Source organism: Sinohyriopsis cumingii, unplaced genomic scaffold (assembly GCF_028554795.1).
Source record: "Sinohyriopsis cumingii isolate HCF-2022 unplaced genomic scaffold, ASM2855479v2 utg000198l, whole genome shotgun sequence".
NCBI classification, from domain to species: Eukaryota; Metazoa; Mollusca; class Bivalvia; order Unionida; family Unionidae; genus Sinohyriopsis; species Sinohyriopsis cumingii.
In genome coordinates, this window is record NW_028315875.1 from 678 (window position 1) to 72,766 (window position 72,089).

Genomic DNA, 72,089 nt, shown 5'->3' on the forward strand with positions numbered 1-72,089 from the left:
GAGATAACTAATGAAGGAAACCTTTCTGGCCCTGGGATGCACCCTGTGTTAATGTTCCAGCAAAGAAGTTCTTGGACATTTAGCAATAAATTATTAATTTTGCCTTAATCTTCTATTTTGATGCTGTTTTGGGATCATTAAACTTACTCTGTACTATTTAGCCAAGATCATTAAACCCATATATATACATACATGTACTTTTTAAAATATTTGTTTGGGCATATAAATTTTCTAACAAAATTGTTTCTGCAAGTTAATGCAAAATCCACTTGAGATAGACAAACAAAATATTGCAAGTTTATTTACATCCAAATACAAAATTAAATTTCAGGCACTTTAACCTACCCATATTGGTGAACTTCTTGAGAGGCAAAATTTAAATCTGACCAAACAACATTAATTGAACTGCTGGCCACTGTTATTGGCCTGCATGGATTTAATACTACTAGTGTTGTTTCATGTTCATTTTCAGTGTTCCAAAACACAAATTTTCTTATTTACAGAATTGTGGCTCGTGACATAGGAGGATCTGACCCTGAGAGAATGGCTGCCCCCAGAGTGCAGGAGTATGTTGAGAATATTTTCAAGGACACATGTATCAAGGTATAAGAGTAAAACTACATTTAGCCAGACACTTTTACCTATATCATGTTCTTTTTCATTCTCCATGACCACAAAAGAAATATAAACTAAGTTTGGGGACCACCAGGCCACTGGTGGATGCCATGCAAGATAAGTCCCATAGAATTATGAAGTTAACATTGTAGATATTTAATTGTCTAGAAACTGCATTGCATTTAATTTAGCGTGAAATCACATTTTTTATGCCACTGTTATAAATATATCAGAATTATCAGATTCATGATATAATAATGTAACAGATTACTAATTGACAACATGAATGTTTATATAGATATGATGCAGAATTGTATGCCATAGTTATGAGTATTTGTCTTTAAAAAATATGCATTCACATTAATAACTTATTTGAAAATTTTGCTGCCATTATTAAATTTGTGAAAATGTCATACTTGTTAAAGTGCTGATGTAGACAGTAATTAGAATGATCAGTGATGAAGAGCTGATTGTTTAAAAGAAATACATGGTTGTGTTGAGAACTCTATATCTTGATGGAGCTGAGTTCATGTGGGTTGCTGTTCCCCCTCCTTTACTAAATCTACCAGTTCATTGCTTTGGTTATGCACTTCCATTTGGGAGGAGAGAGTTTTGTAAATTGCCTATTAAACTGGTCCATGTTGTACATTGGGCACTTGTATTACAAATGCCTTTAGTTGTAGGATAGGGGATTTTCAATTCTCCCTGTGTTTGGTGGGTGATGTAGCATGTGGTGTTTGTTCAGGACTCACCTAGCAGGATATCTGTCATTGGCTGACAGTCACACAGTGGAATAGGGTAGCTAAAACTATTTCCAAAGTTTGGTGATTATTCAGTACTTGCTTACATGAATATTGACAGCTGAACACTGGAATAAGTAAACAGAAAGCCATGTGACAAGAGCTGGCAAAACTGGAAAAGACTTGGAACTCTTGTCACCAACACGCTTATCTTGGTTTGATTTCTGCATCGATAGCATATAAATTGGGAATATATTCTGCAGTGACCTACTCAAATCTGCATTTTTTACATAATCATTTGCATACTTTACTCAATATTTTGCATAATTTATATAATATTTTGAATAATTTCATAATATTTTGCAAAAGTGGTAGCCCTGCCCAGTGTTTGGTTGATAAGTCATCAGATGTTAAATTGACCAATCAATGATCCCAGTTGTCAACAGACTAGTTAGACTGAGAATCAACTGACTCTATGTAGTTAACATAGTACCACTTGTTTGTCTGACACCTGGATATTTTTACTCTGTCATGTGTACAAATTCATCTTACAACAACCTTTATATTTATGGTCCTTTTTCAGCAAATATTTTTAGTTACTTTAAAGGGCTACTGAAACATATGCATGCAAATCATTATAAAAAATCTTTAATATTATAACCATTGGTTCCCTGATCGATAGACAGAGGATGGTCAGAAGGCCAGTCATACTGTGTGTTTGTGTGTGTTGTGGATTTTTAATATAGCTTTAACAATTTCAAGACAGTCTTGTCATTACAATGTCTGCAGATTGTGACAGTTTATAGTGATGTCTAGCACAGGGGCCTCATGCCACAGACATGTAGCATCATGTCCCACCTAGTTAAATTATCCTGACACCAGGCCAACCAATCCTAACACTAACCTCTTAATGCTGAGTGCCAAACAAGGCAGCTGTTAGTACAATTTTTTTATAAGTCCTTGGTATGACTCGAATGGGGTTTGAAACTGGGACCTCCCACATCTGGGACAGATACTCTTACCACTATGCTACCTGAGCAATTAATGTAATTGTTGGCAGAGTAAAGTCATTAGGTCAGTCATACAGTAATTGTAGGCAGAGTAAAGTCATTAGGTCAGTCATACTGTAATTGTAGGCAGAGTAAAGTCATTAGGTCAAACTGTAATTGTAAGCAGAGTATAGTCATTAGGTCAGACATACTGTAATTGTAGGCAGAGTATAGTCATTAGGTCAGACATACTGTAATTGTAGGCAGAGTATAGTCATTAGGTCAGACATACTGTAATTGTAGGCAGAGTAAAGGCATGAGGTTAGTCATACTGTACTTGTAGGCAGAGTAAAGTCATTAGGTCAGTCATGCTGTAATTGTAGGCAGAGTACAGACATTAGGTCAGTCATACTGTAATTGTAGGCAGAGTATAGTCATTAGGTCAGTCATACTGTAATTGTAGGCAGAGTACAGACATTAGGTCAGTCATACTGTAATTGTAGGCAGAGTAAAGGCATGAGGTCAGTCATACTGCACTTGTAGGCAGAGTATAGTCATTAGGTCAGTCATACTGTAATTGTAGGCAGAGTACAGTCATTAGGTCAGTCATACTGTAATTGTAGGCAGAGTACAGACATTAGGTCAGTCATACTGTAATTGTAGGCAGAGTAAAGTCATTAGGTCAGACATACTGTAATTGTAGGCAGAGTAAAGGCATGAGGTTAGTCATACCGTACTTGTGGGCAGAGTAAAGTCATTAGATCAGTCATACTGTAATTGTAGGCAGAGTACAGACATTAGGTCAGTCATACTGTAATTGTAGGCAGAGTATAGTCATTAGGTCAGTCATACTGTAATTGTAGGCAGAGTACAGTCATTAGGTCAGTCATACTGTAATTGTAGGCAGAGTACAGACATTAGGTCAGTCATACTGTACTTGTAGGCAGAGTAAAGTCATTAGGTCAGTCATACTGTAATTGTAGGCAGAGTATAGTCATTAGGTCAGTCATACTGTAATTGTAGGCAGAGTATAGTCATTAGTTCAGTCATACTGTAATTGTAGGCAGAGTAAAGTCATGAGGTCAGTCATACTGTAATTGTAGGCAGAGTATAGTCATTAGGTCAGTCATACTGTAATTTTAGGCAGAGTATAGTCATTAGTTCAGTCATACTGTAATTGTAGGCAGAGTACAGACATTAGGTCAGACATACTGTAATTGTAGGCAGAGTATAGTCATTAGGTCAGTCATACTGTAATTGTAGGCAGAGTACAGTCATTAGGTCAGTCATACTGTAATTGTAGGCAGAGTATAGTCATTAGTTCAGTCATACTGTAATTGTAGGCAGAGTAAAGTCATGAGGTCAGTCATACTGTAATTGTAGGCAGAGTAAAGTTATTAGGTCAGTCATACTGTAATTGTAGGCAGAGTATAGTCATGAGGTCAGTCATACTGTAATTGTAGGCAGAGTATAGTCATGAGGTCAGTCAGACTGTAATTGTAGGCAGAGTACAGACATTAGGTCAGTCATACTGTAATTGTAGGCAGAGTATAGTCATTAGGTCAGTCAAACTGTACTTGTAGGCAGAGTATAGTCATTAGTTCAGTCATACTGTAATTGTAGGCAGAGTAAAGTCATTAGGTTAGTCATACTGTAATTGTAGGCAGAGTACAGTCATTAGGTCAGTCATACTGTAATTGTAGGCAGAGTACAGACATTAGGTCAGTCATACTGTACTTGTAGGCAGAGTAAAGTCATTAGGTCAGTCATACTGTAATTGTAGGCAGAGTATAGTCATTAGGTCAGTCATACTGTAATTGTAGGCAGAGTATAGTCATTAGTTCAGTCATACTGTAATTGTAGGCAGAGTAAAGTCATGAGGTCAGTCATACTGTAATTGTAGGCAGAGTATAGTCATTAGGTCAGTCATACTGTAATTTTAGGCAGAGTATAGTCATTAGTTCAGTCATACTGTAATTGTAGGCAGAGTACAGACATTAGGTCAGACATACTGTAATTGTAGGCAGAGTATAGTCATTAGGTCAGTCCTACTGTAATTGTAGGCAGAGTACAGTCATTAGGTCAGTCATACTGTAATTGTAGGCAGAGTATAGTCATTAGTTCAGTCATACTGTAATTGTAGGCAGAGTAAAGTCATGAGGTCAGTCATACTGTAATTGTAGGCAGAGTAAAGTCATTAGGTCAGTCATACTGTAATTGTAGGCAGAGTATAGTCATGAGGTCAGTCATACTGTAATTGTAGGCAGAGTATAGTCATGAGGTCAGTCAGACTGTAATTGTAGGCAGAGTACAGACATTAGGTCAGTCATACTGTAATTGTAGGCAGAGTATAGTCATTAGGTCAGTCAAACTGTACTTGTAGGCAGAGTATAGTCATTAGTTCAGTCATACTGTAATTGTAGGCAGAGTAAAGTCATTAGGTTAGTCATACTGTAATTGTAGGCAGAGTATGGACCATACATCGGTCATACTGTAATTGTAGACAGAGTACAGTCATTAGGTGAGCCATACTGTAATTGTAGGCAGAGTATAGTCATAAGGTCAGTCAAACTGTACTTGTAGGCAGAGTATAGTCATTAGGTCAGTCATACTGTAATTGTAGGCAGAGTACAGACATTAGGTCAGTCATACTGTAATTGTAGGCAGAGTAAAGTCATTAGGTCAGACATACTGTAATTGTAGGCAGAGTAAAGGCATGAGGTTAGTCATACTGTACTTGTAGGCAGAGTAAAGTCATTAGATCAGTCATACTGTAATTGTAGGCAGAATACAGACATTAGGTCAGTCATACTGTAATTGTAGGCAGAGTATAGTCATTAGGTCAGTCATACTGTAATTGTAGGCAGAGTAAAGTCATTAGGTCAGTCATACTGTAATTGTAGGCAGAGTACAGACATTAGGTCAGTCATACTGTACTTGTAGGCAGAGTAAAGTCATTAGGTCAGTCATACTGTAATTGTAGGCAGAGTATATTCATTAGTTCAGCCATACTGTAATTGTATGCAGAGTACAGACATTAGGTCAGTCATACTGTAATTGTAGGCAGAGTATAGTCATGAGGTCAGTCATACTGTAATTGTAGGCAGAGTATAGTCATTAGGTCAGTCATACTGTAATTGTAGGCAGAGTACAGACATTAGGTCAGACATACTGTAATTGTAGGCAGAGTATAGTCATTAGGTCAGTCATACTGTAATTTTAGGCAGAGTACAGTCATTAGGTCAGTCATACTGTAATTGTAGGCAGAGTATAGTCATTAGTTCAGTCATACTGTAATTGTAGGCAAAGTAAAGTCATGAGGTCAGTTATACTGTAATTGTAGGCAGAGTAAAGTCATTAGGTCAGTCATACTGTAATTGTAGGCAGAGTGTAGTCATTAGGTCAGCCATACTATAATTGTATGCAGAGTATAGTCATGAGGTCAGTCATACTGTAATTGTAGGCAGAGTAAAGTCATTAGGTCAGTCATACTGTAATTGTAGGCAGAGTATAGTCATTAGGTCAGTCAGACTGTAATTGTAGGCAGAGTATAGTCATGAGGTCAGTTATACTGTAATTGTAGGCAGAGTATAGTCATTAGGTCAGTCATACTGTAATTGTAGGCAGAGTAAAGTCATTAGGTCAGTCAGACTGTAATTGTAAGCAGAGTATAGTCATTAGGTCAGACATACTGTAATTGTAGGCAGAGTATAGTCATTAGGTCAGACATACTGTAATTGTAGGCAGAGTATAGTCATTAGGTCAGACATACTGTCATTGTAGGCAGAGTATAGTCATTAGGTCAGACATACTGGAATTGTAGGCAGAGTAAAGGCATGAGGTCAGTCATACTGCACTTGTAGGCAGAGTAAAGTCATTAGATCAGTCATACTGTACTTGTAGGCAGAGTAAAGTCATTAGGTCAGTCATACTGTAATTGTAGGCAGAGTATAGTCATTAGGTCAGTCATACTGTAATTGTAGGCAGACTACAGACATTAGGTCAGTCATACCGTAAATGTAGGCAGAGTAAAGTCATTAGGTCAGACATACTGTAATTGTAGGCAGAGTAAAGGCATGAGGTCAGTCATACTGTACTTGTAGGCAGAGTAAAGTCATTAGGTCAGTCATACTGTAATTGTAGGCAGAGTACAGACATTAGGTCAGTCATACTGTAATTGTAGGCAGAGTATAGTCATTAGGTCAGTCATACTGTAATTGTAGGCACAGTACAGTCATTAGGTCAGTCATACTGTAATTGTAGGCAGAGTACAGTCATTAGGTCAGTCATACTGTAATTGTAGGCAGAGTATAGTCATGAGGTCTGTCATACTGTAATTGTAGGCAGAGTATAGTCATGAGGTCAGTCAGACTGTAATTGTAGGCAGAGTACAGACATTAGGTCAGTCATACTGTAATTGTAGGCAGAGTATAGTCATTAGGTCAGTCAAACTGTACTTGTAGGCAGAGTATAGTCATTAGTTCAGTCATACTGTAATTGTAGGCAGAGTAAAGTCATTAGGTTAGTCATACTGTAATTGTAGGCAGAGTATGGACCATACATCGGTCATACTGTAATTGTAGACAGAGTACAGTCATTAGGTGAGCCATACTGTAATTGTAGGCAGAGTATAGTCATAAGGTCAGTCAAACTGTACTTGTAGGCAGAGTATAGTCATTAGTTGTCATACTGTAATAGTAGGCAGATTATAGTCATTAGTTCAGTCATACTGTAATTGTAGGCAGAGAATAGACCATACTTCAGTCATGCTGTAGTTGCTGACACTGCAAGTCTTAGACTTTTTGTTAAAGTATTTTCTAATTTTTGCAAAAAGTATATCCTCTCAACTATTTATCATTAAAATCCTGAATAAAAATCAGAGCACTGATATAATTTGGTTCTTTCCAGTTTCTATAACATCCAAATAGACAATTTTTTGAAATGTGGTACATATTATTTTACAGATTGATGTAATGCCTAACCCATTTTACAGAAATATGTAATATCTAACCCATTTTGCAGATTGATGTAATGTTTAACCCATTTTACAGATTGATGTAATGTATTACCCATTTTATAGATTGTTTAATGTATGACCCAAAGTTATTATCTGGTGAATATTGTTTTACAGGTTGATGTAATCTCAGATCCAGAAATATTTAAGAAGAAATATCCACTGCTAGCTGCAGTTAACAGAGCTGCAGGATGTAAGAAACTTTATATTATTGTTTGCTTATTCATTGTGCAGTAAAACCTGTCTTGAAAGCCCACTCTTATGTGAGACCACCTGTCTTGAGAGACCTCATTCTGAATGCACATATTTATTGATTCTATAATGTTATGACCTGTTTTGAGAGACCAACTGTCTTGAAAGACCAAAATTTTCTGGCAGAAGGAGTGGTCTTTCAAGAGAGGTTCTACTGTATCATATGTATTACAGTGTAAATATATAGGTATCACACTACCAGAAGTAAAGCTATAATTCTTTCAACCCTCTCATTATTAAAGCAGAATCACACTTGTAATGTGTTCTTGACAGCAGTAATTTTAAATGCCATTGATGATGAAATAAGCTTTAGCAGATCTTTAGAAAGCCAGATAAAGAAATGTAATAGACCATGAAATAAGTGTTGGTTTGCAATGTATGTACAAGCAGTGACTTTAATCCAACTGTACAATACTCTTTGGGGGAATCTACACTATTAGGCATAAATTGTTTATTTAAATGTTAATGATTTAAACATGATATGTAACAATAAGTAAAGACTAAAAACTATTGGACACATGTTTATTGAGAGAGAGAGATTCTCTTTTCTCTTGTATACAGTGATAACCAAGTACTATCAAATAGCATGAGTTAAATGAATTATACCAAGCTGTGAATAATAGCTTTTGCTTGTTTCTAAAATTAGATGAATATTCAACTGACTACATTAATATTATTTTACTAATGGGTATTACATGTTTCGGAAATATTGAAAATCAATTTTTAAAAAAGTGTACTGGCTGTTATTTTAGGTTATATCTTCTTGCTGAAATGGCAGATATTAAATGAAGAAGTGCACGTCAGAGAAGAAATCTTAAGCACAGACTCTCATGTCAAAATTTGAAGTATCCTCTATTCTCTCTGTTTTGTTGAAATATTGATAATAATTAATGGAATTGTTTCAAAGAGTGCCAAGTTCTCATTCATATTATCACAATTCCTTCTGTTATAATATTTAAATTTTCAAGTGATTTCATGTAGCTACCATGTAATACTAGGTACATGTTTACAAATGGTAGGAATGCATAGGTATGGATAAAAATACTTATTTTGCTAGTAATGGGTATTTTTTTTTTATTGGGTTTGTCCTGAAAGGTATTTAATGGCAGATTTGCACAGGAAAGCATTGTCAATGGGCATTATGATCATTGATTGCACAGTAAAAGGGTAAAAGTATAGTGTCATGATTTGTATGGATGTTTAGTAAGTATGATACAGGGAATACATAATAATATGGGTCAGATGGTCAGATTAATTGCTCTTAAGGAATAGATTGGGGAAAAATGACCCTTGTGTGTTTAAATTTGGAAAACAAATGCATTAAAACTGTATAATCAAATTGACTGATAAAACATGAAGAACAGCATAAAATCAATTACAGAAGGTTAAATACTCCAACAATTTACAAGCAATCATCCTAAACATGGCTTCACTCTGAGAACTCAAATGCAATCATCTTAAACATGATAATATTCAAACATTTCACAAGCAATCATCCTAAAGATGACAATACCACAACAGTTCACAATCAATCATCCTACAAATGACAATACCACAAAAATTAACAAGCAGTAATTTTAAACATGCTTTACTCCAACAGTTCACAAGCAATCATCCTAAAGATGACAATACCACAACAGTTCACAAGCAATCATATTACACATGATGATGCTCCAACAGTTCACAAGCAATCATCCTAAAGATGACAATACCACAACAATTCGCAAGCAATCATCCTAAAGATGACAATACCACAACAATTCACAAGCAATCATCCTAAAGATGACAATACCACAACAATTCACAAGCAATCATCCTAAAGATGATAATACCACAACAGTTCACAAGCGATCATCATAAAGATGACAATACCACAACAATTCACAAGCAATCATCTTACACATGACAATACCACAACAATTCACAAGCAATCATCCTAAAGATGATAATACCACAACAATTCACAAGCAAACATCCTAAAGATGACAATACCACAACAATTCACAAGCAATCATCCTAAAGATGACAATACCACAACAGTTCACAAGCAATCATCCTAAAGATGACAATACCACAACAATTCACAAGCAATCATCCTAAAGATGATAATACCACAACAGTTCACAAGCAATCATCCTAAAGATGACAATACCACAACAATTCACAAGCAGTCATCCTTAAGATGACAATGCCACAACAATTCACAAGCAATCATCTTACACATGACAATACCACAACAATTCACAAGCAATCATCCTAAAGATGACAATACCACAACAATTCACAAGCAATCATCCTAAAGATGACAATACCACAACAATTCACAAGCAATCATCCTAAAGATGGCAATACCACAACAATTCACAAGCAGTCATCTTAAACATGCCAATATCACAATAATTCACAAGCAGTCTTCCTATACATGACAATTCCACAACAGTTCACAAGCAATAATCATAAACATGATTTGACTCCAACTATTCTCAAGCAATCATCCTAACCATGATAATACTCCAGTAATTCACAAGCAGTCATCTTAAACACGACAATACTCCAACAATTCACAAGCAATCATCCTAAAAATGAACTACCACAACAATTCACAAGCAATCATCTCAAACATGACAATACCACAACAATTAACAAGCAATCATCATAAATATGACACTACTCCAACAATTCACAAGCAATAATCCTAAACATAATAATACTCTGACAATTTACAAGCAATGATTCTAAAGATGACAGTGCTCCAACAATTCACAAGCAATCATCCTAATAATGATACTACTCCAACAATTCACAAGCAATCATCCTAATAATGATACTACTCCAACAATTCACAAGCAATCATCCTAATAATGATACTACTCCAACAATTCACAAGCAATCATCCTAATAATGATACTACTCCAACAATTCACAAGCAATCATCCTAATAATGATACTACTCCAACAATTCACAAGCAATCATCCTAATAATGATACTACTCCAACAATTCACAAGCAATCATCCTAATAATGATACTACTCCAACAATTCACAAGCAATCATCATAAAAATGACAATACTCCAAAAATTCACATGCAGTGAATTTCAACATGAAAATACTCCAAGCAAATTCTCCTTTTCAATACTGTCTTACTATCACTATGGCCATATTGCATGATAATGCAATTTGAATTGTCAGTTACAACAATAAAATGCAAATATATTTTTGGTTATCACTAAATATTAACTAATTTCTGGAATTTTCATTAAATTTATTTTGTGTGAAACTGTATTTTAATCCATATTATGCTGTCCAATGATCCTATGAAGTCTGGTAAAATTGTGTGAACCAGCTGACTTAATATATTTTCTTTTTAAGAACCTGAAAGTCTTGACATCCATAATGGCTTTTATGCCACCCAAGTCAGATATACAAAAATGTCATTAGAGAGATATTTTATGATTACTACCATGTGCAATGGCTTTGAATTTTGGAACATTTGCAGGACATTTTTTTTGTAATCACTTAAATGTTTGGTGGTCACTTTGCCTTTTCTAAAAGGCAATTTCACAACAACTTCTATGTGAGATGAGACACCACTTTCTGCCTAGCTCCTAACTGTCCTAGGTGTTGATATACTTGCCATAAAACAACGTGTCATGCAAAAACACAACCATTTACTCAAAAACCCACTGACAATTGTCATATTTTGAAAGAAATTATTTCCATTAGCCTTAGAAGGTCACACAACTCCTAGAATACAACCTTTCACATTACCACATTAGACATGATTTGCATTAGCCTTAGAAGGTCACACAACTCCTATAATACAACCTTTCACATTGCCATATTAGACATGATTTGCATTAGCCTTAGAAGGTCACACAACTTCTAGAATATAACCTTTCACATTGCCATATTAGACATGATTTGCATTAGCCTTAAAGAGTCAGATAACTCCTAGAATTCAACCTTTCACATTACCATGTTAGACATGATTTCCATTAGCCTTAGAATGTCAAATAACTCCTAGAATACAACCTTTCACATTGCCATATTAGACATGATTTGCATTAGCCTTAGAATGTCAAATAACTCCTAGAATACAACCTTTCACATTGCCATATTAGACATGATCTGCATTAGCCTTAGAAGGTCACATAACTCCTAGAATACAACCTTTCACATTGCCATATTAGACATGATCTGCATCAGCCTTAGAATGTCAAATAACTCCTAGAATACAACCTTTCACATTGCCATATTAGACATGATTTGCATTAGCCTTAGAATGTCAAATAACTCCTAGAATACAACCTTTCACATTGCCATATTAGACATGATCTGCATTAGCCTTAGAAGGTCACATAACTCCTAGAATACAACCTTTCACATTGCCATATTAGACATGATCTGCATCAGCCTTAGAATGTCAAATAACTCCTAGAATACAACCTTTCACATTACCATGTTAGACATGATTTCCATTAGCCTTAGAATGTCAAATAACTCCTAGAATACAACCTTTCACATTGCCATATTAGACATGATTTGCATTAACCTTAGAATGTCAAATAACTCCTAGAATACAACCTTTCACATTGCCATATTAGACATGATCTGCATTAGCCTTAGAAGGTCACATAACTCCTAGAATACAACCTTTAGCATTGCCATATTTAGAGCTGATTTCCATTAGGCTTTAAAAGGTCAGATAACATGTAGAATACAACCTTTCACATTACCACATTTAAATAAGCAACATTGGCAATTACTATCTTTCTACAATAGCAGTTTCAGTTAGAGTTGTTATTTTGGGTGAGTAAAATTTTGTGTACTTGGCTGGATTTTGAGAGATTCTGAGGGTTGCTGTCAGTTTCAATATTTGTATTTTATTGCTGATTTTACTTCAGTATGCCTTCTTGACAATGGCAAATGTTGGTAGCCATATATAGTAGAAACAGGTAGGTTTTCTACTATCAAGGTTATATGGAAAGATTGTCTCCTGCTGACTTTTATGGGAAGTGTCTGTGTTGAGATACAAGTTACATCTATATACATGTCTCTGATAATATTCTATTTTGTTTACCATCTTGCTAAAATCATCTGTTGTTGTTCCTAGTGGAAAGGGTCTAATATGAGATTCAAGTGACAAGTATAGACATAAATCACTCTTGTTATATCTGTTTATTTAATAAATTTCAACTAAAATAAGTACACAGTACCAATAGTTTTTTCATAGACTTAAGTGTTTGGTGACATAAATATAAACTGTACACAGCGCTAATTGTTTTTCCATGGACCTCAGTGCTTGGTAACATAAATATACATTACACACAATATCGATTATTTTTTCATAGACTTCAATGCTTGGTGATATAAATCTACATTGTACCCAGTACTAATTGTTTTTCCATAGGCTTTAGTGCTAATGGTGACATAAATATACAATGTACACAGTACAAATTGTTTCTCTATAGTTCCAAACACTAACATTTGCTAAAATAAATATACTTTGTACCCTATTTTAGCAAGCATGTCACACACTGTCTTAGAGAACAAACTTAGATTGTCAATTTGATAAAGACAGAACCATGTACATTAGTTGACAGAACTTAAGAGAGATTACACCACCAGAACGAGATGTGATAAGTTGTGTAGGTTCGAGTCTCAGATTCGGCTAATGTGGTTATGTGAGAAAGCTTGCCAGTAGCTTCTCGAGGGTCAGTGGTTCTTTCCGGGGACTCCCCAGGTTCTTCCTCCACCACTAATACTGGCCACCATGTATAGCCTATCCTGTGTTGAAAATTGGCATTAAACCCTACAAAAACAACAACAACAAGATGTGGTTAGAGATATACCATTATTAAAGTTATAGATTCCCTGAAATCTATCATTTTAAAAAGTAAGAAATACAAGACATGATCTAGATATTGATTAACATAATCTCACATGTAGCAAAGAGTCTCAGCTTGTTTAAATCTGAAAGAAACTACATTTCTTGCATAATGTACCAATCACAGCTAGTTTTGTTGTTTATGAATCCAATGTTCTCCAAACCTCATATCTCCATGCCATTAGGGATGCACAATAGGTACTGTTATGCCGTAAGAATACGCAATACGTATTGCAAGACAATTACTTAATTTTAGTTGTATAATCAAAGAACAGCATTACATTCATGCAAAAGTTAGTGTACATCTAAAAATCTGTATTGTCTCCAATTTCTGTCCTCATATATCACAGGATCATATACTTCTTTTTTGTTTTCATCTTTGAAACTATATTTTTGATAGAGTTACATCCCATTTTTGTTGAAGGAGGTTTGGATGTTATAAATATAGAGTGAAATGATTGTTGACTTAGAAGTAAAAATGAAATAAAATATTGACTTTATTGTTTCTATTGACATGTATAATTTTCTGTTTTCAGTGGTGCAGAGGCATCAGGGGAGACTAATCTTCTTGGAATATGTAGGAGAGGGATCCATTGACAAAACACTATTTCTTGTTGGAAAGGTACAGTTTATAGTATTTTCCTGTTTCTTAAACATAAGAAAGTAAAACATACTGTAACACAGGGATGTGCTAAGAAATGTAAAAAAGTACTACAGAGCTACTTAACAGCACTTAATTATTTGGTTATGCAGGCTAACAGACCAGATGTAGGAACTGTTAATGAATGTCATAAGGTGACAGAAGCTAATGGTTGTGAGAGGTAACTTGCTGGGAGCAATAAATGCAAAGTTTGTTCACTTGCTGAGACATTTGCCGACTTAGACCTGTAAACAGATGTTGAGACTTCTAAATGGATGCTGAGACTTTTGAATGGATGTTGAGACCTGTAAACAGATGTTGAGACTTGTAAACAGATGTTGAGACTATTAAAAAGATGTTGAGACTTGTAAACAGATGTTGAGACTTGTAAAAGGATGTTGAGACTTGTAAATGGATGTTGAGACTTGTAAACAGATGCTGAGACTATTGTAAATGGATGTTGAGACTTGTAAATGCATGTTGAGAGTTGTAAATTAAATGGATGTTGAGACTTGTAAATGGATTTTGAGACTTGTATGCAGATGGTGAGATTTGTAAATGGATGTTGAGACTTGTAAATGGATGTTGAAACTTAAAAACAGATGTTGAGACATGCAAACAGATGTTGAGACTTGTAAGGAGATGTTGTAAACAATTGTTGAGACTTGTAAACAGATGATGAGACTTATAAACAGGTGTCGAGACTTTTAAACAGATGTTGAGACTTGTAAGGAGATGTGAACAGATATTGAGACTTGTAAATGGATGTTCAGACTTGTAAACAGATGTTGAAACTGGTAAATGGATGTTGAGACTTGTGAGCAGATGTTGAGAATTGTAAATGGATCTTGAGACTTGTAAATGGATGTTAAGACTTGTAAATAGATGTTGAGACTTGTAAATGGATGTTGAGACTTGTAGATAGATGTTGAGACTTGTAAATAGATGTTGAGACTTGTAAAGGGATGTTGAGACTTGTAAATAGATGTTGAGACCTGTGAACATGTTGAGACTTGTAAATGGATGCTGAGACTTGTAAACATTTTGAGACTAGTAAATTGAAGTTGAGACTTGTAAAAGGAAGTTGAGACTTGTAAACATGTTGAGACTTGTAAATGGATGTTGAGACTTGTAAATGGATGCTGAAACTTGTAAATGGATGTTGAGACTTGTAAATGGATGCTGAGACTTGTAAATGTATGTTGAGATTTGTAAACAGATGTTGAGGCTTGTAAATAGATGTTAGGACTATCTAGATACATATTTAGTTTACATTATTTATCTGTCATGTAAAATCACATGCACACACTGTCATGTATTTGTCCATTTACTCAAGGATATTGATTAAAATCTTGTAATATTTATGCCCAGGTAAAGCTCATGCCTTTTCTTATTGACTATTTAAATTGTAAAAATCATTCTCACATTTGTCAATTTCAGGTTACCTGATGAATAGAAATCAACACTTTTTACACAGTCAGTTTTAAATAGAGTATATGATGTTATGACGTTATCCACCTGCCTCTCTATCCAAATGTCAATCTGTTTCCTGTTTTGTTGTGCACAACAATTTGAGTTCTCTACTGTTGGCAAAATTTGTAGCATGTGTTTGGGTCAGGAAAGAAACCTATCAATTCAAGTCTCTAAAGTTCACAAGTCAAGGTAAAAGACTGAAAGGTGAAGGTTTCTACATAATAACGTAACCTGAACAACATATATCTTGACCATTTTTTTTACCTGGCTTGCAGGTGAGATAATAAAGAGATTTACAGCAATATCCTGCAAGAATGGTCCACTTTGGCTAGTTGTCACCAAAAATATTTGGCTAGAATCCTTTTGCAACAATAACATTGTGCTTAAAAGTTCTTTTCTTTGATGGAAACCACTCTAACATGGACAGTGATTGGCATATTAGTGCTTAAAGTGTAAAATTTTCCCCACAAAAGCAGACACATAATAAGGTTTTTGAATAGTAATCTCATGAATATTTGTTGATTTTTCAATTATATACCTGGTTATTTGTTCCAACATGCCAAAAAACTACCCAACTTAAATCAATACAGAGAGGAAATTAATTCTATTATCCTTACTGCAGTGTGTTCCTTGGATTTTAGGTTTTGTCATTTTGATAATGATAGACTTTATTATTAGCAGTAACTATAAAGAAAACAAAAGCAAACAGCTGAGAAGTGCAGTATTGTTAAGTTCAAGATAGCATGATGTCAAGTCACCATAAATCAAACAATTATTTGCTGTCATGTCATATCTCTCATAGGCGATGAAATATAATAAAAGGATATCTTATAAGACTGGTCAATCATGCAACAAGCTCATTTCTCTTTTAAACATAGAGTATTTTGTGTAATTATAAGTACAAATTAGCTTGATAGAGGTATAGTCACACACAAAGGAATAAGTTGTTGAAAAAAATGCAGAATACAAATATGACATCATACATTCTCAGTTGAAATAAAAAGGGAAAAAATCCGAATTAAATGAAAAGAGGGCAAGGTATTTGATTGTTGCTGAGAAATTTGATGGCAGTGAGAAAGATTCTGCAGTAGTGGAGAAATGGATTAAATGGAGATTGATAGTTACATCCATATTTTATTAACTATTGAATTTTGTTCTTCTGTTTTACATTCCAGGGAATCACCTATGATACAGGTGGTGCTGACATCAAGGCAGGAGGCCACATGGCGGGAATGCATCGAGACAAGTGTGGAGCTGCTGCTGTAGCTGGCTTCTTCAAGGTAAAGTCAGTTAAAAAATACAGAGTAATAAAAGTCTGATGAACATAATTTTTACGGGCTAATTTAACCATGGAAACTAAAGTTTATTTATGACAATATTTCACAATTATGTTGCATAGATTTAATCTATCAGTAATGTACACACTATTACACTTGTCACCAAATAAATATGCATCAAGAAAGTGTGAGTGATTAGGATTTTTAATGTTGCTTTTACAATTATTTGGTTATATCGCTACAAAGTCTGCAGTGTGGCAGTTTACAGTGATGTCTAGCACTGGGGCATCATGCCGCAGACAATTGTAGCATGATGTCCCTCCCAGTCACATTATCCTGACACCAGGCTGACCAGTCCTAACACTAACCTCTTAATGCTGAATGCCCTAGTGAGGCAGCTGTTAATACCATTTTTGTAAGTCTCTGGTATGACTCAGCTGGGGTTCACAACCTCCTGCTTCTGAGGCAGATGCTGTAACCACTAAGCCACCGGAACGGTCACATGAAAAAAGACTTGCTTGTCTATTAATAGAAAAGTGGAACAGGCACAATCACTGCTCGTATATCTTTGTCCAACTTAGCATGTCTATGTGGTAGGTGTCTAAATGCATCCTGTAACAGATGACAGAAGAGATGCATGGTAATAATAATAATAATAATAATAATGCTTTATTTATAGAGGGTGACTCATTAGTCAAGGACTATTCTCCATTGAGACCCTCTTTAGGAGAGTATAACAATGCACATTATATGAAGATGGCAATAATTACTGTTTATTTTAACATGTTTAGTATTAAAATACTAAATTCCATTATCTGTTAGAAACACATACATGCTCATGATATCTTTTCTTAAATACTCTAATATTTTCAGCAGATTTTACATGTAGTGGAAGCTTATTCCACAGAACTGTACCAGAGTATTGAAAACTCTTTTTAAATTGCTCTGTTCTTGGTTTTGGTATTAGAATGTTTCCATGTGATATTGATCTCAACCGGTATTGTGCTGAAAAAGGCCTGAATAAGTCTTGAAGATACTCTGGTGCAGTTCCATGTAGACATTTATATAAAAGAACTGCCTTGTGAAAATCTATCCTGCCATATATTGTGAACCATTTGAGTTCTGTAAATAATGCTTTTGAGGGATGATCAACAGATGCATCTAAAATTACACGTGCTGCTCGTTTCTGAAGTTTATAAATCCTGTCAAGCTCAGATTTGGCACAGTTTCCCCATACATTAGAACAATAATCCATTGTTGGAAGAATATATGACTTGTAGTATAGATTGCGAGTTTCCATAGGTAAATATTTCTTGATTCTGCTGAGAAGGGCAATTTTGGATGACAGTGTTTTACAAAGCTTATCAATATGGTCATTCCATAATAAATTATTATCTACAGACACACCTACAAGCCTTTCATGTTTGACATTTTCTAATGGATGATTATTTATTGCAAGAGACAGTTTTGGGTTCCCTGACTTGTGTAGCTTTTGTGATGTCCCCAAAATCATACATTTTGTTTTACCTTCATTAATTACCATCCTATTTTGTTGTGCCCAGTTTTGGACTCTGATAAGGTCTGAGTTTAATTTCATTTGGATAACTTCAGTATCAGAACTAGATGTATACAAAGTTGCATCATCTGCAAACAAATCTGTGTTTGTGGATTCATTATTTAATGGTAGATCATTGATATAGATAAGGAAGAGGAGAGGGCCCAAAACTGAGCCTTGAGGGACTCCTGAATGAATAGTGCGAGTTTGAGAGCTAATATTGCCAATGCTTACTTGTTGAGACCTTTGGTTTAGGTATGATCTAAACCAGTTTAAAGAAGGATTGTCAAATCTGTAACAGTTCAACTTTTGCAGCAGAATTTCATGATCAACAAGATCAAACGCTTTCTTGAAGTCAAGGAAAACAATCCCAGTCATATGTCCATTATCCATTTCCTTCAGCCAAAGATCAATTAATTTGGTAAGTTCTGTTTGGCACGAGTGGTACTTTCTAAATCCTGATTGAGCTTTATGAAATAGAGAGTATGTTTCGAAAAATTTATAGACCTGAATGGCTACATGCTTTTCAAATAGTTTTGACAATACAGGTAGAATTGATATTGGTCTGTAATTTCCTGGATCCTCCTTTTCTCCTTTCTTAAAGATAGGTGTAACCTTTGCACATTTCAATGTTTCTGGAAAATTACCACTCATTATACTTAAATTTATGATATGCGTTAGTGACTTTGTTATTACTGGTGCAGCAATTTTAAGAATTCGTGGACCAATACCATCCAATCCAGAGGATTTATTAATATTAACCTTAATTAGCATATCAAAAACATCAGCTTCACTAACATTAGCTACTGAAAAATAATTATCATCAGGAATTTTAGCTTTTATAAATAATAGAAGAGCATCAAGTTCAATTGGGATATTAGTCTGGTTCTGAATACTCTTACTGGAGATGCTTATGAAGAAATTGTTGAACATTTCCACAATGTCTTGTACAGATGTTGCTATATCATCATTTTGCTTAAGTCTAGGGGGAAGGCAACTGTTCTTGCATGGGTTCAGCTCTTTTAGATGCTTCCACAATGTTTTGGTACTCTTACTTTCCTTAATAACCTGTTTATAGTAGTTCTCTTTTGCCTTATCTATCAGGTACTTAGTTTTATTTCTCCACTTTCTATAGCTTTTCATGTCTTTTTTCTTGTAGAAATTATCTCTTAGGTGCCTAGCCTCATTGATCTCATGCAGCTGACCTTTTGATAGAAAGCTTTGTAGTTACCACGGTCCCAAAGATTGTTAGACAGATGATGAGTAATCTCTACCTTATGAGATTGTGAAGGCAGACAGAAGGTTTTCCTCATGAGATTGTGAAGGCAGACAGAAGGTTTTCCTTATGAGATTGTGAAGGCAGCCAGAAGGTTTTCCTTATGAGATTGTGAAGGCAGACAGAAGGTTTTCCTCATGAGATTGTGAAAGCAGACAGAAGGTTTTCCTCATGAGATTGTGAAAGCAGACAGAAGGTTTTCCTCATGAGATTGTGAAGACAGACAGAAAGTTTTCCTCATGAGATTGTGAAAGCAGACAGAAGGTTTTCCTCATGAGATTGTGAAGGCAGACAGAAGGTTTTCCTCATGAGATTGTGAAGGCAGACAGAAGGTTTTCCTCATGAGATTGTGAAAGCAGACAGAAGGTTTTCCTCATGAGATTGTGAAGATTGACAGAAGGTTTTCCTTATGAGATTGTGAAGGCGGACAGAAGGATTTCCTTATGAGACTGTGAAGGCAGACAGAAGGTTTTCCTCATGAGATTGTGAAAGCAGACAGAAGGTTTTCCTCATGAGATTGTGAAAGCAGACAGAAAGTTTTCCTCATGAGATTGTGAAAGCAGACAGAAGGTTTTCCTCATGAGATTGTGAAAGCAGACAGAAGGTTTTCCTTATGAGATTGTGAAGGCAGACAGAAGGTTTTCCTCATGAGATTGTGAAGATTGACAGAAGGTTTTCCTTATGAGATTGTGAAGGCAGACAGAAGGTTTTCTTTATGAAACTGTGAAGGCAGACAGAAGGTTTTCCTCATGAGATTGTGAAAGCAGACAGAAGGTTTTCCTCATGAGATTGTGAAGGCAGACAGAAAGTTTTCCTCATGAGATTGTGAAGGCAGACAGAAGGTTTTCCTCATGAGATTGTGAAAGCAGACAGAAGGTTTTCCTCATGAGATTGTGAAGGCAGACAGAAGGTTTTCCTCATGAGATTGTGAAAGCAGACAGAAGGTTTTCCTCATGAGATTGTGAAGGCAGACAAAAGGTTTTCCTCATTATTTACATACACATAATCCTTGGCCTGTTGCGCTGGTTTGATGAAGATATTATCAGGCACACTTCTGGAGACAAGAACCTAGTGATTGATCTTTGATTGCAACTTTCAAGCTAGATGCTGTTCTCTCCATAGTAACATATAGGTTAATAAGTTCACTGATTTGATCTCTGCATTCATATGGCTGAGTGTCCTCATCCTGGAAACCTTGCACATCCTTGTCAATCACACTAGGAAAACCTGAAAGAAAGCATCATCAGTGGGCATGTTCTATGCCTGCCCATAACATAAACCATAGAGACCATAGACCCATCATCTAAATGAACAGATGGGCAGCTGGCAAACCAACCATGGATTCCTGAGGTGTCTGGTTGTGGTATGGTCAAACGGACAGACCAGCCAAATGGATCCTGCAGTAGGCCATAGTTTAAAGAACAGTCACATGGCTTAAGGTGCAGCTCATGTTACAACTGACCTCTGATCAAAAGTGGTAATGGACAGCCAGCTGGACAGACCAGGATGGTAGCAGACAGCATAAACAGACAGCTGGACAGACCCAGGATGGTAACAGACAGCATAGACAGACAGCTGATGTGAAAGTAGTAAGGGCCACAGGGGCATTCACAACTATAACACTGACTGATTTAGAGTTGGAATAAATACTCATGGCTTCCACATTTCTCTTCTGTCTTTCAGTTGTTTCCAAGTTATGCAGTCCGACTAAAACTTTGAGATGAAGTACATCTCTTGCACCAGAAGTTTGTCTTACAGTTGTTTTCAGATACCTTGAGTTGTTTTACTGGTGCATCTAGACAATATTGGGTACCTGTAACAACCTGTAACAACCTGTAATGCAAAGGGGAAATGACTAATTATATAAAGAAGCACAAGTACAAAACTGTACATAATTATTGCAACAAAGACAAAGTATAACTTGTACAAACATAAAGAAATTCAATATTGTCCACTGTGAAACAATATTATTTCTGCATGCAAATAACCAAATGTCAAATGGCTTTGACAGTTCCGTGATGATGGAAATGTGCAAAAAATAAAGTTACCAATGCTTAGAGCAAAGATAATACAGCAAAACAGTACTAACATTTCAGACTGATGGTTGACAATTCAGATGAATCAAAGAATCCAGGGGATATTGGGTATACCAGTATAGTGTTATATGTACAGAGTGAAAGTGTAAAGTGAAGAACATTCAGTATATGGGTAGCCACCTACTGGTGACAAAGGGAGGTAATTATAATAGTATCTTAAAATAATTTTTTTTCCATAAAACCAATTTTGGCATCTGTATTCTATACATCCAATAAATATATTTTTCACCTTTCTGGTAGGGCTAGATTTGGGAGATAGCAGCAGTTAATTCCAGATGTTAGTATGGTTGGGCAGTGTTTTAACAGAATTGGGGAGGGACAACATAGTGATGACAAGGCAGTGTCCATCATTTCTCTCTCTCCTTGTTGGGAGTGACTTTGGCTTGTTGTTCCATATAATTCTTTGGCTAAATAGACTTATTTGAAAAGACTGCATGACTGCATACCAGGAGAGATGTTCCTTAAATTTGGTTTACTTAGCAATTCAGATTTAATCATTTTACAGTATAGAAGTTAATCATATTTGATATTATTGCCATTGTCCAGCAAAACATGCTGATGAAATAAACAGTATTTTTTTGTTTTCTTAGACCTTGTCGACCTTGCAGCCAAAGGGCCTGAAGGTGGTAGGAGCTTTGTGTATGGTGAGAAACAGTGTTGGATCAGGTACAAAATTAAGACGATAATTTTGTTTTACTTGTAGATTTTACATCAAAGATTTCTTTGAATATCAAAGATGCATGCAGCATTGCCAAAAACTTAAGAAATTTATTAGACTACAGTCATAGGTCAATTATCTCATCCTATTGAGAGGTATGAAATTTGTTTGGATAACTGATCAATTTATATGTACAAATAAATTGTGTATTAGGGGACACAACATTGGTCCAAATATTAATCAAAACATCCAAAGAAATGGCATCTCTATGATTGACATTTTACTTTTACTGCACAATGAGTTTAACAGTGAACACCATTTCTCTACATTCAGTATTAGTATATGTGTCTCTGTATTGGTATAGTATGATTTTATGTCTAATTAGGGATTTAATTTAAATGTATATGTGTCTCTGTATTGGTACATTATGATTTTATTTCTAATTAGGGATTTAATTTAGATGTATACGTGTCTCTGTATTGGTACAGTATGATTTTATGTCTAATTAGGGATTTAATTTAGATGTATATGTGTCTCTGTATTGGTACAGTACGATTTTATGTCTAATTAGGGATTTAATTTAAATGTATACGTGTCTCTGTATTGGTACAGTATGATTTTATGTCTAATTAGGGATTTAATTTAAATGTATACGTGTCTCTGTATTGGTACAGTATGATTTTATGTCTAATTAGGGATTTAATTTAAATGTATGTGTGTCTCTGTATTGGTACAGTATGATTTTATGTCTAATTAGGGATTTAATTTAAATGTATGTGTGTCTCTGTATTGGTACAGTATGATTTTATGTCTAATTATGGATTTAATTTAAATGTATGTGTGTCTCTGTATTGGTACAGTATGATTTTATGTCTAATTATGGATTTAATTTAAATGTATGTGTGTCTCTGTATTGATACAGTATGATTTTATGTCTAATTAGGGATTTAATTTAAATGTATGTGTGTCTCTGTATTGGTACAGTATGATTTTATGTCTAATTTTGGATTTAATTTAAATGTATATGTGTTTCTGTATTGGTACATTATGATTTCATGTCTAATTAGGGATTTAATTTAGATGTATATGTGTTTCTGTATTGGTACAGTATGATTTTATGTCTAATTAGGGATTTAATTTAGATGTATATGTGTTTCTGTATTGGTACATTATGATTTCATGTCTAATTAGGGATTTAATTTAGATGTATATGTGTTTCTGTATTGGTACAGTATGATGTTATGTCTAATTAGAGATTTGATTTAGATGTATATGTGTCTCTGTATTGGTACAGTATGATGTTATGTCTAATTAGGGATTTAATTTAAATGTATACGTGTCTCTGTATTGGTACAGTAAGATTTTATGTCTAATTAGGGATTTAATTTAAATGTATACGTGTCTCTGTATTGGTACAGTAAGATTTTATGTCTAATTAGGGATTTAATTTAGATGTATACGTGTCTCTGTATTGGTACAGTATGATTTTATGTCTAATTAGGGATTTAATTTAAATGTATGTGTGTCTCTGTATTGGTACAGTATGATTTTATGTCTAATTAGGGATTTAATTTAAATGTATGTGTGTCTCTGTATTGGTACAGTATGATTTTATGTCTAATTATGGATTTAATTTAAATGTATATGTGTTTCTGTATTGGTACATTATGATTTCATGTCTAATTAGGGATTTAATTTAAATGTATATGTGTTTCTGTATTGGTACAGTATGATTTTATGTCTAATTAGGGATTTAATTTAGATGTATATGTGTTTCTGTATTGGTACATTATGATTTCATGTCTAATTAGGGATTTAATTTAGACGTATATGTGTTTCTGTATTGGTACAGTATGATTTCATGTCTAATTAGGGATTTAATTTAAATGTATACGTGTCTTTGTACTGGTACAGTATCATTTTATGTCTAATTAGGGATTTAATTTAAATGTATATGTGTCTCTGTATTGGTACAGTATGATTTTATGTCTAATTAGGGATTTAATTTAGATGTATATGTGTCTCTGTATTGGTACAGTATGATTTTATGTCTAATTAGGGATTTAATTTAGATGTATATGTGTCTCTGTATTGGTACAGTATGATTTTATGTCTAATTATGGATTTAATTTAGATGTATATGTGTTTCTGTATTGGTACAGTATGATTTTATGTCTAATTAGGGATTTAATTTAAATGTATATGTGTCTCTGTATTGGTACAGTATGATTTTATGTCTAATTAGGGATTTAATTTAAATGTATATGTGTCTCTGTATTGGTACAGTATGATTTTATGTCTAATTAGCGATTTAATTTAAATGTATACGTGTCTTTGTATTGGTACAGTATGATTTTATGTCTAATTAGGGATTTAATTTAAATGTATGTGTGTCTCTGTATTGGTACAGTATGATTTTATGTCTAATTAGGGATTTAATTTAGATGTATATGTGTTTCTGTATTGGTACAGTATGATTTTATGTCTAATTAGGGATTTATTTTAGATGTATATGTGTTTCTGTATTGGTACATTATGATTTCATGTCTAATTAGGGATTTAATTTAAATGTATATGTGTCTCTGTATTGGTACAGTATGATTTTATGTCTAATTAGGGATTTAATTTAAATGTATATGTGTTTCTGTATTGGTACATTATGATTTTATGTCTAATTAGGGATTTAATTTAAATGTATATGTGTCTCTGTATTGGTACAGTATGATTTTATGTCTAATTAGGGATTTAATTTAAATGTATATGTGTCTCTGTATTGGTACAGTATGATTTTATGTCTAATTAGGGATTTAATTTAAATGTATATGTGTCTCTGTATTGGTACAGTATGATTTTATGTCTAATTAGGGATTTAATTTAGATGTATGGATCATAATCTGAAAATAAAGAGTTATTTATAATCTAATCTACATGTTATGGTAACTGCTATGGTAAATACTTGTACTTAGCAGAGTTGTATATTATACATGTAAAACTTTTGTCCCAAAAAATAATACGAAACCACAAGTTGATTAAAAATTGCCTTCCAAAATTAGAGTTTTCTTAAATTGGAGAAAAAAGATTACTTCCTTCTCCTTTTTCAGACATACATCATTTTTACTTGAAATCGGGTGATTTTACAATATCTGGTCCTTTCTTCTCATTTTGCAGAATGTTATGTAGCTGATGAGATCATTACATCGCGAGCTGGTGTCAGGATCAGAGTGGGCAACACCGATGCTGAAGGTAGAATGGTGATGGCTGACGTTCTCTGCCACTGCAAAGAAATGGTAAGAAATGCTAGATTTTCAATAAGTCACCCAACTTTCATAAGCAATGTCAATATAAGGAAACAGTAACAATGTAGAATCATTTTCACAATTTTTCATTAGCAAGAAAGAGAAGGGTTTACTTAATGACTGAACAAGCCAGCAGGCAATAGAAAGGTTTACATACAGACTGAACAAGCCAGCAGGCACTAGAAATGTTTACCTACAGGCTGAACAAGCCAGCAGGCAATAGAAAGGTTTTCCTACAGACTGAACAAGCCAGCAGGCAATAGAAAGGTTTACATACAGACTGAACAAGCCAGCAGGCAATAGAAAGGTTTACCTACAGACTGAACAAGCCAGCAGGCAATAGAAAGGTTTACCTACAGACTGAACAAGTAAGTGGGCAGGAGAGAAGTTTACTAAGAGACTGAAGGCAAAAGGTTTACTTAATAAATGAGCACATCCACAGATGTACCTAAGACCAAACAAGCCAGCAGGCACAAGAAAGATTTACTTAGAGACTGTGCATGCCTGCTGGCAAGAGAAAGATTTGCCTATGGACTGAATAACCCTGTATGTAAGAGAAAGATTTGTCTATGGACTGAATAACCCTGTATGAAAGAGAAAGGTTTACTTAGAGACTGTACAAACCTGCTGGCAAGAGAAAGATTTGTCTGTAGACTGAATAACCCTGTATGCAAGAGAAAGATTTGTCCATGGACTGAATAACCCTGTATGCAAGAGAAAGGTTTACTTAGAGACTGTACAAACCTGCTGGCAAGAGAAAGATTTGTCTATGGACTAAATAACCCTGTATGCAAGAGAAAGATTTGTCTATGGACTGAATAACCCTGAATGCAAGAGAAAGATTTGTCTATGGACTGAATAACCCTGAATGCAAGAGAAAGGTTTACTTAGAGACTGTACAAGCCTGCTGGCAAGAGGAAGATTTGTCTGTGGACTGAATAACCCTGTATGTAAGAGAAAGATTTGTCTATGGACTGAATAACCCTGTATGCAAGAGAAAGATTTGTCTATGGACTGAATAACCCTGTATGAAAGAGAAAGGTTTACTTAGAGACTGTACAAACCTGCTGGCAAGAGAAAGATTTGTCTGTAGACTGAATAACCCTGTATGCAAGAGAAAGATTTGTCCATGGACTGAATAACCCTGTATGCAAGAGAAAGGTTTACTTAGAGACTGTACAAGCCTGCTGGCAAGAGAAAGATTTGCCTATGGACTGAATAACCCTGTATGTAAGAGAAAGATTTGTCTATGGACTGAATAACCCTGTATGCAAAAGAAAGGTTTGTCTATGGACTGAATAACCCTGTATGCAAGAGAAAGGTTTACTTAGAGACTGTACAAGCCTGCTGGCAAGAGAAAGATTTGTCTGTGGACTGAATAACCCTGTATGTAAGAGAAAGATTTGTCTATGGACTGAATAACCCTGTATGCAAGAGAAAGATTTGTCTATGGACTGAATAACCCTGTATGAAAGAGAAAGGTTTACTTAGAGACTGTGCATGCCTGCTGGCAAGAGAAAGATTTGCCTATGGACTGAATAACCCTGTATGTAAGAGAAAGATTTGTCTATGGACTGAATAACCCTGTATGAAAGAGAAAGGTTTACTTAGAGACTGTACAAACCTGCTGGCAAGAGAAAGATTTGTCTGTAGACTGAATAACCCTGTATGCAAGAGAAAGATTTGTCTATGGACTGAATAACCCTGTATGCAAGAGAAAGGTTTACTTAGAGACTGTACAAGCCTGCTGGCAAGAGAAAGATTTGCCTATGGACTGAATAACCCTGTATGTAAGAGAAAGATTTGTCTATGGACTGAATAGCCCTGTATGCAAGAGAAAGATTTGTCTATGGACTGAATAACCCTGTATGCAAGAGAAAGGTTTATGCTTAGGGACTGAATGGTCCAGCTGACTGGAAAAGTGTGTTGCTTAGTGATAGAATGATTACATGAGTGTGATACCAGGTATTTAAGTGATAAATATTTGAGTTATCAGATTTTTATTCTCCCTTTTTTTCTTTTTCTATCACAATAAAATGTCTTACTAATACTAATTGATGAAATCATTAAATCAAATCTGGGCAGTCATGAGTAGAATTTATTGATGAAATTATTAAATCAAATCTGGGCAATCATTTAGTTCTGAGATGAATTTATGTCACAGATTATTAGGTTTTGAAGTTATTGTTTGATTTTCTGTTTAAACATATTTCCCTGATTTTGACCAAGAAAAATAAACATTCTTCCATGATCAGGCTGGTTTTAACTGGTTTGTTATATGTGGTTATTTTGATGTATGCTATTATGAAATACTGCCATTGCATGTGTTGTTGAAGTATAGGTTTTACATGTTCTAGAAGATATTTGGTAAGTAAATTAGGTACTTAGTAATTTATCATGCAACATTAATGACATTAGATAGTTTGCTAGGTGAAGACATTTAAAGCACTTTTTAATGATGACCAGTACACTTGTAATTATGACCAGTACACATGTAATGATGACCAGAACTCTCGTAATGATGACCAGTAAAATTGTAGAATGAACACTACACTTGTAAAGATGACCAGCACACCTGTAAAGATCACAGCACACTTGTAAAGATGACCAGCACTACTGTAAAGATCAAAGTACACTTGTAAAGATGACCAGCACACCTGTAAAGATCACAGTATACTTGCAAAGATGACCAGCACACCTGTAAAGATCACAGTACACTTGTAATTATGACCAGTACACTTATAATCATGACCAGTACACATGTAATGATGACCATAACTCTCGTAATGATGACCAGTAAAATTGTAGAATGAACACCACACTTGTAAAGATGACCAGCACTCCTGTAAAGATCACAGTACACTTGTAAAGATGACCAGCACACCTGTAAAGATCACAGTACACTTGTAATTATGACCAGTACACTTATAATCATGACCAGTACACATGTAATGATGACCATAACTCTCGTAATGATGACCAGTAAAATTGTAGAATGAACACCACACTTGTATAGATCATCAGCACACCTATAAAGATCACCAGTACACTTGTAAAGATGACCAGCATACATGTAATTATGATGACCAGCACACTTGTAACAATGACCAGCACACTTGTAATGATGACCAGTACACATGTAATGATAACCAGAACTCTCGTAATGATGACCAGTAAAATTGTAGAATGAACACCGCACTTGTAAAGATGACCAGCACACCTGTAAAGATCACAGTTCACTTGTAAAGATGACCAGCACACCTGTAAAGATCACAGTACACTTGTAATTATGACCAGTACACTTGTAATCATGACCAGTACACATGTAATGATGACCATAACTCTCGTAATGATGACCAGTAAAATTGTAGAATGAGCACCGCACTTGTAAAGATGACCAGCACACCTGTAAAGATCACAGTACACTTGTAATTATGACCAGTATACTTGTAATCATGACCAGTACACATGTAATGATGGCCATAACTCTTGTAATGATGACCAGTAAAATTGTAGAATGAACACCACACCTATAACATCACCAGTATACTTGTAAAAGATGACCAGCATACTTGTAATGATGACCAGCACACTTGTAATGATGACCAGCACACCTTTACAGGATGACCAAGCACACTTGTAAAGATCACTAGCACACTTGTAAAAGATCACTAGCACACTTGTAAAGTTGGCTAGCACACTTGTAATGATGACCAGAACAATTGTAAAAGATGACTTGCACACCTGTAAAGATGACCAGCACACTTGTAATGATGACCAGCAAACTTGTAAAGATGACTGGCACATTTGGAAAGGATTTTAGAACTTTGGAATCAGAGCTTTGGAAAATATTTGAAGACATATAATGATGTATATTCCTGACATGAAAAGTATGCAAATTCTGTGTGTAAAAGCTTAAAATTTCATAAGAGTTTCACCAAGTTTTATGCTCAGGTCTTTTGAGAGTATCAGTATGGAAAGAATGTATTATAGGTAAGATTTACAAATGGAATATTTTCCCCTGGAAAATTGTGCCACAGGAAATACAAAGTTTCTGAGAGTTTAGAAATGTTGTAAAGATAAAAAATCACACCTAATTGTTTTAAAAGGGATTTATGTTAGCAACTGCCAATAAGCTGTGTATTAAATATTTTTTCTCTCTAGGCACTGGAAGCAGTAAACCCACAACTGTTTACGATTGCCACACTGACAGGACATGCTATAAGGGCCGTAGGAGAAGACTACACAGTGAGTACACAGTTTTGTTGATAAAATATTTACAATTGCAACACTGACAGGACATGCTGTTTGGGCTGTATCAGATGCCTACACAGTGAGTACACAGTTTTGCTGATAAAATGTTTCATTTCGGATAATGAGGTTAAGGTATCATTTTGCTATTTTATTTGTATGTTAATCATCCATCTCAATTACACAATTACTTCATTTTTTATTGTGACAGAGCTCTTTTTTTTATCTCAAGTGTGAAAGTATTTAAACTCCAAAAGAGCTGAAAATGTTAATAACAGCATTGTTTACCTATGGTTAATTGTGCAGCAGAAAAAATAATAAGTGTACAAAAATGTATAGAAAATACTAGATAGGTAGCAAAAATATGTACTGTATATACTCGTGTATAAGCCCGTTCAAATATAAGCCGATCCTCAGACTGAACAGTTATTGGTCAAAATTCCCTTTTATCACAAGCCATTTTCAGGGTTTTAATGATTAACTGGCCTGTACTGCTGTTGTAAAATGAAAGACAAAATCACCGATTATGAACATATTAGATGCTGAAACATCAAGCTTTCCACTGTGTGGAAAGTTACATTTGTTCAGCTAAAACAAAAAACTAAAACTGATTGATGTTGACTTTATTTGATCTCTAAAAGAATTTTAGCTTTTATTATTACCACTCATTGTGAACATGTAAATTATGATGGTTATGTGCCTTGTACAAATAAACGTGCATACCTTTTCAAAAATATTACCTCAATTTGAGGGATCGCTTATATCATTGAAAATGAGTAAGTCTCATGATTCAACGTAAATGAAACAACTATTAAGGACTATAGCTGAAATGTTATCTGGAAGAATGCAATTTGGTTGAAACAATGAATAAAGCAAAATCTGCATCTATGTTTGGGAATAAGTAAGGATTTAAGTGACACAATGCACGTTTTGCACTGTGTAAGTACTGTACATTATAGTTCAGCATGGTCTCACTGGCAAACTCAACCAGCACATGAATTAAGAAGTCTATATTTACCATTATTTAACTTCATGTTGGAGAAATTAGACAATCATGCACATGCAAAATAATAACAAAATCAATCATAGTACTTTGTAACAGTTTAATAATTGTCGGGTCACTGAAAGTTACTTTTTTAAAATGCCTATATGTCTTAGGACACGGAAAAAATTAATTGACTTATACGCGAGTATATACAGTAGATGGATTAAACTGATATGGTTTTAAAAAGGGAAAATGATTTATATGTCTTTCTATGTGAATGTGTGGATACACCACCCCATTCTTATGTCACAGTTGAGGATACATAGGAAACAAGGTTGGACATCTTCGTATCAGAATCATTCACATTTTTCTTCTAAGGAGTTCCTATATTTCAGTGTATTGAAATATAGAAACTCTTTAGAAGAAAAATTATCCAGCATTTGTAAAACTGCTCTCCAGTGTTCTAGTTTGTAACTTTATAAATATATGATGTTAATTTATTATTTCCAGATCATCATGGATAATGGCCCTGCCAGGAAGACAAAGAATGCCCAGCATTTCCAGGAAGTAGGAGACATTTGGGCTGATCCTTTTGAAATCTCTACTATTCGTAGAGATGTAAGTTACCTTTAACCCTCAATCTAAATACTATCACTGTTAAGGATTATCACTTGTAAAATGTTGCATTATTTCCCTTTATGAAAAATCTATATTTTTACCTAGCTAGAGGTCATAAGTCACTAAGATTGTATAGACTGATGTGCATTTTCTCACCCTTTTCTTAGTTGCATATAAATTCTAGGTCATTATTTAGAAAAGTATGGGAAAATTGGAAAAGCATGGGAAAATAATAGCTATCTGAGTTATTAGAACTTCATCCAATTCATTTCAGCTGAATATTATAGATTCTTATCAAATATACAAAGAAAACGATTTTGATGAGTGAAAATTTTCATTGGTTTTCAGCAACAGAAAGCCTCTACATCAAATATATATCTGGTTGTAAATCACTATTGGTTTCCCAAGAGCTCATGTCCTTTTTGCGCTTTCATTCGATTGGATAATTTTTTTTCATGTGACTGTTGTTTCAACTATAAAATTAATAACTATTTTTCCTTTCATTTTTGAATAAGAGGCATGAAGTTGTATTTATGTTTTTTTACATAGTCTCCCTCATATTTTATGCAACACTATGACACAAAGAGAATCTTAATGAGTGCTTGTCTCAAATAAATTTTACAAAACAAGTCAAATAATTTCTATTTGGCTCACAACAGGATTCAAATTATTGAAAAGTTTCACAAATTTGAATATGAAATGAGCATCAATGTAAGATTCTCTTTGTTACATGATGAAAGATGCTGATTTGTTTTGATAAAATGGCTGCATTTTTTGTGAAATGACTTTGAATTTAAAAAAATTATGCCCTGGCCATTCAGATACCTTTCAACTGCACGTTTTTTCATCATTTGTTACATTATGAGGTGTTATTACACGTGTTTCATACATAAAGATTATAACATGGGTATATTTACATAAATAATTCAGTCACATGACAAACTTGTGTAACAAGTGATGTTACATTGTTGACATGATTAAAAAATTCATGTCTTTGGAACTGCTGAGTATGTGTTGAGTGTACATTAAGGAAGATATTATATTTACTTGTGTATAACCCATATTCCAGACTAGAGTAGACCCAGATATGTTGTCACATAATGTGCTAATAGATCATGGTCAGTGCAGTTCATTCTCTCACTACTATATACACACATGAAAAAGTAAAATACTACTGCCAGCAACATAGATCCAGAAATACCATCCCACAATGCAATAGTAGATCTATGTTATTAGGAGTAGGATCAGACTTATATGCAAGTATATATGGTATTACAGGTGAGTTCCATAGACCCTGACCTCCTGGCAGATTATCAAGTATATATGGTATTTCATGTGAGCTCCATAGACCATGACCTACTGGTAGATTATCAAGTATATATGGTATTTCAAGTGAGATCCATAGACCCTGACCTCCTGGTACATTATCAAATATATATGGTATTTCAAGTGAGTTCCATAGACCCTGACCTCCTGGTAGATTATCAAGTATATATGGTATTTCAAGTGAGTTCCACAGACCCTGACCTCCTGGTAGATTATCAAGTATATATGGTATTTCAAGTGAGTTCCATAGACCCTGACCTCCTGGTAGATTTTCAAGTATATATGATATTTCAAGTGAGATGCATAGACCCTGACCTCCTGGATGATTATCAGGTATATCTGGTATTTCTAGTGAGTTCTGTATCCCATGACATCCTGGTAGATTATCAAGTATATATGGTATTTCTAGTGAGTTCCATAGACCCTGACCTCCTGGTACATTATCAAGTCTTTCTGATATTTCAAGTGAGTTCCATAGACCCTGACCTTCTGGTACATTATCAAGTGTATCTGGTATTTCAAGTGAGATCCATAGACCCTGACCTCCTGGTACATTATCAAGTGTATCTGGTATTTCAAGTGAGATCCATAGACCCTGACCTCCTGGTACATTATCAAGTGTATCTGGTATTTCAAGTGAGATCCATAGACCCTAACCTCCTGGTAGATTATCAAGTATATATGGTAAATTGGTTCATATTTTCTCTCACAATAAAGGGGGGGGGGATGTTTCATTTTTTAAATTAACATGGGAGTTGGAAAATCAATAAAGTTCAGTAAGCAGGATGATAGTTTAAAGAAATTTGAGTTTGAACAAGTTGCAATGCAATTCTTGCTTGAAGATATTTTATGTCTGTCTGGAAGTCTCTTACTGCATAGGTTCATTGTATGCCAACACTGAGATTATAGTTTGTGTTTAGTTCATTTTTTCAGACTCTATTGTAAGTAGAGTCACATGATATGGTATTTTAACATTTTTCATGAGAAGTACTACAGTTATCGGTGAAATTTCATGATTAGAAATACCACCATACTGACTTTGCATATTTCTTGTTGTCTTGTGTGTTGTTGTTGTTGTTGTTGTTGTTATAAGGTTTAATGCCATTTTTCAGCACAAGATAAGTTATACATAATGGCCAGTATAAATGGTGGAGTAAGAACCCAGGAAAACCCCCAAAAGAACCACCAACATATGAGAAGTTACTGGCAAGCTTCTTTCTCACATACCCTTATTGGCTGAGCTCAAGACTCAAACCCATGCAGACAGAGGTGAGATGGCAGTGATCCATAATGGTGAGTGCTTTAGACCACTCTGACACTCATGGGCCCTGTCTTGTGTGGGCACATATATTTGCAGATAGTGTGACATAAGTATCATGTTTTCAACCACAGTTTGGTATTTATTTTTGAACGATGTAGCTTAAGTGTTTGAAAAATGATGTTTTGGAGTTTTTATAAGTCATCCATGGTACTAGTACTGGCATAAGTCGTCTATGAGACATAATGGCATGATTTACAAACAAAATACTGGTACTGTCCCACAAATTCTTTGCAATAAATATATTATTTCTAATAACCCTGATACAGTGAAACCTGTCTTAACTGCTATTTCTATATAAAGAGCATCTATCTATATAGAAAATATATTGTTTATGCAAGAAAAAGCTTTATAAGTCCTGAGAGATGTCACTAATGTATTTTTAAATTTTTCAGGACTATAATTTCCATCGTGGGAAATCAGAGTATGAAGATGTATTACAGTGCAACAATGTTCCATCCAGTATGACAGATCGTGGTCACCAGTCACCTGGGGCTTTTCTCATTATGGCATCTGGACTGGACAAGGTATGAACTTCACAATATGGCATCTGTAGGAACATTCTCATTTCCAATGTGACCAAAATAACTTCGACTGAATGCAGGTTGAATAACTTTGACTCTCTGAAATAGTCTCAGAGGTAATCCTAGTGATACTTTCCATATTGGTAAGTTGCTTACATTGCTATTAGTGATGATGCATCATCAACTCATTGTGATGTCATTACATTGCTGTTAGTAATGATGCATCATCAAGTCATTGTGATGTCATTACATTGTTGTTAGTGATAATGCATCATCAAGTCATTGTGATGTCATTACATTGTTATTAGTGATGATTAATCATCAAGTCATTGTGATGTCATTACATTGTTATTAGTGATGATTAATCATCAAGTCATTGTGATGTCATTACATTGTTATTAGTGATGATTAATCATCAAGTCATTGTGATGTTGTTACATTGTTATTAGTGATGATTAATCATCAAGTCATTGTGATGTCATTACATTGCTGTTATTGATTATGCATCATGAAGTCATTGTGATGTCATTACATTGTTATTCGTGATGATTAATCATCAAGTCATTGTGATGTCATTACATTGCTGTTATTGATTATGCATCATGAAGTCATTGTGATGTCATTACATTGTTATTAGTGATGATTAATCATCAAGTCATTGTGATGTCATTACATTGTTATTAGTGATGATTAATTATCAAGTCATTGTGCTGTCGTTACATTGCTATTAGTGATGATGCATCATAAAGTCATTGTGATGTCATTACATTGTTATTAGTGATGATTAATCATCAAGTCATTGTGATGTCATTACATTGTTATTAGTGATGATTAATCATCAAGTCATTGTGATGTCATTACATTGCTGTTAGTGATGATGCATCATGAAGTCATTGTGATGTCACTACATTGCTGTTAGTGATGATGCATCATGAAGTCATTGTGCTGTCATTACATTGCTGTTAGTGATGATGCATCATGAAGTCATTGTGATGTCATTACATTGCTGTTAGTGATGATGCATCATAAAGTTGTTGTGATGTCATTACATTGCTGTTAGTGATGATGCATCATGAAGTCATTGTGATGTCATTACATTGCTGTTAGTGACAATGCATCATGAAGTCATTGTGATGTCATTACATTGCTGTTAGTGATGATGCATCATCAAGTCATTGTGATGTCATTATATTGCTATTAGTGATGATGCATCATGAAGTCATTGTGATGGCATTACATTGCTGTTAGTGATGATGCATCATGAAGTCATTGTGATGTCATTATATTGCTATTAGTGATTTTGCATCAAGTCATTGTAATGACAATGAAGTTATTATCATGTAATGGCAACCACAGGCTTGTGGACAGTTCAAATGAACAATGTCTTTTTCTAGCATGCAACATTAAAGGTAGAGGAATAATTTTCTTTTAAGTCTTTCTTAGCTGCTGAGACCAGAATTACATCCCCTTAATTGTGAATTTTGTCACTGAAAATATCTCATAGGTAGTGCTTTCTTTTCTATCATAGTTTAATCAGCATTTAATTTTTCATGACAAATATTACTGAAGGTCCAATCTTGTGCTCTTATTGTGCTTTAAAGATATTTGCAAAAAAGTATTAAAAGAAAATTTCACTGTGTGATTCATGGCAACTATTAATGATATCATTGGTAATCTATCCACTTTACGTTACAAAAATTTTTAAAAATATCAAAACATGCTGATGACAACTTTAACCAAGGCTTTCCTTAGAATCAAACTAATTGACATTTGAAGAATAAATTACTGCCACAAAAACAAAATATAAATGACAAATAGATTGAAAATAAACTTGAAGAACTTGTTGGTTGATCTCCATTGTAATAATATTAAAAACAATAATCATGCTCTTCCTTTGCTGATTGACACCCAGTTAATCCTGACACTCCTGATCCCTTTTATAGACCAACAAGGAATTCATGTTAATGAATTGCTTCAAAGAATAACTAAATTAATGAATTCCTTCAAAAATTAATTGAGAAAATCTTTTCCCAGATATTTTTATATAGCAAGACATGGATAATTTAATGAATTGTTTCAAAGAATAACGGAAGAAATCTATTCATGAATATTTGATTTGATAGTGAAACATATAGATAGATAGTCTAGTTTGGCTGTGTGCTGTTACATGCTTTAAACCATGTCTCAATGTCTCAGCATTACCTTGTGTGAGGTATAGGCTTTGGACCATGTCTTAATGTCTCAGCATTACCTCATGTGATGTTACAAGCTTTGGGTCATGTCTTAATGTCTCAGCATTACCTTGTGCGATGTTACATGTTATACCAGCATTATCTTGTGTGATGTTACATGTTATATCAGCATAACCTCGTGTGATGTTACATGCTATAACAGCATTACATTGTGTGATGTTACATGCTATACCAGCATTACCTTGTGTGATGTTACATGTTATATCAGCATAATTTCATGTGATGTTTCATACTATATCAACATAACCTCATGTGATGTTTCATGCTATATCAGCATAACCTCATGTGATGTTACATGCTATATCAGCATTACCTTGTGTGATGTTACATGCTATACCAGCATTACCTTGTGTGATGTTACATGCTATATCAGCAAAATTTCATGTGATGTTTCATGCTATATCAGCATTACCTTGTGTGATGTTACATGTTATATCAGCATAACCTCATGTGATGTTACATGCTATATCAGCATTACCTTGTGTGATGTTACATGTTATATCAGCATAACCTCATGTGATGTTACATGCTATATCAGCATTACCTTGTGTGATGTTACATGTTATATCAGCATAACCTCATGTGATGTTACATGCTATACCAGCATTACCTTGTGTGATGTTACATGTTATATCAGCATAACTTCATGTGAGGTTTCATGCTATAACAGCATTATCTTGTGTGATGTTACATGTTATAGCAACAGGAGTAATTAACAGCACATATATCATTAACCCTGTTCTGCTGGCACATTATGTGATGGGAGTTCAGGGTCTGTGTTGCTTGTTGTTGGCCCTTACTTAGAAGCAAGTATATACAGTAAGTACAGCTGTTGTTATATTCAACAATTTGTTCAGACAGTACCAAGATTGCCGTCATTTAAATGTTTTTTGATAAACAGTCAGCAAATTAAAGGTTTCTTTGGAACTTTAACATTATTCTTTTTAGAGTTATTATCTCCCTTTAAGTGAACAAGGATCCAGAAAGTTTGGATGTGATGCCTAATGTATTATCTTCTTGTACAAAATTCGCATATCCAAAACTGGCATGTACAAAATTGGCATGTCCAAAACTGGCATGTACAAAAGTGGCATGTACAAACTTCTTCAGCTTTATTGATAATATTCATTAGAAATAAAATGTTAGTTTAAGATTCATTTTGCAGTTTTTGTAATTAATTATGTTTATAACTCTCAGTTGCTTTAACATTGATGTTGGGTGAATGTTTGTAAGTGGAGGAAATTTAGTTCTTGAAATGATGTTGTAGTCAATAATTTTCTCTATGCCATTGTTTGATTATTATTAGATAAATTATAAGACTAAATCTATATAGTATATAATTAATTGATTGTCTCAATTTAGAATAGTCTATTTCTGTTTCTTCTTCTTCAGCATGGCTTGGATTCCGAAAAGCAGCTTCCTTACTCTCATATCGATGTTGCCGGTTCCAGTGGACCTTTTCCTGGAATTCCCACTGGAGTCCCACTGGTAGCTCTTACAGCTTGCTTTGTGCTTCCGAGACTATAGTAGTGTCAGTTCCACCTAGGGTTATCTCCCCTGGAAATGGTCTTTTTCACATCAGGAACAGCTATTCAAATGTATTGATGATAGTAACATTGTCACATTTGATTATAGGAACACCTGGTATTTTGGTAGTGTCATTGGTTCAGTAATAAATTTTTTAATTTTATAAAGATACAGATTTCTAGCAATGATTAATTTTCTTTATTACAAATATACTAAACTACCATGCATCCTGCATCCTGCATACTAGATTAGATTTGTTACATGGGTATCAATGTTGATAGTTGGCAAGAAAATGTTTTGTATTAAAATTAATTGGTGGCTCTGGATCCTATTTTCATCACAGATGAATCATTGTTATTGTGTCCTAAAATTCATCATGATTCAATGGACCATGACGTCAGCTGATATTAGCATGAATAAATATGAATTTATTCTGTATATTTTAGTTTAAGCACTGATTATCAGGATGAAACCTTTTTGAAACATATGCACACATTTGTCACTTTATTTTTTCTTCACTTGATAATTTTGTACTATATATTTGCCACTAAAGGATTTCCCATAGGAAAAAAGATTGATTTCAAGGATATATTTGAATGGATTATAACATTGTATAAAAGCTGCATATAAAGTGTAATGTCTTAGGTGTAATGCTGGAGGTGGCATGGAAATTCAGGAGCATCCTAACTAGTGATGAGTGAGTAATTCTGGTACACCCAAACTAGGAAAAAAAAATAAACAGTTTAAAGTTGGAAGTGAAATATTCCCCAATACAAGAAATGCTCAATAATTTAATTTCTTCTTACCATTTTTAGTTGGTGTTATTAATTACATATGGTATATCTACATTATGACTGACATATTCATAATAAGTAAATAGCTTTGCTATATTGTTTCTTGTTTCATTTATTTTTAAATATATTTCTTGAAATGATTTAGAAAACAAGCCACGTTGTCTTGGCCATAATCACTAAGCCATGTTTGACACACCTAAATACACAAACAATGAAAACCCTTTTAAGAAAGCAACTGGGACCAGTAAAATAAGTTCATTTTACAAAATGTTAGTGTTTTAATAGTGGAATAACTGTAATAGTGTAATAACTATAATAGTGGAATAACTGTAATAGTGTAATAACTGTAATAGTGTAATAACTGTAATAGTGGAATAACTGCATCGATCAATTTGGTTTACTCTGCTTTTCCATAAGATATCTGCTGCATTTGAGTTACATTGTGAAAATGTCCACTGGAAATATTTGTTTACAGTGAGTTTGAGCTCATAGGACAATGGGTTGATTAGGAATGCTGAAAACACTGGAACAAGTCTTAAGATTTCTTTTATATGAGTGGTTTTAAACATGCATGAACAAATATATAATTAAAATTTGTGGTCTTTTAAGAAATATGGTCTCGTAAATGAAGTTGTCTTTAGTATGGGTTTGGCTATATGCATCAACCACAAAATAGGTCTATATTGAGGTACAAATTACATCACAGTTCATGACATATTTGAAATTAAAGATTTTGACAGTCATTATCATTTCAAACTGATGAAGATTTGTATTTTGGATTATGGGTTACTACTTGTCATTTAAATTGTAAACTAAAATAAATTTAATAATTTAGAAATTTAGAGTGACTATAATGTAACATTTATAGCATTTTAGCGTAGTTATGATTTGTATTTTTGGACACTTTTTTTGTTGTTTATTTTTGTATGTCAATTTTTATATCCAATTATAGGTATAGTACTTCATAAAATTTTCATTACTTTGATAAGTATTGAAAACCTGAATATTGATTTTTTTAAGAAAAATATTCCTTCCATATGGGTTGTTTTCAACATATCAAAAAACAAATATACAAGTAAATTTTGTGGTCACTTAAGTCAGGTGGTCTCTTAAATAATGTTTTCTTTAGAACCGGTTTGACTATATACATCAGCTAAAAATAGGTTTGTGTTCAACTTAATTACAGTACAATTCATGACATAAGTATAATTAAGATTTTGACAGCCTTTATAATTTTGAATGGATCATGAATATGCATTTTTGGGATATAGGTTATCACTTGTTAATGAAGTTCAAAACTAAATTTAATTAAATAATTGACAGTAAATCTAAACAGATCACCAATGTTCATAGTATTTTAACATTGTTAAGATTTGTATTTTTTGACACTTTCTTATTCCTTTTTTATTTTTGTATGTAAATTTTTAATACCCAAATGTACATATACTTTATAAAATTACAATCATAATGATACATTTGCATTAATTATTCATTAATTAACAGTAACAAATGAGACATGTATTCTTACATTTAATATGGGTGTTGTCAATATCTTTGAGCTTTGCTGTGTCATTTACAACACATTAGAATGTATCTTTGATTTTATATAAAGTTTAATCGAGGTCTTGTGTATTGTTATATGTCTAACAAAGCAACCATAGATTTTGTATATTGTCATATGTTTGTCAAAGGTACCACAGATCCCAAATGACCATAGCAACCATAGATTTTGTATATTGTCATATGTTTGTCAAAGGTACCACAGATCCCAAATGACCATAGCAACCATAGATTCTGTATATTGTCATATGTTTGTCAAAGGTACCACAGATCCCAAATGACCATAGCAACCATAGATTTTGTATATTGTCATATGTTTGTCAAAGGTACCACAGATCCCAAATGACCATAGCAACCATAGATTCTGTATATTGTCATATGTTTGTCAAAGGTACCACAGATCCCAAATGACCATAGCAACCATAGATTTTGTATATTGTCATATGTTTGTCAAAGGTACCACTGATCCCAAATGACCATAGCAACCATAGATTTTGTATATTGTCATATGTTTGTCAAAGGTACCACAGATCCCAACTGACCATAGCTAGCAGGATTAAAGATTTCAAAGCAAGGTTAAGGGACATAAGAAAATTCAGAAGCAAAGTGAAAATGAATATGGCATGACAGATCTCTAGCCCCTAAAGCCCCACCTGCCCTATGTTTCTCTATCCCCTAAAGCCCCACCTGCCCTACTTTTCATGGGTGTAAATGGGTGTCACATTGATCAGTAAAGTTACTATCATGAATTTGTTTAAAGATCCAAAGTAATTTATTAATAAGGTGAAATGAATGGGAGGGGTGGGACAGAAAGGTCAGTATTTATACATTTGAAAAGAAATTGTATGATATTTTGCTGCGTTTTAGAATAATATTGGTCATTAATGATTTAAGAATGTAACATACCTTGATTGTTTCCTGGATGAGTCACCTTTTCCTCTCTTGGAATATTTGGTGTCATATCTGTCAAATAATGAATGGCAAAGCTGTAAGAATATTTTCTGCATTCCTTAATACTAAATAGTTAAGCAAATAGGTATCATGCAACTAATTAAGCTATGCCTTTAAATTGTTTAAATCAATTTTTTTTTACAATGAGTTTAATCATATTTTAAAATACCAATTTAAGTTACAAGTTTGATTTTTATCTTAACTGCATCAGCATAGGTGATACATAAGTATGAATTTTCCCATCATGATGATGGCAGTCACACAGGAAGGATACATTAATTATTACATTGACATAGGTGATACATAAGCATCATTTTTCCCATGGTGATGATAGCAGCTGCATAATGAGGGATACATTGTTCCCCTAAAATATGTGATACATAAATATCACTTTTTCCATGGTGATGATGGCAATTATACAGGAAGGATACATTATTATATTGACATATATGATTCATAAGTAAATAAAATCTGAAGGACTTTATGTTAACTTTGTGAGTGATTAGGTAAAATTTAGACATCTATAAATACCCAACCATGATCATTTAAACTTTATGTTAACTTTGTGAGTGATCAGGTAAAATTTACACATCAATAAATACCCAACCATGATCATTTAATCCTTATAATTCCAACTGCGTCCATTCTTCATCAAATCAACTTATTCCATCAACTATGCATTCCAATTTAAAAAAGTTTTAGGCAAGGAAATACATTTTCTAGAGGCAAAGATTAAATATAAAATCGACTTAACATCTTTTAGGCAAGAAAGCAAATCTTTTCGATGCATGTGAGTGACTCTGGAAAGGGCCGTTGGTTTTCGTTAAAACCATTTCGTTAACATAGAGGGCATTGCATAGGTCTTCTTATCGTCTTCAAACTCCTTCTGGCTTCTGGACCGTAGAATAAAACTCGCTTCAGACATCTTTGCTTCTCCACATAGATCCTTCTTTCCTAAAGGGCCGTCTCAGTGACCTTGGTGAGAGCCCATGACGATCTGACATACATGGTCTGGTCTGGGTGGAACAGCATCGACGATATGAGGGTAGACGATTATACATTAGTCCACATCTTGTGACAAAAACATGTGATTGGAATGAGGTGAATCGCGGTTATTTACAGTGGAAGAGCGGATCAAAACGGATTGAGTTCTTTCACCAATCCTAACAGGTATTATGAAGTTCAGTCACAGTGTGGAGTCTGTCTTCCAATCCAAAGAGAGATACATGTGACATCACATTCCCTGTGGAGATGCTCTAGAGTCTGTATGCAGTAGGTCTTGGCTGTGGCAAAGAGATTAGGCAGATGAACCTTATTACCTACCGTTGCTGAGATTTTTTTTGTTTAAAAAGATACCCAATGGTCCTCTTTAGGGCCACAAACCTCTCTCGAAAGGAGACAACTCAGCATTTGCCAAAACACAAATAAAATCCCCTTTTCCCATGATGGACTTTTGTGAGTACATGAGTGTTGGTCCTTATAATTATAAAAATCTAAACCAAGAGACACGTTTGTCTTTCTGGTCTGTTTTCTTAGAAGTTACAATCAAATTTCACAACACATCACTTTAAAAAGTTGATTAGTTTCTTCTTTTCTTTTCACTCTCTTCTTTGTTTGAATTTCTTTACTGTCACAGGTTTTTCTTCTTCTTCCTCACTTACTTCTCGTCTTCGTTTCTTTTTCTGGACGCGTCTGGGTTCTTCCTTTTCGGAGGGTACATATTCGTCCTGTTTGGAACCCCTCTCTACCTCCTACTCCTGGTGTTTATTAGGACAGGCTGATGACCAATGTCTTTTCTCTTGACAATGATAATAAGGTATCTTGACCTTTGTCTCTTTTTACGCATGTATTGCTTTTGACGATGTGGAAACTCTTTGGCCCAATAATCTCTCTTCTTACAGATATAGCATGTATTTCGACTTATATCTCGAAAGAAGAGGGTGTAGTCTGTCAGCTTCTCTGAAGAAAACTTTCGCATGACGCCCCGCAAAGCTCTGATAAGAAGTTCGATCTGTGTTGGTTCTTCCATCATTCTTAAAGGATTTAGACTCTGAAGGAAGACACTGCCCCTTTATATAGGGAAGAAACTTACCTTACGTTTATATATAAGTACTATGGCGTTTAGAATTGAGTCATTTGACATCTTGCAATCAAGATGAAACAATCGCACGAATTAGTGAAAAAAGAAGAGGAAAGCAAGAGGAAGAAACGAAGCTTATCGCCTCCTCACACAGTAGCTGAAGTCTTGGCTCAAATTCATCCCAGTGATTTTGAAGATGACATAAGTGAGCCACAATCCAGACCAAGAGAGTCTAAGCCAAACCAAAGTCCTCTGCCAGCATCCCCCGAAAAGCATTACCACATTCTCGAGACGGATAAACGCTCCTCAGAAAATTTAGAACTACAGCCTACACGTACACGGGGAAATTTAATGAGTTCAAATCCAACGTACCGCTGAAGAAAACAGAGGTTTATCACTGATGTGTGTAATTCTTTGTTAACCACACAGAAACGACAATGTCGAGCCAAAGAAGACCACAGATTGAGACTTTCCATTTATTATGACTGTCTGAAGTCCCCCATTTAGATCGAGTTTATTAGCCCAGCAGAATTGACACCTTCCAAAGTTGTTGACAACATTCAAAACGTTCAGCAATCCAACGACCAGTTTCATCTCACCAATGGAAAAGCGACACTGTACATGACCCATGTTTCACTTCCCAAAGGGACCGGACGCAAAAAGGTATTATTGGTGAACAACCTTCGCAGTATCAAGTGCAGTCTCGTCCAAATTAACAACCCTCAAGACAACATGTGTTTAGCCCATGCCATTGTTGTTGGACGAACGTATGCCGATAAGAACGATACTGCAGAATGGAAAAGAGCCTGAACAAGTATTCGACGATCGGACTGAACCAAACAATGAAATGAAGCAGAACTCATGTTACAGCAAGTTGGCCTATCCAAAGACACAACTTGTGGCATTCCTCAAATGCAAAAATTGCAAGACGTCTTGGCTCCACGCTACAGGTTGAAAGTGCACCCTCAAGAAGTGCGTGGACATCTGTTGTTTCGAGACAAGAACTTCAAAGACGGAAAATACATTCACGTTTATCATCACGATGAACTTTTCGATGCCATTACCAATATCACCGCATTCCTGGGATACAGTTATTATTGTGAGAAATGTAACTACGGTTATAACAATCGAGAGCAACATAAGCATTGCAGATCAAAATGTGAGGGATTATTAGCCTCAAACACCTGTCATGACGAAGGACAAAAACGAGTGCATTGCCCAGCTTGTCAGCAAACTTTTGTCAGCCCGGTCTGTTACCGAGAACATCTGAAGACACTAGGTTCACAGAAGAAAAGTGTTTGTCAACTCCTGAGATTGTGTCCTACTTGTAGACAAGTTATACATAGCAAAGGTTCCAAGGCACACATTTGTCCAGGAAATAAACATTTACCACCAAATCTTCGACTTGGAACACGAATGCTGCATTCAAAAATACCAACCCAAGTATGAGGAAGATGACCAGAAGAAAGGGAATTTCATCTTTTTCGATATAAGTGCATCGTGGAAGGTTACAAATTGGTGAACCCTCTGAACCACAGGGATAGTGTGCATGGAGAACGGACGAAAACCACCTGTTTGCTGTACCATGCCGACGAGGAGAAAAGAGAAGAAATCAAAAACCTGGACGTGTGTTGGCTGTATCCTTAAGTGTGCAAATATCGTCACTTTTCCTTGGGTTACCCACAATTGCTGACGCAACTCACTCACGTGGACAACATTCGACACTACGAAAGATTGATTAAATGCAAAGTCTATCCTCCCACGGACTTGTACCATCCCGTTTTACCTCACCACTGCCAGGGAAAACTGATGTTTCCACTGTGTTGCACCTGTGCCGAAACATACAACTATTATCAACCTTGTCATCACACTTAGGAAGAACGAGCATTGACGGGAACGCGAGTCAGCTTAGAATCGTTTGAAGCTCTGAAACTGGGATACCAATTGTTAGAAGTGTACGAAATTTACCACTTTCCCAAGACAGATCAGTACCTCAAGGGTGACGAGACTCAGAAAGACATTTTCGCAGACTACGTGGATGTCTTTCTGAAAGTGAAACAAGATTGCATCGGATATCTTTCCTGATGCCACACTCAAGAAGACCAAGAGAAATTCAAAGATAAATACTTTGAGCAGGAAAGCATAACCTTAGATCACATCGAGAAAAACGAAGGCAGACGGTTGTTTGCTAAAGTGATGTTGAATTCTTTGTGGGGGAACATGGCACAACGACCGTGTTTACCCAAAATAGAGTATTTGACAGAACCTTCCCGCTACTTCCAGATGATTCACGACAAAACTAAATACTTGAAACATGTGGACGTCCTTTGTGAAGACTTGATCTTAGTCAATTACGAATCAGAACTGGACTTAGTACAGGCCGAAGAATTTGGAAATGTCATCATTGCAGTCTATGTGACATCCCATGCTCGTTTAAAATTGTATGAAGTCTTTCGTCGAAGCAGACCCTATTCTGTAGGAAAGTCTGCAGTCAGATGGGGACGAAATCTCAGGGGTTAAGAGAAATTGCCAAAACTGGAAGTAAACAAACAAATTTTTTTTAGGGCTACCCCCCCCCCCCCCCGAAAAGACATACTACTCTATTGCAAAATTGTTTGTGATTTTGTGTGTTGGTCAAGTAGGGTATTTTTTCCTTCACGTCCGTGCTTTAGGTATATAAAGTGGAGCATTCGTCAGTCTGGTTACTATTATACAATTAAGACGTGTGACATGGCACACATAAAACCGAGGTTGTAGTGGCACCATACCTACAGCCTCGACCAATTAAAAGTCACGTCATATACGTGACTAAACAGGTCGCAAATGTCCATAGGACTCAAGCAATTTAAAATAATAGGCTAGATTAGTTTGGCCACCCATTGTTGACTAGTCAAAATCCAAAATGAGTATAATTTCCAAACTGTTGGAACTCTAAGTGCACCTGGAGTATGCTGGCTGCTTGCTGGATGAGCTGGCAATGGAGATGATCCAGGAAGAAGATAAAAAATAGAAGAAGAGAAAAAGAACAAGAAAGAAGAGGAGGAATAAAGAGAAAGCCGATCTTGTCTCACCTTATCCTGAGGCAAACATGTGAAGTAAAGCCTGCGGTGAGGACACCGCCACCACAACGTCAGCTACAACCAACACAACCGCCACCTAGAGTTGCTGTCCCCCAGATTGAGAACTGGGAGGAGGAGTTAGAGAGACAGCAACAAGAGTGGGAGTCTCAGCGACCCCTGCAAGTAAGGAGATCACATCATCCGCAGGAAGGACGTAGATTCGTGAGAGAGAGAGAAACCTCACTATCCCTCAAAGTGAGAATTGGGATGATGAGGCCACTCATCAATCATCTGCTCTCCCAACAACAGCAGTCAACTGGGAGCAGGATTGAAGTCGGCGCTGCGTGTGTGATGCCCAGCCTGGAAGGTTCAGGCATTAACCATTTGCTTTTGGAGTTTTAACAAACCTCCCTTCTCAGGGCTAAGCAGATCTCTAGAAAATATAGACTGATCAATTTGCCAATAATGTGTGTGTGTCTTTCCCATAGCAAAACCCTTTTCCATACACTAAAGGTTGTTATGTGTGAATATGGAGTAGCGTGACTATAAACGCTGCCTCCTTTGTTGATTTGACTGTAGGTGATGTGTTTTTTAAATAAAAAATTTGCTTCTCTACTATGTAATGATAGGAAGTATAATGGGTTTTGTTGGTATTAGTATTTTGGTTTGTATAAAAATGTCTTTTAGGTCAGTACTCTAATCTCTGTGGATTGTTTGGTATGTGATATGTGTAGTTGATGAGAGAGGATGTTTTCCGTCACGTCCGTGCTTGAGGTGTATAAAGCGTCGCGTTCGTCATTTGCGCCATTCAGTATTAAATAACAAAGATGGCGAGCAATAACTTAGACAAGATGCAGAAGTTGCAAGAGGTGGTGGATGATATAGGAATGGTGGAAGAGATGTTGGTCAGGTTGGAGTATGATTCTTATAGCCCCCACCAAGTACAGATGGGGATAAATAATTTAAGGAAGGCCAAGGAAAGATTAAAGGAAATGATAAAGGAGGAAAGAGAGGAAATGGAGGACAAAGAAAAAATAAAACAGATGTGAACTTATTGCGAAAAATTGATGAAAGAAGAAGAAAATGAGAAGAGAAAACAAGAGGAGGAAAAGGAGGAAGAAGAAAAGGGGGAGAAAAAGAAGAAGAAGACGAAATATTTACTGGAAAAAATGAGATGTTGCTGAAGAAGAAGGAGATACATGAAATAAAGTTAAACGGCTCTTCTCAGGACCACTCATATGTCTCGACAAGATGTCAATTCTTTCTTTGCAGTGTTGATGTATTTGTTTGTATATGTATATGTATGTATATGTTTATGTATGTACATGTCTATGCTGTCTTTGTCTCTACGTATTCAGGTCAGCCACTTGCAACACTATTCCTAACTACTCCGCCCAGATTGAGGTCAGCCACTTGCAGCATTGTTGCCATTGTTTCCCAGGCCCTATGTTAAATTCCCCTTATCGCTATACAGTCACAATCGGCTTCCATGTTAAATTTCCATTTTCGCCATAGGGCAAACACCCTATTTTAACATGAAGGTCCCATTGTTGCTATTCGTCCCACTATACTACTGCCAGTCGTAAATAGTTTTTGTTATTTAATGTAATTAATGTTTGATAAAGGGATTAAAAACAAGTTTTATACTCCGTCTGGAGAACAAACATGGCCACACTTTATTTACCTCACTAGCCCAAGGAAACGGGCAAGTCAAGAATGTTATGAAGCCTATTCAAATTTGGCGGCAGAAACACAGGCCAGAAATGTGTATTTTATTCTACAGATTTAAGTAAGCTGCAACACAGGCGGTCGACAGGCCGATCGGACCTGATTCATCCCAGCATGCAAATGTTTAATTTGTAAGAGCTACCTCCGATAGACCATTACTTCTGACTGATAACGTAACACTAATATAAAAGTTTGTGTATAATTAAAAGTTAGGTAATATAATAAAAATAAAAATGTTTTTAAAACACTATGTATGTATGTATGTATGTATGTATGTCCCATTCCCTTATCGCTAGACATACCCTTTGTTTAATTTAACTTGTCGCTGTACAGTCCCAATCCCTTGTAGCTGTGTTCCATTTTCCCCTTGTCGCTATATAGTCCCGCCCATGCTAAATTTCCCCATGTTAAATTCCCCTTGTTGACACAGTACAAAAAACAATTTTTAACACTAAAGTCCCATTGTCGCTACGGTATCACCATTCAGTATTCTCCAATGTAATTGTATGCTCCTAATATTCCTAAAACAGACACTAGTCACGTGGGAAAAATCTAACTAATCACAGCAAGTTACAGCCATGAATAAACATTACAAAAATTAGATAAAACCAAGAGTTAAAAAAATACAGATACATAACACTATATTAAAATTGTTCATAGTGTATTGCAATTCCCTAGGCTATACTACCCTGAGTCTCGCTTTCTCGGTTCTTTAGTATAGGTCGTTATAGGAGAGTGATAACCTGATGTATCCGTCTGAGGTAAGACACTCCAGAATGTGAATGGTTTCTGTTACAGCGTGATATCATCGAACTCCTGGCTTCTGGTAGCCAACTCGATCGTCACCTGGGTCGCCTTCTCAATCGCAGTCTGAGTTGTCAACTGGGTCGTCTTCTGGATCGCAGTCTGAGTCGTCGACTGCGTCGTCTTCTGAATTGCATTGAGTAATCGAATGTGTCGTCTTCTAGATCGCCGACTAGGTTGTTGTCTGTGTCGTCTAGCGTGTCGTTGTTGCGGGTCGTTCCTGCTTCAAATTCAACAGAGACCAATTATGAGCGAAATAATGAGAGAAGAAAGATATTCAGTTACTGTGTTTTTCCAGGTCTTGATAACTAACTTCCAGAGGTTCTTGAACAAGCCTTGTATGGCCCCTCTTCCCTGCTCATGCCTTTTATTGTTCCGCGAACTGCGGCCAAATGTGCTTGCTCCAGCTGGGTGGTTTATGCAGCTTCACTCGCCACGTTATTTTTGGGCACATCTCTCCCCTTTAGCAATGTTAAGCTATCGGCTTTTGAAGTGTCCCCCTCCAATATATGGCGTCCGAAATTTTTTAAAGGCTTTTATGTGTATTTGTATTCCTCACCAGTTGGTGTATGCTTGCTTGTCATGAAAAAAATCAAAAAGAATTTTTACGAAAAAATGTATGTAGATAGCTTTTTTTTATTCAGGGGTTTCCCCATAACATTTTAATATTTTATTTCAGTTTAGTTGGCGTACTTATAGGACGACTGACAGAACAGGTCCCCCTTTTTTCCTCCTCATATTGTTGAAACAGTATACTTTCTTGATGATATGTACTTCCTTCCGCCGACACCAAAATCTTTGGTTGGTTTCCATGTCATTATCCTAATAGTTCTGTGATCCTGGCCAGGGATTTGTCCTATCGTTCTGTGATCCTGGTCAGGGATCTGTCCTATCGTTCTGTGATCCTGGCCAGGGATTCGTCCTATCGTTCTGTGATCCTGGTCAGGGATGTGTCTTATCGTTCTGTGATCCTAGCCAGGGATTCGTCCTATTGTTCTGTGATGCTGGACAGGGATCCGCCCTATCGTCCTGTGTATGCTATGTGTATATGCTTTAATGTTCTTGTAATGCTTTTGTTCGTGTCAGGACCAATCTTTGTTTAGTCTTGGTTATTCAAAGTTAAATACACTATAGAAATTAATTTAGTCACGGTTAATAAAATTATATGTTTTGCTTTTATTCCACGGTCTCCTCCCTATGTAATTCTTTTCGATATATGGCGAGACCGGAGTTCTGTGCACATACACACACACACACACACACACACACACGTTTCTGACCTTGTCAAAAAATCAGCCACAATTTTGTAAGCAACTTATTTTTTTCTTTTAGTGAGGGTCATTATTTTAAGCTGAGTTAAGCTGATTGAAGGTCATTATATTTTTTGATATAGTTATACTTGGACTACGTGATTTCTGTCGCTTGTCTTATGGTAACAAACTTTCCAAACCTTTAGAACAATGAACTTTTGATCCTCATCCAATGTTTTGTTTTGCGTTTTAGTTTGTCTTACGGTTTTTTTTTCTTTTCTTCTGAAAATCTTTTATTCGTGTTTTAAGATGAAGCGTATTATGTTGTGTCCGTTAATTCAACTTATTTAATACAAGTGATTTTTTCTCTGGAAATACAGAATTGCTCATAACAAAATAATATTCTTGACCAGAGACATTTACTGAGATTTATAATGAATTCAAACCTGTAATTATATTACTGTGACTGTTGCTACAACACCACTGTACAGGTCACCAGAGGCACACCAACACCTTCAGCGCTGAATTTAATTTGGATTTCCATTAGAGTGTTTCAGAACTTTAATTATTATGTCTTGTGTCTGTAAATCTAGGATTATTTGGGATTTAATTCACAATACCACGTCCTTTCTTGGGTCCCCAGTTCAGAAAGTATGTGCCAGGCCCTTCTTCCATAGTGGTCCTTCCTGGATCACCTTGGTTACCAGGACTCATGTAATTCTGATCATACATTTGTCTTCCAAATTATATTTTCCTAACATTTCAAAATTCTATGTTATTTTTCAACTCTTGTTTCTAAAATATGTTATATTCAGTTGTCATATAGAAGAAGATTACGTTTATTACTTAGCTGTGTCTATATTGTACACATTCTTAATGGTTTATTTCAGTTCTGTAAAACTATGCTTCCAGTTCGATTTCGATGTTCAGTTGTTGTCACCTGGCGACATATTATCAAGGCCTTTACTATATTTATCTTGAACCTTTTTTATTACCAGCTTATGCACTAACTTATCTAAATATAGTACAATTGTTTTCAGAGAGATTCCCATTTCCCTGTATCTTTTGTTTTAGGAGATCTCTTTCAGGCTTATTCACACTACACTGCAGAATTACTTGCTTTTTTATAGTTAGGCTGCCATTGTTACAAAGTGGGCATTTTGGCAATAGTGTAATGTGTCCACATATGGCCACTCCACATGTGCGCCAAAGGTTGTGTAAATATTTAAGTAGAAGTATAAAATTATCTTGTTCCATTTTCCATCTTATTTCTTTTTTCCTGCAATTAAAAATTAAATTTCTCATATACGATAGAATACGATATTTTCTCACCCCAGGGAATGTCTTCACACAACACTGCATTATGCGACCATAGCTGGCTCGTATATATATATATATATATATATATATATATATATATATATATATATATATATATATATATATATATATATACACACACACACACACACACGCAGAAAGCTGGAGTTAGAGAGGAAAAGAATGAAAACGTTGAAACTGAACTTACACCAAGTAATCAACAAGAATATAGTTCTTCGTAACGGTTAGTGTACACATGCCTTGGGATTTATCTATAGTGAGCCGCAGACATGTAGCATAATGTCCCACCCAGTCACATTTTCCTGACACCAGGCTGACCAGCCCTAACACTGGGGCTACTGGGATGGTGCTACCTTCCTGCAGGACTCACACGAGTAGTCGTGTGAAAATAATACCAGAAGAAAGTCCTTTGTAAAATGTAACCATAATCAGGTTAGAGATTATCGGTAGAGAAATGTGAACTGGAGCGTACTTTACGGTAGAAACACCAAGATTTATAGGAATGTTTGAGAACATTCAACCTTGCTTAATAGGAAAAATCCGTTATTAGGTTATGTGAAGAACACGATGGAGAGAAAGTTGAACCAATGAAATATTACCAAGAGCAGGACCAATGAAAATAATGAACATAGCTGAGATGGATAACGTCAGTATATGTTTGTTCGCATTTGATACTACAATCCAAACTTGTATGGCATGGATGGTATCACAAAGGGACAACGCTTGCATCAACAATGCAAAGACAACGAAGACAGATAAGCATATCCCTAACACTAACCTCTTAATGCTGAGTGCCAAGCGAGGCAGCTGTTAGTACCATTTTTATGTCTTTGATATTGATTCGGCCGAGGTTCGAACCCGCGACCTCTGGCATCCGAGGTGGACGATCTAACCACTATACCACCAGAGCGGTCCACACATACTGTATTCTATTTACTGCTTTTTTGTTGTTGTTTCTTAAACCTATTAAAATGTCCTAAAAATAGATTATTATTAATTAAATAAGAAAATCTCTCTCTCTCTCTCTCTCTCTCTCTCTCTCTCTCTCTCCCATATACCGGTAAGATAGAGGCGAAAATCCATGAAATGGCGAGCGTAGAGAATTTTCGCTTGAGGCTGATTGGACTGATTTGGCCCAATCTGGTCCCGTGCGTTCATTATTTTTAAAAATATATTTATAGAGAGAACGTAATTTTAAAACAATGGAAGAAAATTTTCATTTCAATATGATATAAAAATTGTTTAAAAGTATTACTAAATGCCTTACTCTCAGTGGGCCCGCGCATAAATCTACGGGGCCCAGCCGAAATGATCCAAATCGGGCCACGCGTTTGATAAGGCAGTTTCTGCTATGAAAGATGGTAAAAGTTAAGTCAACCGACCAAAGGAAGAGAGAAAGAGAGAGACACACACACAGAGAGACTTTTTGGGTCAGTAGTAATGTTAAGTAAAGCCGAATAACGACTTATATCAGCTTTGAATATATTAAAATATTTTAATTACCTTTTGTTGTTTCGTCCTTTCGCTTAGTTTCCATTCCAAAACAATTTTCCAAGATCCGGTATGTGAATGACTCAGCGTTCACTATTCAAGGATCTATCCATGTGTTTGCAGTGCTCTACTTTCTTCATTAAAACCAACTTTCATGTTTAAATAATAATAATAATAATAATAATAATAATAATAATAATGAGGACTTTGTATGGCGCCTAATCTTTAGAAGCTCTAAGCGCTTTACAACATTAGACAACGCCTATAACATAAAAACATATATAATGATATGATTACCAAAAACAAACACCATGAAATTAGAAAACATAAAAACATGCTGAAAATATTTAAGGTAGGAAACATTATTAGGTCTTTTAAGTTTGTTCTTGCAGTCGAAATAGGTCAGTTTTAAGTAGCAATCCTGAATGGGATCACTGTGTCTTTGTGTCTAAGTTCAGTGGGCAATTCATTCCATGTTGATGGGCCCTAGTATGCAAAAGAACGTTGTCCATAGGACTTCGTTTTCATAGTGGGAATAATGAGTATACGATTGTCAGAAGAGGAGCGTAAGTATCTTGCTGGTGTGTACACATGGGTGAGGTCGAATAGGTATGTTGGATTGGTGTCCGTCATTGAAACATAGCACAGAAAACAAATTTTGTGTTTGATTCTGGATCGAATGGATAGCCAGTGTAGGGACAGAGCAGCAAGGATGTGTGCTCTGATTGAGGTACTCTAAGGATGATCCAAGCAGCTGTGTTTTGAACTTTTTGAAGTTTCTGGAGTAGATATTGAGATGAACCAGACATAACTGATTTACAATTTTCCAGTCTTGAAAGTACTAATGAACACACAAGTGTTTTAGTGGCATCAACTGAAAGATATTTGAGAATGGAGCTGATGCGTCTCAGTTCAAGATATGTACCTTGCATATGTTCATGACATGTTGGTGCAATGTGAGAGTACTGTCCAGAGTAACACCTAGGTTTCGTAATGACTGTGTGAATTTAATGTTGGTGTTGCTTATATTTGTTATTTGGGGTAAAGGATGTGAATGACAAAGTCTTTGTGTTTTGATCAGAATGGCCTCAGTTTTATCATCATTCATCTGCAGCTTGTTATATGTCATCCATGATTTCACATCAGAAATGCACCTCTCTACACCCTGGATCGTAGCATCAACTTCAGTTTTGGTGGCTACATTTACATATTTGCGTGTCGTAAGACTACAATTGGTGAGACACTGGATGATGATCTATGACACTTGAGAGCGGCTGAGTGTACAGAATGAAGAGAACAAGTCCAAGAACAGACCCCTGTGCAACACCACAACATAGATCAACTGGGCTGGAGTGTATTCCATTTGCAGACAGAATTTGTGTCCTGTTGACCAAGTAGGACTTGAACCACAGTACGGTTGTATCATTAATGCCAAATACATGCTGGAGACGGTGAAGTAATATATCATGGTCTATTGTGTCAAATACTGCACACAAATCAAGGAGGGTGAGGACTGTAATCTTTCCGCTATCCAAAGCAGAGAGAATGCTATTAACTACTTTTAGAAGAGTAGTTTCAGTACTGTGGCAAAGGCGACATGCAGATTGTACATTGCTAAAATGATTTTTGATGTGAATGGGAGATTAGACACTGGGTGGTAGTTCTTTAAATTCTTATGTTCGAGTGTTGGTTTATTCAGCAGAGGCTTTACGCTGGCAGTTTTAAAAAATGATGAGAATTCCCCGGATGAGAGAGAGGTATTAATAACATCAGTTAGTGAAGGCAATATTTGATCTAAGCACTCAAGCAGCAGTGATGTTGGAACTGGATCAAGTTCACATGACTTTGTTGCACTCTTCATCACGATTATACGTAGTAAATCCATAGAGACAGGTTCAAATGCTGTTAATGGTTGCTGCTGACATTCTGTATCCCAACGGTATGCTGACGACAAGTCAATTGAAATTGTGTAGTCAAGTTTATCGCTAATGGTTTGTACTTTGTCATGGAAGAAATTTTCAAATAGGTCCGGAAGGTGGTCGGAGAGAAGATAGTTGGAAGTGGTGTACATTTGTTCCTTGACATTCGATTGTTAGCAATCTCGAAGAGCTCTTTGCAGCTGAAACTTTCCATGATCTTAGTACTGTAGTGGGCTGATTTCGCTGCATCGACTATGTTTGTGACGTTCTTAGCGGTTTCATAGATTTTCTTTTGAATATTGAGACTGGTGGAAATCCAAAGCCTCTCAGCTTTACAGCGGTCTCTTTTAGCGGTGCGAAGCTGGTCCCTAACAGTGCTATACCACGGAGACCACTTTTGAATTGATAGTAGTAAGGTGGGGTACATTAGCGACAATGGGAATTAGCATTACAGAGACCCCTGGGTCAGATTAGGGACAATGGAAATTTAACATGGCGAAAAATCGTGGGTCAGATTAGCGACAAGGGAAATTAACATGGGGAATAAATCGTGGGTCACTCTAGCGACAAGGGGAATTTAACATGGAACTATAGTGTGGGTCTGTCTAGGGACAATGGGAATTTAACATGGGGAATAGATCGTGGGACTGTCTAGGGACAATGGGAAATTTAACATTACGGAAACCCCTGGGGGATATAGCCTCAAGGGAATTTAACATATGGAAATTGAACATGGTGGATCTGAATAGCGTCAAGGGGAATTGAACATGGTGGGACTATCTAGGGACAATGATGGTAGAGGGTCAAACACAACAGAGACAGAAACATACATACACTAGTACAAGCGTGGGATTTATATATAAAGCATTACGAAGACCTGAAATCTTGCTGGGGTGTTCAAAAATTTGCATAATTGTAATGATGCTATAAATAGCTATAATCAAGGAAATGCTTAACGACAAAATGGATGTGACTAAAAGTAACGTTAAAATGACGAAATTGTCCCAGAATTTAAAGGAAAATAAACATATCCCCGAAAATTAAGTTACAATGGTTTAGACTAAAATGGATAAAATTAGTAACTACTTACAATATCAACTTCTGTGACGATCGTGGATAAATACCTATGTATCTATAATCAGCTGAAATTCCTATGAAATCCCACTATCTATTTATAGCTCCAACTTGTGGGTTTTTCCTTTGGAAAATCCCACTATCTTTTTATAGCCTCAGCTTGAGTGACGTTCCTGTTTATGAATTCTAGTATATATGTATAGCTACAAAATGTGGAAATCCCCAAGTCGATATTTATAGTCTCAAAATTTCCAGCCTCAGTGACGTCACTGTACTGAACACTAGGGGATAAATGGCAACAGTGTTGCAAGTGGCTGACCTGAATACGCGCTACTGTAGGTAGGTAGGTAGAGTGTATCTGATAGGGAAAAAGTGAGTTTTATAGGGACAAACAGAGACCAATACACACACACACACACACACACACACACACAACATACGCGCGCAGACACACTCACACACACACACACACACAGACACACACACAGAAGAGGAAAAAACTAACCCCAAATATACTATCCACACTCGGGAGGAAGAAAAAAAACAACCAAATATACGATCTACACAACGTACGCGAACACACACACACACACACACACACACACACACACACAGGGAAGAGGAAAAAGCAAAATCCAAATATACTATCAACACAGAAGGGAGATAATACAAACCCCAAATAAACTATCTACACAAACGTACGCGAACGCATACAAACCCCAAATAAACTATCCACACAAACGTTCGCGAACGCATACAAACCCCAAATATACTATCCACACTCGGGAGGAAGAAGAAAAAACAACCAAATATACGATCTACACAACGTACGCTAACACACACACACACACACACACACACACGTACACCACAGAGGGAAGAAGAAAACCATTATACACTATCCACACGGAGTGAAGAAATAACCCTTTATATATATACTATCAACAGAGAGTCAAGAAAATAACCCATTATATTCCATCAACACAGAGTGAAGAAGAAAAAGTTTTTTGAAAGCACCTAAGCCCTCACCTGCAATGACCAACTCTGCCAAACACCTACACCCCACCCCACCCCCCACTCCCAGCACTACAAAACCCATTTAACCCGTTATTTTATGGCATCAGTGTGTGCTTTAGGAAACATCAAGACACAAAATGATGGATGAATAGACTGACTATTGTTTACGGACTTGCATGCCTGAAGAGCGTGCGTGAAGGAAACATCCTTCCATTTCAATTCTAACTAAAACATGATCCAGAGGGATAGAGAGGTGAAAGAGCACAATTTCATAAAGTGTGAGTAAAAACAAAACACGCCATCCTTATTATACAATGTCAAGACCAAGAGACACTTACGTTTTCTTTCTGGTCTATTCTCTTTTAGAAGGTAGTATGAAATTTCACATCAGGGCCAACGCATCGGCTCACATTGTCAATTTTTCCATTTCCATGTCTTTACTGGCACAAGTTCTTCATCATCTTCAATTTCTTCTTCTTCTTCTTCTGAATCCCTCTTCTCTGTTTCGTCTTGTTTTTTTTTTCTTCTCTTTTCTCGTAGGGCACTCTGAATTCCAGTGTTCTTTCCCCTGACAACGATATTAGGTATTTTGACTTTTGTCTCTCTTTCTTAGACGAAGCAGGTATTTTGGAGACAAATACCCATTTACCTTTGCAGATACAGCAAACTTCATTAGCACACACTTTCGTATGACTCTCATCAAATCAACGACCAAAAGAGTAAGTTTTGTTGCCATTTTCGCCTGTGAATTATGCTTTCTTATGACTTTTAGCAAATATTTGACCAGCAGGTCGATCTGTGCTGACTCTTCCATCTTCGTGATCGTTTGAGAGCGGAATGAATACTCTGACACTAAGACACTCTCCTTATATACAGGGACCTGCTGCGTATGAAACCTAGTCAAATGTAATTTTGCAATAAGATGAAACGATTTCATTGAGGAAGTAAAAGGCAATGATGTACCGTATCGCCTCACACAAAACCTGAAGTGTTAGCTTAGATCCGTGTCAGCAATTTCGAAGACATAACTGAGCTTTCATCAATGCTCTCCATTTATACCACAAAACCACGAGTCCTGATTCACGCCAAAAGAAATTTCGTTCGGTCCATAAAAAATAGTATCACATCCGAGAAACGCAAAACCGAACTTCCAGAAAACTGAGAACGACGGCTTACACCTACAACGTGAAATGTATGAGTTCAAGTAGTGCGTAAAACTTAGTCAAATTAAATTTTTATAGTCAAGACGAAACGATCTCTTTTCGAAGAAGAAAGCAGACACCAAGCGACAATGGCGATCCGTGTCACACAACACTTTTCAAAATGTATATGATCAGAGGTTTGTTCTAGCGATCTGCACGGTTAAATTAAATGTTGATGTATTTTGCAATAAGACGGACACAATTTCCATGGGATCGCCCATGGAACCATTGTTCGTGCATTAGTTTAATTTTTTAAAATATTTTTTTTATATAAATCGCCTATAGGATAGACTCAGTAAAGCATGGCCATTCTCGTCACTGTGTGAATAGCTACTCAAGTCAATTCGAAGTGAACGCGGTAAGAAAATAAGTATAGCCAATGAAATGGCTTACAACGGGTGATGAATTGTTTTGTTCTAGGACTGTGTGGCATAATAATCCCTATGTTCTTGCGTTGTTACCATTACAGTGCAGACAGACTGAAATGTGAACTTACAAGCCCTCTTTGTGTGTGTGTGTGTTGTACCATTTCTTCTTACCACATCAAAATACTGAGCGTCACAGTATTGGTTCGCGTTTTCAAGCTGACCATTTTTTTTATATCTCACTAAAACATTTTAACATAAACACTCACATCGGTAGAGTCAGAACAGACGTGTTACAGTACTGAGGGGCATGTTATCTTTTTTTCAAACTAATAAATTTGGGGTTTGTATGAAGTAAAGAACCGAAAGTACAGTGAAACTCAAGGATGATGACCCAATCTGTCTGTCTATTGATGCGTGTATTTATTTAAGAAGAAATATGACCTCTAAAACACAAAGAGATACGGCAAGCATGATTAGAATGAACATAACGATGTTTTCCTTCACGTCCGTGTAATTTAGAGTTTCAATCCTCTTTGAAAACAAACTTGGTCTCCTTTTGTAGGGCTTGAAATAATAAAAAACCTGAAAAAATCTTAAGCACTTTGCTATAGATAATTTCATCAACAGACTAAACAACATAAATGCCGCTACAACACTAGAAAGCCTTAAATCTTCTATCAAAAAGAAATGCATCAAAAAATTAAAGATTAACGATAACTAACCAATGAAACCGAATTTAACAAAGGCAGTGACATGTGAAGAAATGTCTCTCACTTTGGAAAGGTAGGCGAATGTACTCTGTCATGCACCATCAACTTGAAAAAAAAATTATAAACAGAGAGAAACCTGAATTCAAAATTCAGTTTTTTTTTTTTTTCTTCAAAATTGTTTCGTTTCTTTTTTCTTTTTTTGGAACAATCTAAGCACTAATATAGAGTGGAAAAGGGAAAATGCACATACAAGCTTTGATATTTCTGAAAAAATGAGGGGATATTCCTAACGTTCATAACCACCTATGGACTTGGACTTGTCTGTGACTTATCCACAAAACAAGATGTACATATTTCTGGTCAAGCTGCAAGTGTGTGCGTGTTTTTGAAAATGGTAAAAATGGGATATACAATTTTCTCGTGACACTTATAAAGTGAAGAGTCTGTGCAAGTGTCAAAAGCCAAAGTCATATAAGTTTTGTATTTTGTACGGCTTGTAAAGATTTCCACTTTAGAAAATGTGAAGTATCACAAGTTATTATCACAAACAGAAGTGGAACATAGGGGCTTGCAAGAAAGAAAATAACCCAGACAGTTGGTGTCATCAAGAGTGCTAGAGACGGTACCCGAACTTGCTTGCTTGCTTACTTGAATTAAAGTGATTTTCGCCCTAATGGAGCATATATCACTGGTTTAATAACGCACCGCGTGATTTTTAATTACTCCTAGGGAAGGAAAGAGAGCCTCATCTCCCAGGCTTTTATGTACTCACAGACTACTTTTAAATTTAGCCACTCAGGTGTAGGACTAACTAGTCCTTAACAACCTGACTGAAAGGCTTTAAACATGAGTGGGAATAGTCTCACCACACACTCATATATCTGTCCGAGCGTGGTAAAGGAGGAAAAAGGTGCTCAAAAAGACAGCCATGGGTGTTAAGTACTCAACAAAACGCTAGCCCGTACTTATTTCAAATCAAGTCATGTCACCAAAAAAGACGACGTGTACGACATCAAAGGCATTGTCAAACGCAGAAACCGTAAAGTGGGCAAACGACGTGTCAAAGAAGTCAAAGTACGTTGGAAAGGATATCCACCCAGTTTTCATTCTTGCATCGACGCTTCGCACTATAAAAAGAAGTGACCATCATGCCCTTTCACACAGATTCAGCTACTGCGATCACTCCTTCACCCAATTCTTCTCTGCAAGATTTACAAACACAACCCTTGTGGGTGTGGTGTGGAAAACGTGTGCCTAAAACGCAAATCGTCTTTTTCTGCCAAATCTTCGTGGTGTATTGTGTCATCGGGGCAGCCATTGCCAATTTGAGTTTGCAACAAGGAGACAAACAATTGTGGACCATTGTATTGAGCAGTTACATCGGTTACCTGCTTCCTAATCCCTCCCTGAAATTCTCCTCGAACGGGAACAACGGGAACCTTGTGTCCAGTGTCAGTGCCAGTCACCACTCCAACAACAACCCCATTTTGGGCGGAGACACTCCTCTGACGTCCAGTAATATCCCCTCGGAGAGTCACAAAACTCTGGAATTATGAGCAATAACAACCAATTTTACTTAACCTTACCCAGTGACAGTTCCATGGAGGTGTTTCCCAAGAACACGTTATGCTGTTACACGGTCAAATTACCTCAGACCATCCAGTTAGATCACGAAGCCCATTGGGAAGTGGCTTTGGTAGAAATCATTCACCCAACACAAATCAAAAACATCACCGAAAAGCAGGACACTTTCGAGGTGGAAATCCTGAATGCCCAATTGGAGGAAGAAATCAACAAAATAGGGTTTTTAAGGGACACAAGACCAGCCAGCAATCCAGCCTTCATTATCTACACCTTGAAAATTCCTTCAGGTTATTATTTTAGTGGTGAACATTTGGTGGACACTATTGCGGACAGGTTCAACTTAGCCTTTGGCAAAGCACTGAACAGAGCCAAAAAAAGTGTGAAGATTGAGTACCATAAAGTGGCTCATCGTCTCGTGATCAAATTTCAAGATACGGACACATTGTCCCTCAGGTTCAATGGTAGTTTGTTTGAAATTTTGTGCGGACATGCAGAAATGGTCGCAAACAATATGAGCCCCAAGATCAAAAGTAATATGGATTTTTACAGAGCTTTTGGAAACCAGGTAGAACTGAACCAAGGACTTAATTTGATGTTTGTGTATTCCGATGTGGTGGAGTACAACGTGGTGGGACACACCTCTGTTCCGTTACTGCGTGTCATTCCTTTCAAAGTGGATAGTACCACAAACAATGACCAGGAAGGTGCAAACACCTATCACGTACACCGCGAATTTGTACATCCTCACTATTTGCCCGTCAGTAAGTCGTATTTAGACACAGTCAACATTGCTATAAAAGGAGATCTGGGACAAAATATTCCATTCTCCAAAGGGAAAGTTACAGTGAAACTCCATTTTCGAAAACGGTTCTCTAACGAATTGTAAGTCAAGACAGCGAGGAGGGACATTTTCACCCTATAAAATCCGGCCAGATGCGTGTGGAATTTCAGTTTGCAGAAAATCTACGCGCAGATAATACGGTGAACGTCATCCTGTATGCTGAATTGGACAATACGATATAAACCAACAGTTTGAGAGAAGTCATTCTAGACTATTAGAAGTCATGGAGGATTTTTATCAATGTTTGTATAGCAGGGATTCTTTGGACATGGAATGTGAAGATCCCTGAGGAAGGAGAATCCCAAGACAAAGACGAAGAAGTCATCATGATGAAGTCTAGATGGCCAGAACAAGAATCACATTTAGTTTCCTGTTATGCTATAGTCTTGACAGAAAAAAATTAAGGAATTGATCAAGAAAAATTGTTATGGATGTCAAAACGATCATCCCAGTCAAATTCAACACGATAAATGCCTGATGTTAAGTCAAGAAGAAAAATTGGACGAGTATCTGGACGAAGCTTGGAGTCTCATCTCGAACAAAGACGTGTTGCACCAGTGGTATAAAGACTTGCGTGAACATTCTTGTCCACCATTAACCATACAAGAGATCCATCGCATCGAAGCTCTCCTGAATCAGAGTGAGGAAACAGAACGAATAACCGTTTATTCGTCAGACATTTTCAAGCAAAAAGTCAGGATCGAATTGACCACATATCATTACCTGTGAAGAAGAAAAAAACAAAAAATGGATACCTGAGAACTTTATTACCTTTTGAACCACAGTTTGTACACTGCTTCTTGGAATCCTGTCGTCTGTGCTAAAGATGAACTCCCTCATTGCACACCTCAAAACCATCAAGCTTATGTGATCAACACGGACGACAGTCATCTCCCAGGAACCCACTGGGTAGCCGTCTACTTTCCTCAAGAAGGATGTGTGGAATACTTTGATTCCTATGGACTGCCCCCTTTGGAAGACGATATCATCGACTTTATGAGAAGAAATGCTCAGACCACACGATTCAATAACGTGCAATAACAAGGCACATATTCCTTGGTGTGTGGACAGTACTGTGTGTATTTTCTGCATGATTGCAGCCTGGGCTATTCTTTAGAACATTTAGTGACTCATTTTGATGCTCGTCATTCTTCTAGAAACGATGTGAAAGTAGATCGATGGTTTTGTGACCATTATGCTTATCTTTTGTCTCTAACTAGAAAACGTAGTGTCCATCAATGGCCTAATGACTTCCGACAGTGGAAATCACAATTTCATTCACAACGTTGTCAGCCCTGTTTAAAGTAGACTGTCAATTGAAAAAAAATGTTTGGTATTTGAAAAAAAATGTTTGATGTTATAGTGTTGGATTATTGTTAAAAAAAATGTTAGAGTTGTTTGTTAGTATGAATAAAAAATGTTGTGTTTTGAAGAAAAAAATGCCTTTGTGGTTTATTTGGCTATAGCAATCTTGATTCATGCTCTTTGACTTCTCTCTATCCCTCCCATAACACTATTTGAACGTTCCGGCTAGAAAACCGTGTAGTAATGTTTTCCTTCACGTCCGCGCTTTGACTTTAAGAACCGGGCAAGTTTCCAGTCTGCCCATCCATTGTCGACTCATCTTCCTACGAAGATGTGCTCCAAACTAGCTACGCTAAACGAAGCCTACGTGAATTTACATAGGGTCAGACACAGTCTGATACCGAAGCCAGAAGAGATAGAAAATGTGAGAATGCTAAAAGTCACTGAAGACCTGAAAGAAAAGCTCTTCAAGGAGGAATTCAAGAAGAAGAAAGAAGAATGGATGGAGAAGTACAGACTTCATAAACAGCAGAGAGAGCAGCAACAGCAGCAGCATGAACCTAACAGAGGCTTTGTCAACAGTTGTATCGACACCAAAGAGTTCTTCTTCTCTTTTCCGAAGAAGCAGACCTTATCCTGTGAGAAAGCCTGTCGTCAGAGAAGGCCGCCATCTCATAACCTAAGCGATCGCCATAGCTTCAAGTTCCAAAAAAAAAATTTCAGGGCTACCCCATACTCTCGAAAAGAAATAACATTCCATTGCCTATGATATGTTAGTCAGTTAGAAGAAAAAATACAGAAGTGAGTCTATCAGCACATGATTTCTTTATCTTGGTTAGAAAGTGCGACTCTAAGTCCTTCGTTTCCGTCGCTTATCAAAATTTTAAAAATAGTAATGTTCTGTAAAAAAGTGAGTGAGTGTTTCTTTTAGGTTTGTGCGTTTTTGTTTTTTTTTTTGTTGGTGATAATATGGATAATGTAAGTTCGGGTACAACGAAATTAAAAGAATTAGGCCCAGAACTCGGTGTGGAGGGAAGAAATATACGCAACAGTAGCGGGAGCAAGAAATGCAGACCTAGCCAGTTAGCACTCCACCCACCTCGAGAACACAAATAACATCTAGTCAACAGCCGACTATACCTAACAAACAACCTGCCCCGGAAAGAGTGGTGGCAAAACAAAGGGCCAATTATGTTAGACAAACGGTATGGCAAACTCAAATGTAATTATCGGAGGCACTACGTTCTTTTCTGGGGCCCAGAGTGGCCGAGTGGTCTAAAGCGCTCTCCGTTACGGATCACTGTCATCTCACCTTTGTCTGTGTGGGTTCGAGTCTCGGATTCGGCTAATGTGGGTATGTGAGAAAACTTGCCAGTAGCTTCTCGTGGGTCGGTGGTTCTTTCCGGGTTTTTCCCGGGTTCTTCCTCCACCATTAATGCTGGCCGCCATGTATAGCCTATCGCGTGCTGAAAAATGGCGTTAAACCCTACAACAACAACAACGTTCTTTTCTCACTCCGATACTACAGGCAATCTCAGCTGAAAGAACAACCACAACAACAATAACAGCGACAGACACCATAGCAGCGGATTTGAAACTATCTACCTCAACTAAAGAATTAGTATCAGAACCAGAAGAGGAAATTGAGGCGGTTGAGGAGGAAGAGGGGGACGCTGACCCTCGTTGAGAAGTACACCGAAATGGGACTAGATCAAGCATTGTATGACGTCAACAAAGCAGGGCAGTTTATTAGAGCCATACAATACGCTGCCTACAAATCTCTAGACACCTTTAAACCAAGACCTTCTCAATGGGGATTAGGGTCAGAGTTCTTCCCCAATTCTACAGACAAACCTACACTGGATACCCCCTCAGTCAACTGGTAGAAGCCGCTGCTTACATTGCCGCCCATCATGGCTACGCATTTCCTGATATCAAGAATCATGAGACTAGGAGTGCAGGAAAGAACGTGAAAGCAAATGAGAGACGTGTTACCTTCTAATAGAAAAAACAAACTTTTTAGGGCTCCAAAAGATTGCTTTTTATTAAATAGGGAACCATATTTGGCTTGGTATCCCTCCTTGACTAAACTATTCTCGAAACAAACTTGACCCATTGGAACACCGCAACAAATTTAACTTTTTAAACCTAACAGTGACCAAACTGGTATATGTCTCTTAGACATAATAATTTAAATAAGATCACTATGGCTATTTTTATGTACACTAAGTACTAATATTAGATAGATATGTTAGGAAGTAGGAAATTTAACAGACTCGTTAGATTTGAACTAATTGCACAAGTGGTTAACACATTATTGGTACTTTTTACTGTCCATTAGCAAAAACGGGACTTGATTTGAAATAAGTACGGGCTAGCGTTTTGTTGAGTACTTAACACCCATGGCTGTCTTTTTGAGCACCTTTTTCCTCCTTTACCACGCTCGGACAGATATATGAGTGTGTGGTGAGACTATTCCCACTCATGTTTAAAGCCTTTCAGTCAGGTTGTTAAGGACTAGTTAGTCCTACACCTGAGTGGCTAAATTTAAAAGTAGTCTGTGAGTACATAAAAGCCTGGGAGATGAGGCTCTCTTTCCTTCCCTAGGAGTAATTAAAAATCACGCGGTGCGTTATTAAACCAGTGATATATGCTCCATTAGGGCGAAAATCACTTTAATTCAAGTAAGCAAGCAAGCAAGTTCGGGTACCGTCTCTAGCACTCTTGATGACACCAACTGTCTGGGTTATTTTCTTTCTTGCAAGCCCCTATGTTCCACTTCTGTTTGTGATAATAACTTGTGATACTTCACATTTTCTAAAGTGGAAATCTTTACAAGCCGTACAAAATACAAAACTTATATGACTTTGGCTTTTGACACTTGCACAGACTCTTCACTTTATAAGTGTCACGAGAAAATTGTATATCCCATTTTTACCATTTTCAAAAACACGCACACACTTGCAGCTTGACCAGAAATATGTACATCTTGTTTTGTGGATAAGTCACAGACAAGTCCAAGTCCATAGGTGGTTATGAACGTTAGGAATATCCCCTCATTTTTTCAGAAATATCAAAGCTTGTATGTGCATTTTCCCTTTTCCACTCTATATTAGTGCTTAGATTTGTTCCAAAAAAAGAAAAAAGAAACGAAACAATTTTGAAGAAAAAAAAAACAACTGAATTTTGAATTCAGGTTTCTCTCTGTTTATAATTTTTTTTTCAAGTTGATGGTGCATGACAGAGTACATTCGCCTACCTTTCCAAAGTGAGAGACATTTCTTCACATGTCACTGCCTTTGTTAAATTCGGTTTCATTGGTTAGTTATCGTTAATCTTTAATTTTTTGATGCATTTCTTTTTGATAGAAGATTTAAGGCTTTCTAGTGTTGTAGCGGCATTTATGTTGTTTAGTCTGTTGATGAAATTATCTATAGCAAAGTGCTTAAGATTTTTTCAGGTTTTTTATTATTTCAAGCCCTACAAAAGGAGACCAAGTTTGTTTTCAAAGAGGATTGAAACTCTAAATTACACGGACGTGAAGGAAAACATCGTTATGTTCATTCTAATCATGCTTGCCGTATCTCTTTGTGTTTTAGAGGTCATATTTCTTCTTAAATAAATACACGCATCAATAGACAGACAGATTGGGTCATCATCCTTGAGTTTCACTGTACTTTCGGTTCTTTACTTCATACAAACCCCAAATTTATTAGTTTGAAAAAAAGATAACATGCCCCTCAGTACTGTAACACGTCTGTTCTGACTCTACCGATGTGAGTGTTTATGTTAAAATGTTTTAGTGAGATATAAAAAAAATGGTCAGCTTGAAAACGCGAACCAATACTGTGACGCTCAGTATTTTGATGTGGTAAGAAGAAATGGTACAACACACACACACAAAGAGGGCTTGTAAGTTCACATTTCAGTCTGTCTGCACTGTAATGGTAACAACGCAAGAACATAGGGATTATTATGCCACACAGTCCTAGAACAAAACAATTCATCACCCGTTGTAAGCCATTTCATTGGCTATACTTATTTTCTTACCGCGTTCACTTCGAATTGACTTGAGTAGCTATTCACACAGTGACGAGAATGGCCATGCTTTACTGGGTCTATCCTATAGGCGATTTATATAAAAAAATATTTTAAAAAATTAAACTAATGCACGAACAATGGTTCCATGGGCGATCCCATGGAAATTGTGTCCGTCTTATTGCAAAATACATCAACATTTAATTTAACCGTGCAGATCGCTAGAACAAACCTCTGATCATATACATTTTGAAAAGTGTTGTGTGACACGGATCGCCATTGTCGCTTGGTGTCTGCTTTCTTCTTCGAAAAGAGATCGTTTCGTCTTGACTATAAAAATTTAATTTGACTAAGTTTTACGCACTACTTGAACTCATACATTTCACGTTGTAGGTGTAAGCCGTCGTTCTCAGTTTTCTGGAAGTTCGGTTTTGCGTTTCTCGGATGTGATACTATTTTTTATGGACCGAACGAAATTTCTTTTGGCGTGAATCAGGACTCGTGGTTTTGTGGTATAAATGGAGAGCATTGATGAAAGCTCAGTTATGTCTTCGAAATTGCTGACACGGATCTAAGCTAACACTTCAGGTTTTGTGTGAGGCGATACGGTACATCATTGCCTTTTACTTCCTCAATGAAATCGTTTCATCTTATTGCAAAATTACATTTGACTAGGTTTCATACGCAGCAGGTCCCTGTATATAAGGAGAGTGTCTTAGTGTCAAAGTATTCATTCCGCTCTCAAACGATCACGAAGATGGAAGAGTCAGCACAGATCGACCTGCTGGTCAAATATTTGCTAAAAGTCATACGAAAGCATAATTCACAGGCGAAAGTGGCAACAAAACTTACTCTTTTGGTCGTTGATTTGATGAGAGTCATACGAAAGTGTGTGCTAATGAAGTTTGCTGTATCTGCAAAGGTAAATGGGTATTTGTCTCCAAAATACCTGCTTCGTCTAAGAAAGAGAGACAAAAGTCAAGATACCTAATATCGTTGTCAGGGGAAAGAACACTGGAATTCATAGTGCCCTACGAGAAAAGAGAAGAAAAAAAACAAGACGAAACAGAGAAGAGGGATTCAGAAGAAGAAGAAGACGAAATTGAAGATGATGAAGAACTTGTGCCAGTAAAGACATGGAAATGGAAAAATTGACAATGTGAGCCGATGCGTTGGCCCTGATGTGAAATTTCATACTACCTTCTAAAAGAGAATAGACCAGAAAGAAAACGTAAGTGTCTCTTGGTCTTGACATTGTATAATAAGGATGGCGTGTTTTGTTTTTACTCACACTTTATGAAATTGTGCTCTTTCACCTCTCTATCCCTCTGGATCATGTTTTAGTTAGAATTGAAATGGAAGGATGTTTTCCTTCACGCACGCTCTTTAGGCATGCAAGTCCGTAAACAATAGTCAGTCTATTCATCCATCATTTTGTGTCTTGATGTTTCCTAAAGCACACACTGATGCCATAAAATAACGGGTTAAATGGGTTTTGTAGTGCTGGGAGTGGGGGGTGGGGTGGGGTGTAGGTGTTTGGCAGAGTTGGTCATTGCAGGTGAGGGCTTAGGTGCTTTCAAAAAACTTTTTCTTCTTCACTCTGTGTTGATGGAATATAATGGGTTATTTTCTTGACTCTCTGTTGATAGTATATATATAAAGGGTTATTTCTTCACTCCGTGTGGATAGTGTATAATGGTTTTCTTCTTCCCTCTGTGGTGTACGTGTGTGTGTGTGTGTGTGTGTGTGTGTGTGTGTTAGCGTACGTTGTGTAGATCGTATATTTGGTTGTTTTTTCTTCTTCCTCCCGAGTGTGGATAGTATATTTGGGGTTTGTATGCGTTCGCGAACGTTTGTGTGGATAGTTTATTTGGGGTTTGTATGCGTTCGCGTACGTTTGTGTGGATAGTTTATTTGGGGTTTGTATTATCTCCCTTCTGTGTTGATAGTATATTTGGATTTTGCTTTTTCCTCTTCCCTGTGTGTGTGTGTGTGTGTGTGTGTGTGTGTGTGTGTTCGCGTACGTTGTGTAGATCGTATATTTGGTTGTTTTTTTTCTTCCTCCCGAGTGTGGATAGTATATTTGGGGTTAGTTATTTCCTCTTCTGTGTGTGTGTCTGTGTGTGTGTGTGTGTGTGAGTGTGTCTGCGCGCGTATGTTGTGTGTGTGTGTGTGTGTGTGTGTGTGTATTGGTCTCTGTTTGTCCCTATAAAACTCACTTTTTCCCTATCAGATACACTCTACCTACCTACCTACAGTAGCGCGTATTCAGGTCAGCCACTTGCAACACTGTTGCCATTTATCCCCTAGTGTTCAGTACAGTGACGTCACTGAGGCTGGAAATTTTGAGACTATAAATATCGACTTGGGGATTTCCACATTTTGTAGCTATACATATATACTAGAATTCATAAACAGGAACGTCACTCAAGCTGAGGCTATAAAAAGATAGTGGGATTTTCCAAAGGAAAAACCCACAAGTTGGAGCTATAAATAGATAGTGGGATTTCATAGGAATTTCAGCTGATTATAGATACATAGGTATTTATCCACGATCGTCACAGAAGTTGATATTGTAAGTAGTTACTAATTTTATCCATTTTAGTCTAAACCATTGTAACTTAATTTTCGGGGATATGTTTATTTTCCTTTAAATTCTGGGACAATTTCGTCATTTTAACGTTACTTTTAGTCACATCCATTTTGTCGTTAAGCATTTCCTTGATTATAGCTATTTATAGCATCATTACAATTATGCAAATTTTTGAACACCCCAGCAAGATTTCAGGTCTTCGTAATGCTTTATATATAAATCCCACGCTTGTACTAGTGTATGTATGTTTCTGTCTCTGTTGTGTTTGACCCTCTACCATCATTGTCCCTAGATAGTCCCACCATGTTCAATTCCCCTTGACGCTATTCAGATCCACCATGTTCAATTTCCATATGTTAAATTCCCTTGAGGCTATATCCCCCAGGGGTTTCCGTAATGTTAAATTTCCCATTGTCCCTAGACAGTCCCACGATCTATTCCCCATGTTAAATTTCCCATTGTCCCTAGACAGTCCCACGATCTATTCCCCATGTTAAATTCCCATTGTCCCTAGACAGACCCACACTATAGTTCCATGTTAAATTCCCCTTGTCGCTAGAGTGACCCACGATTTATTCCCCATGTTAATTTCCCTTGTCGCTAATCTGACCCACGATTTTTCGCCATGTTAAATTTCCATTGTCGCTAATCTGACCCAGGGGTCTCTGTAATGCTAATTCCCATTGTCGCTAATGTACCCCACCTTACTACTATTGATACTCTGCGCTTGGTGCTTGGGGCATGTTTGTCGAGCAATGGACGCAGGCAGTGCTCGAGTTGTTCTGCTGTGAGGAGGTAAGGAAGTTGTTAGGTTTGCTTGGATGTCATGCATTAGTTTTGGTTCTATCTATCATACGGAGGTTTCTCTTAGTAGCAAATAAGGGTGGAAGGTTAGGGACTGATACGTCAAGATGGCATATAATGCAGAGTTGAACAGATGCAAGTTTGTGGGATACCAGGGAGAACCGTAGAATATTATCAACAGGTCTATGAAGAATCCAGTCTACAATGTGACCATGTTTATGGGTGGGATGGTTAACCGACTGTTTGAGGTTGAAAACGTTAATGGAATCAATGAGTTTTGATGTGTTTTGGTTTCCGGGACAGTCAAAGTGAAAGTTGAAATCTCCAAGAATAGTTAGGTTGTCACCTATCAAATTTCCATACTCCAGGAGATTCGGAATCTGCTTCAAAAAGAGAGATTCAGTCAGCTTGTTTTTTTTTTTTTTCTACTGTGATAAGGGCCGTAGAGGCAGAAAAAATGGACTGACTTTTGTTCCATTGTGAGTGTGGTTTGGTCTAGTTCAAAGTTTGATCATGGAGTTCTTTGTGTTGACAGCAATTCCACATCTGCGAGAGTGGCGGGGGAACGACTTGATGGAGTACCCGGTGGGTGCTAGATCCGCGCACTTGGGTCATCGCCAGATGTTTTTAGCCATGTTTCTGTCAGGAAAAAGACGTCAATATTCTAATCGTTGATAAAAATTAACTATTTATGTGCGCTTTTCTGGTGGTCCTACTGATTTGGCATTGAATAATAAAATACGCAGTGGTTACTTCTCTTGGATAGTTGACACAAAGGTTGCCGATTTAATAGGGATTTGAATTAGGTTATCTAAATCATAAGTGTCTTATATTGATTTAATCAATGTGAATCAAAATATAAACTAAAAAAGTAAACAATCAACTTGTCAATTAGCAAAGTGATTGTGGATTGCCGCAAAAGGCACTGAACTACATTTGTAGCGGACACACTCGTCATGGATGTAAGGAGTTCATTCATTCGGTCAGTACACACTTGCCTATAGTC

At 36.3% G+C, this 72,089-nt stretch overlaps 1 protein-coding gene across 1 annotated transcript; it reads left to right on the forward strand.

Annotated features, from left to right (window-relative positions):
- The first annotated feature begins 448 nt into the window (after positions 1–448).
- On the forward strand, positions 449–40,986 carry LOC149774545 (putative aminopeptidase W07G4.4). The gene is made up of 10 exons (XM_089945059.1): positions 449–603; positions 7,476–7,551; positions 14,035–14,120; positions 16,787–16,891; positions 22,406–22,481; positions 25,642–25,760; positions 29,934–30,017; positions 31,516–31,623; positions 34,663–34,794; positions 38,436–40,986. The coding sequence occupies exons 1-10, from the start codon at positions 544–546 to the stop codon at positions 38,568–38,570; spliced, it is 981 nt and encodes a 326-aa protein (XP_089801185.1). The 5' UTR covers positions 449–543; the 3' UTR covers positions 38,571–40,986.
- The last annotated feature ends 31,103 nt before the right edge of the window (positions 40,987–72,089 follow it).

Excerpts from the sequence above, each read along its gene's own strand:
- LOC149774545 (XM_089945059.1), top strand. The coding sequence starts at position 544 with ATGGCTGCCCCCAGAGTGCAGGAGTATGTTGAGAATATTTTCAAGGAC. Across the intron at positions 31,624-34,662 it reads TCTCTACTATTCGTAGAGAT|GACTATAATTTCCATCGTGG; the intron begins GTAAGTTACCTT and ends TAAATTTTTCAG. Across the intron at positions 34,795-38,435 it reads TGGCATCTGGACTGGACAAG|CATGGCTTGGATTCCGAAAA; the intron begins GTATGAACTTCA and ends CTTCTTCTTCAG.